The 72,089-nt window shown below is 41.7% G+C and overlaps 1 pseudogene; it reads right to left on the reverse strand.

Moving 5' to 3' along the window:
- Positions 1 to 21,169: 21,169 nt before the first annotated feature.
- Positions 21,170 to 51,707, reverse strand: LOC117066748 (annotated as a pseudogene).
- Between the last annotated feature and the right edge of the window lie 20,382 nt (positions 51,708 to 72,089).

Genomic DNA, 72,089 nt, shown 5'->3' on the forward strand with positions numbered 1-72,089 from the left:
AATTTCATTTAAACTATAGCTGACAACCATTTGGAGATTGGGTAGAAAATGATAAGGTAGTTATAGGAGTTGTCTAAAGAAGTTCAAGATATTTTAAAAGAAATCAATAGTAATACTCAGTTGGTAGCAAAGAGGCTGGGAAATGGGCACTTTGCTAACGTTGGTAGAAATGAAAACTGAAATGACCTTTCTGAATGGCAATTTGACAAATATACGCCAAAGGCCTTGAAAATGTGCATGCCCCTTGACAAAGCAATTCTAAGAATTTTACTCCAAGGACATAATCAGAAATGTTACGAAGATCCACATGTATGAATTTCATCACAGCAATCTGTATAGTAGAAAAAAACAAAAATAATCTAAATGCCTAATAAGAGAGATTCGCTTTAAAAAAAAAAGATACAATGCAATAAAGCCATTGTAATAGAAAATTACAATTATCTATTAAAACAGGAAACTTTCGGCCAGGTATGGTGGCTCATGCCTATAATCCCAGCGCTTTGGGAGTCTGAGGCAGGTGGATCACCTGAGGTTAGGAGTTCCAGATCAGCCTGGCCAACATGGCAAAACCCTGTCTCTACTAAAACTACAAATATTAGCCTGGCACCTGTAATCCCAGCTATTCAGGAGACTGAGGCAGGAGAAATGCTTGAACCTGAGAGGCAAAGGTTGGAGTGAGTCCAGATCACGCCACTGTACTCCATCCAGCCTGGGTGACAGAGTGAAACTGTGTCTCAAAAAAAAAATAAATTAATAAAATAGGAAACTTTTTCCATATTATAATTGTAAATAAAAAGAAGTCAGACTACAAAATAGCTCGCACAGTAATACTGTAATTTTATAAAATCTATGTATGTATGGTTGTGTGTTGCTAAGAACAAATATTAGAAGGCTAAAATACCCACATTTTCCCATATGCTCAGCATTGAACATATATCACTTTTATAACCAGAAATGAAAATTTTAAGGAAATTAATTCAATGCTTCAGCTATAAACATAGAGGGACAGTGGAGTAAACAGCATCTTTCTTTTTACTGATCTAATACCTCAACCCTTACTCTCAGTTTTCAAACTAATTGTTCTCAAATATCAGATCTTGTTTAATCTATACACTGCTATCAGCTAACCTCATCCAATCATATGAACTTAATTATATCACGTGTACAATGCACTGTGTGATTTTCCAGGTAAAATGGAATATTCTTCACACCCTTCACATGTGAGGAAATACATGGATTTGCATGTCTGACATTTGGGACTGATACGCTCCTAAACGTAGGTGGCCTGGATTTGCCCTGCCCACGTCCCTGCCATCACTTCCACCGGGAATCTTGCCAGGATATCAACCAAGGCACAGCTTTCCTGTGAATAGTCTCACACGGTACTTCTAAATTACTTAACATCCAAAGGCAGAGAAATCCTAGGAATTCCAGCCCTCATACTAAGAATACGATGCCTACAGGAAGAAAGATCGTAATAAGTAAACCAGAACAGCATCTTTTCTTAAGAAATCACACTATATTGGCCGGGCACAGTAGCTCATGTCTATAATCCCAGCACTTTTGGGAGGTCAAGGCAGGCAGATCACTTGAGGTCGAAACTAGCCTGGCCAACATGGTGAAATCCCATTCTACTAAAGATACAAAAATTAGCGAGGTGTGGTAGCACACGCCTATAGTCTCAGCTATTTGGGAGGCTGAGGCAGGAGAATCACTTGAACCCAAGAGGCAGAGGTTGCAGTTAGCCCAGATCACTGCAGGCTAGAGCACTGCTGCACTCCAGCCTGGGTGACAGAGCAAGACGAAGGAAGGAAGGAAGGAAGGAAGGGAGGGAGGGAGGGAGGAGGGAGGGAGGGAGGGAGGGAGGGAGGGAGGGAGGGAGGGGGGAGGGAGGGGGGAGGGAGGGAGGGAGGGAGGGAGGAAACAAACAATATGTCTGAAAAACCACAAAACAAGATTAGAGAGAGCTCTAATTGATATAAAACAGTCATTACTAACCAACAGGACTCAAAACAATTTTCAGTGGCATAAAGGGCTATCTTTGCCACAAAGCACATCTTAGAAATAAGATAGCCGTGTTTGTCTTCAGACTTCTTCCTCTACCATTACCTCTCTTTGGCAGGCTGATACCTCTGGCTATCCAAGGTGTAGCATCTAGGGTTCATCCTCTCCAAGTATATTTCATGATCAAAATTACTCCTCTCTCCTTCCAAGCTATCAAAAAATACTATTCCCTCAAGAACAGCTGGTTAAGGGCATTGAAAAGAAAGCAATCTGACTGAATTATTCACTTAACATATACATGACTCTAGCCCTATCTCCCTGTCTTTTAAATAACACTAATCCATCTCTTTTCAAAGTGTGGCATTTGAACCATCTGTATTAGAATTACCTGGGTGCTGGTTAAAACTGTAGGTTTCTGAACCCCTACTCCTATCCGAATCAGAATCTCTCCTGGTGGGCTCCAGGGATCTGCATTGCATCTATTATTTCTTATTTTTTGTAGCGATGGGGTCTCACTGTGTTGCTCAGGCTGGTCTTGAACTCCTGAGCTGAAGGATTGCTTGTGCCTTAGCCTCCCAAAGTGCTGGAATTACAGGCACGAGCCACCGTTCCCAGCCCAAATCTATATTTTAAACAAGTCTCTTTGATTCTTATGCACAGTAAAGTTTCATAACTGGTGGAATATGGAGGAGTGATATCTTTGAGCCAGGGAGGTCTTCACCATTAAATGACCCCCTTTCTGCTCCGGGAGAACTCACATAAAAAAATAGGGGTAATTCCACTAACAGTTAATAAATGCTTATTATGCAGCAGGCATTGTTATCACCTGTGTTTTAACCATGGAGAAACTGAGGCTCAGGATGAATAATTAACTTCTGCAAGGTCACACAGCTCTAAATGTTAGGTCTAGCTTTGGAACCCAGGTAGCCTTCAGAAACCCTCTTGAGGACTTATTTCAAATATCAAGGCATACCTGTCTCAATTACAACTTCTCAGACTTGAAAGGGTGTGAAGATACCCCTAAGAGGGGAAAAAAAAAAAACCCAAACTGACTTAAGTGATGAATTACTTAGAACATTACACCGTGTGTCAATTCTCATTGAACATTTTTGGGCACCAACTTAGGCTGGTTGGATGTATGATAGGTTTGCCTGAGAAAGCTCAGAACTTTGAAACTGTTCCCTTTTGTGCTTTGATTACACATTCACTCTGACTTGAAAAAGGATTATGTTGTAAGGAGCCACGCACTCCCTCACAGCGGCCGGTTGTGGCTGTTTCCATCTGTAATGATTGTTTAATGACTATTTAAGAAAGTGCTGCCTGAGGTTCTCTAATCACCCAATTTTTATTAAACGCTCAAGGAAATTGCGCAGGTTCAGAATTGCCTAATTGACAGCAAAGTCTCGAGTAGTGCAGAACCCTCTTCCTGCAGAGGAGGGAATGCAGTGCTGACGGCAATGTGATGGCCCCTCCCCCAAAGAGAGACACCTCCACAACGCAGAGGCGAATCCCACCTTGGTTCCCAAGAGGGAGCAAAAGTGGTAAAGTATAATTTTTTTTTTAAGTAAATTTTTAAAATTCCAGAAAAAAAAAAAAAAAGACCAGTTAGGCAGGAGACAGAGGGAGTGACCAGGAGGAACAGATATTATGAAGAAAGTTTAGCCAAGATCACTAAAGAAATGCGAGTCAAAGATCCTCTTCTCCCCTACCCTGATAGGCATCCTGGGGATCCAAGACTTTCACCCCAAAGACTAAAAATTGTCAGTTCTATTTAGAGTGAGCTTTGGAGCTGAGTGTTTCAACCAACGGTTATTGAATCAACAGTACTGAACTTGTTGCTATGAAGCCAGTACAGAGATGAATAAAGCCCAGTCTTTACCCTTGAGGAGCTTTGAGTTTCGGGTGGGTGGGGAAACACAGATATGATACTGTAGGAATACCTAGTAGTTATGTAGCCCTTCTAGGCACAGCACACTGTGAAGTGCTTTGCAAACATAATCGAAGGACATTGTCCCCATCTCCAAATGAGAAAACCAAGACTTAAAGTAGTTAGGCTCCTTACTCCATATCACGGAGCCAACGAGCGATGGAGCCAGGATTTGAACTGAGGTCTGGCTCCAAAGCCATGCTCCAACCACTCTGCCTACAAAGAATTTAACTTAGAGTTATTGTACATGTGAAGAGCCAGGTGTGCCCAGGGTGTAATGGAAGTACTAAGAGTGGACATTTATCCCAGCTTGGATTTTATTCTAGATTTACCACTTACTAAACATGAGACCTTGAGCAAAGAACTTAATTCCTCTTGGCTTTAGTTTTTCAGCCTCTAAAATGGGTTTGGTGGTATTAACCATATAGGATAGTCTTTAAATAAAACATGATAAAGTACATAAAGCATCCAACAAAGGATCATCTAGTAGGTCACAGAGTAGGTGCTCAGTTAATATTGTTTTCTCTTTCTGGTTGCTTCTCAACTGGGAAATGGTGGGGGCTGGTACCCCAAAGCAAAAACAGGCCCAAAGTACACCGAGGAACAGGAACTCCCACACACTGCTGGTGTGAGTGTAGACAAGTGCAGCCATGTGGGCAGCACCCTAACATCACCCAATGACACATAAGAAAATCCAACCAGATCCACAAAGGGATAGGCTGAGGTATCCATCACAGCATTGTCTATAACAAAGGGGAGATGGAAGCAATCCAGATGTCTACAAATTGGAATTGAATAAGAAGATCATGGAGGAGGTCTCGTATGGAATACAATGTTGAAGTCAGGGGCAATGTCCCATGCACATGTAAACATGAATAGAACTTTAAAATACCGGTTTGGATGAAAGAGTACGAGTCAGAAAGAAATCTCTAGCCCATTTCCCTTCATGTAAATAAAGAACACTTGCACAGTCAAAACAATATTGTGTATTTTGTAATGATGTACATTTATCCAATGTATATATCTATCTCTCTAAGTAATAGCCTATGAAGATGTCCACATCCAATCCCCAGACCCTGTGAGCCTGTCAGGTTAGATGGCAGATAAAACGAAAGTTGCAGAGTTAAAATTGCTCATCAGCTTGCCTTGAGATGGGGGAACTCTCCTGGAGAATTCGGGTGAGCCCAGTGTAATAACCACCAGGTCCTTATTAGTGAAAAAAAGAGGCAAGAGAGAGAGAAAGAACGTAGGAGTGATTGCAGAGGCCAAGTGAGCGGCTCACATGTGTAATCTCAGCACTTTGAGAGGCCAAGGCGGGAGGACTGCCTGAGGCCAGGAGTGCAAGATCAGCCTCAGCAACAAAGTGAAACCCTATTTCTACAAAATAAAAAAGTTAGGCATGGTGGTATATGCCTGTAGTCCCAGATACTCAGGAGGCTCGGAGGGAGGATCATTTTAGTCCAGGAGTTCAAGGCTGCAATGAGATATGACTATGCCACTGCACTCCATCCTGGGCAGCAGAGTGAGAACATGTCTTAAAAAAAAAAAATGTAAATTGTTTTTAAAAAAATGATACAGGCAAGAAAGTCTAGACCATCCATTCCTGGCTTTGAAGATGGAAGGTGGCCAAGAGCCAGAGAATATGGTCAGCCTCTAAAAACTGAAAGAGGCATGAAAACAGGTTCCGCTTTGGAGCCTGCAGAAGAAACACAGGCTCTAATCATTTTCTGACCAATTATTTAGCCCAATGTGACTCCTTTCAGACACCTGGCTTCCAGAACGGGAAGATGATCAAGCTGTGTTGTTTAGAGCTGTCCTGTTTGTGGTCATTGGTTAGTGCAGCAGCAGGAAGCTAATGCGCTATCAAACATGTGAGCGTAAGTAGCACGCTAACAGGCAGGAGGAACGTGGGTAAAGACTGGGGATCGGGCAGTGCAGCTCCTGGACCACAGGGGATGTGCGCCCTGCACTGGGTAGGCTGCTAAACTAAACTGTCTACCTGGGGCGAGGGGGAAAAAAAAGGACAAGAGGGAGAGGGAAGGGAGGGAGGCAGGCTGGCTGGTTTGCGGCACATGTCATACCAGGCCCCTCGTGTCTAGCTAACTAAGTGCCTGGTGCTCCAGATGTGCTGAATGAACACACAAAGATGCAAACTGATGATCTGTAAAGGGAGGAACATCTAAAATTAAGGAGGACCTGTAAAGGGAGGTACACAAAATGTTTAAATCATGGTAAGGTGAGGTTACATTTAAACAATTTCTAGAGGGGGTGGACTCTGGTCTGTGGTTCCCTCTGGTTTCAGAGTATGCTACTAAGCCGTCTTTCCTGCCATACTAACCAAGAGGTACTTCTGGGTTGCATATAGATTTACTGAAGATAATCAGACTTGCCTTTAAAAAATAGTATATTAACACCAATTTTACCCAATCTCTTCCAGAAAGCATTTCCAGAAAGCAACTCAGTTTATGAGGCTAATATCACCCTGATACCAAAAACAGATAGACACAGTACAAATAAAACTACAAACCAGTATCTCTCATAAACTTACACACAAAACCCCTCAACAAAGTATTAGTAAGTTGAATCCAGCAGTATGTAAAAAGAATTATACACTGTGACCAAGTGGGATTTACCGCAGGTATGCTAGGCTGGTTCAACACTGAAAAATCAATCAATATAATCCACTATATCAACAGAGAAAAGAAGAAAAACCATATGATATCAATTCGTGCGAGAAAAGCATTTGACACAAGCCTACACCCATTCATGATAAAAATTTATCAGCTAACTAGGAATAGAGGGAAACTTCCTCAACTTGATAAAGAGCAGCTACAAAAAAACCAAAGCTGGGCTAACACCATAATTAATGGTGAAAGACTGAGTGCTTTCCCTTCGAGACTGGGGAAAAGGCAAGGATGCCCACTCTCATCACTCTTATTCAACATGGAACCAGAAAAAAAAAAAAAAAAAAACACCACAACTGTATTTATTGGGCCTTCCTGGACTTTCCAACAGTATAAATCAACACCTGAACCTCCAGCTCCCTTCAAGACAGATGAAGACCCCAGGGTCACAGCACACGGGCTCCACCCACGTTTGGGTATCTAAGCTACCCAAACAGCAGCATTTCAGGTCCAAGAACCCTCCCACTGGCCTAATGCTCACAAACTTTAATTTTTTTAATAAAAATATTTCCCCTTAGCATTGATTATTGGATTCAAACCTTCACAGCATCCCTTTATACCTTTGAAGCCTGGGTTTCCCAAGTTGCCATCAATCCATTCCAAGCTAAGAGAAAATAATCCAAATTGCAAGCTGTTTCATGTTACCTAATATCAGAATAAAAGCTTTCCTTTTATAACTCTCCACAAATTGCAAAATGCTTTCTTGTTCATTGCCTCATCAGATCAAATCCTCGCGTCTCACCTCCGTGCCTTTCCTTGGCTCCCTATGGCAGAGCTAATTGCTCCTTCCTCTGAGTTCCCATGGCACTTTATACATGCACCTGTCGCCACAGTTGACACTTTCTATTACAGCCTTAGTTCAGGTCTCTCTATGCCCTGCTAGACCTAGAGGGACCGTGCAGTGATTAATTCAGCATCTCTTCCCCGGCACCAAGTGTGGGCTCCAGTGTGGACAAGGGGCCCAATAACCACATTTAGGCGTAGTTCAATTGCAAGTTAGGGATTTGATTGACACATAGAAAGGACTAGTAACTCGTAGCTGTCATGGGACATTGGAGAGATGAGGAAGCTGAGACTCGGGCACACTAAAGGACTCCATCAAGGACACACAGCTAGGTGGTGACAGAGCCGGGCTTTGACACAGATCTTTTACCTTTCATTTGGATAAACAGACACTTTTCACCTGCTGATGTCCTGCCCTGTAGCTCTGAAGGGACCGTACCCCAGGAAAGCAGCTGAGAGTTTAATTCGTACCTCGGCATGGTAGTTAAAGAGAAAGAAACAGCCTTGTTCCTGTGGTGCAGAGACACAGCTCAGAAACAGAAAAACTGCTGGGACCCTAAGAGCCTCTGAAAACAGAATGCAAACCACAGAGCCCAGCCTATCACAAGTTCAACAAAGTTTTTCCACGTTGAACTCTGAACTCTGAGAAGTCTGGAATCTTTAGCAATTGCTTATTGCCTGCAGGATAGATGCAGTTAGTCCTGTGCCTTCTGGGCATGCCCTTAGCTGCAATCCTTATTGAAGTTCCTGTGCTGCTGCTTTCAAAACTGCTCAAATTCCTTCACTCAAGTGTTCTTAGCACTTATGTTGATGGGGAATACTTCAAAGGGTACATCTTTACTTTATCAAATCTGATCTCATTTTGCAGATGGAATCAAAGAGGTTCATTTTGAGTCTAGTCAAGTTTGCCAACCATCCCAGAGAGGAGGCATCAATGCCTTGTCGTCCGTGTAATTAGCCTAAACAGAGAGGTCCCCAAAGACAACAGTCTTCGGCCATCGAGTCCCAGAGACCCCTGAGCAGAGACAGGGGCCTCCCTCTGAGTGAGGGGAGCATGAGGAAAGGAAAGGATGGGTCTCCGATACTCTGGGAATCATGGCTGTTCCTTCTTGATAGCAATCAAAGACAGGATGGGTGTTCTGGGAGAATTCAATGAAGATCGAAAATATAATGAGCTTCAGTGTGCTTGGCAGTCTACAGAGAGTGCACTGTGAGGTGTAAGAGCCCCGGACACAGGCAGCCAAGGCCCCGGGTATTAACCTTCACCCTCAGCTACGGGAACAATTACACCGCTCTTCTCCCAACCTGGCACTTTTTATAAAATCCAAAACTTGATGTCGGTGCTAATTTGCCCCTGATACCTGCGTTTGAAGCTGGATCCAGGCATGGGTTCAGCTGCCTAACCAGACGGTAATTTCCAACTGAGCTATTCTAATTGTTACAGTAAAATGTCTGTCTGCAAACAACACACCAGGATGGGGGAAAAAGCCATTGATTTTGGTGTTCAGAAAAGTTCTCTGTGGCTCAGAGAAGAGACATTTCTGGTTGGTTTTGCTTTGTCATGTATGTGTGTGTGTGTGTGTGTATATATATATATATATATACACACAGAGGCAGTCAACTCGCATTGAAATTGAACACGAAGGCGAAAGGCTCAGGGGTTCAGCTCTCAATGTCCTCAGCTCTGGGGTCCTTCTTTTAAAAAAAAGAGCTCTTCAAAAACTCCCACTCACAAGCTGTCCCCATGCCCTAGGCTTTGGACGTTGGTGGGAGTCACGCTCATCTATCAGCCTTCGGGAGGTCAGTAGGAAATAATCGGGGAGCTTTTGTGCCAGGTCTGTGCACATCAGCCATGAAAAGGCTCCACGGCCCAGATCTCTGCTCACGCATTCTGGTCATCAAGGGAGTGGGCGGCACTCTCCTTTCCCGTGGAGGAGAAAACCAGGCCAGTCCTGGGGAGGTGGAGAATCTCCCCAGGTGCTTGGCTCTTTTCCTGCTTGCTATGAGCTCGCCCACCCAGTCCCCTGCAAACACTTTCCTATACAGCAGCCAGAGGGTCCCTCTAGAGACAGAGCTGAGCAGGCCCCACCCACAGCTGAGGTCTTCAGTGGCTTCCATTGCTCTCAGGATACCGACTGGGAATCCTGGAGGTGGACTCGGGGGCTCCATGATCTGCCCAACTCCGTTCCCAGCCTTCTCTTGCACCTGGACTGCCTTCATAGGACATGTGACCTGTGCAACCAAGAAGACCCCCAAAAACACACACACTCTGAAGGTTCCTGCTCTTATTGTCCTGAAATTCTTAATAATTTTTTTAAGAGCCCAAATTTTCATTTTGCACAGGGCCCTGCACACCCTGCCTCCTATTCCCCTCACTATGCTCTGCATACCTTCCCAAGCTCCCTCCCACCAGAGGCCCTCGAAAGTCTAGTTCTCTCTGCGTGCAATGCTCCTACACGCCCAGACCCCTCCCCACCACTGATAAATTGCCACTTCCTCAAGGAAGTCCTTCCTGTCCTCCCCAACTAAGTCAAGTCCCCTATTGTAGGCTCTCAGAGCATCACAGCACTTGTCCATAAATCTTTCTTCAGTTGCAATTCTATATTTATTATATATTTACACCTATTTGATTATTGTCTGTCTCTCTCTGGAATATAAGTTCTAAGGGAGCAGAAACCACGTTTGTGTTTTTGTTCACCATTGTTGCCTCAGTGCCCAGCACAGTGCTGGATGTAATAAACATCCCCGAAAAATGTGTTGAGCTGATTAGATAATGAAAAAGGAGAAAGCAATAGAACACAGTGTTGTGGGGGCAGGCTCTGCAGGCAGACTGCCCACTTTCATATCTACTTCTGCTGCTGGCTGTGTGATCTCAGGTAAATTTCTTAACTTCTCTGTGCTGCTTTTCTCATCAGGAAAATGGAAATAAAATGAGTAACTCATAGAATCATTGTGAGCTTTACATGAAATGACGTGTACAGAACACTTGAGCCACACATGCCTGATGCATAGTCAGTACCCCCAGTGTTCAGAATTGTGATTTTCAGGGAACTAGTGTGCACTGCAGGTGGGTACTCAGTGTCTCATGTGTCCTTAGAACAACCCCATGTGGCAGGAATTATTGCCCCAGGCTGGCACAGCTAGCAAGTGTCCCAGCAGGACAGGAATCCATCACAGCCCATCTCCTTGGCCTGTGGTTGAGTTGAAGACATCATAGTTGACACAGGATAGTAGATGGGATTGCCAGAGAGTTGCAAAGGCCCAATTTGAGTTTTGGTTCCATTTCTAACTATAGATGTGATCATGAGCAGTTTTCTTAGCCTTCTCAGGTCTTGGTTTCCTCCTCTAAAAAAGAGACAGGAAGAGATGCATCTCGCAGGGTTGCTGTGAGCATTGAGTGAGACAAACCCTGTGAAGCTCTTCGCAAGAGGCTTCATTGTAAGCCTTGGTAAGCATTCAGCTTGGTTTAGCTCTCTGCAATATCATTAAAGCCACTTGCTGGAGTCTCTCTCATTCAGTGGAAGGAACCGAGTGAGGCCTCATGTTTTTGACCCAACTTACTCCCATAGTCACAGCCACCAACATTTCCAAAGAGGAATCCGATTGTTTGTGGAGGACAACTCTTCCTAGAATTCTTCCAACCTCTGGCGTTCCCTAGATATTGCCCCTAGATGAATTGTGTTGGTGACAACACCTCTGCCTTCCAAAACAAGGGGTGCTTTCCCCAGTATGGAGGGTTTTCAGAAGACTAGAGCCTCTTGTCTGGCTCTTCCTCTCTGCTGCCTCTTCCTGAAAACAACTAAAGGCCTGGAGATGGAAGAGTTAATCCTAGCAGGTGCTATTCCTTCTCCACACATCAGGATGGGGGTGTTGGAGGGGGAAACCATCATGCAGTCGGAATGGCCAGAATGTGCTTATCTGGAATTAAAGCACAAATCTGGTTCCTTCTCCAGCCAATAATTTAAGGCTTCAAGGAATGAAAAACCTCCCTGTGCTCCAGCCCACTGCAGACTCCTCAGCCCCCTGGAAAATCGCTTTCTGCCTGCTGATCCCATTAACTCTCTTTCACTCAGAATGAGTTCAGGCAGATGGCAACAGGAACTCAGATGTGGCAGGAGGGGTGGGCCAGGAGGGGCCTTGGCTGTCCAGACCTGTGATATCCCCAGTGTGAGCTACAGGGGCTGCAGAGGCACACCCTAGAGTCACTGATGGGGTCCCAGACCCATTTCAGTCAGAGCTTCAATCAAACTACGAGTTTGTCTGGTATATGTACTGGGGTTCTAGGAGAGGGTTTATTTGAGAATGGAAAGTCACTTTTTAAAAGTGACCACTAAAAGTGAAATATGACTGATTTTGTTCATTTCCTTCATTTTACACAGAGAAAGCTGAGACCTAGGGAAGGTTCCATGACTCCTCTGCACAGCTGGTTCTCAGCCAAGGTGAAGCCAGAACTCGAGCCTGCCCCGGCACTGGAGATGAGGCATGATGTATTTGGAAGAGTGGGCTGGGGATCCACACATGAAAACAATTTTTGGAAGGAATGGAAAAATATCCAGGAGCCAGAGAAGCTTTGAGAAAAGTCTTCCCCTTATCTGTTGTTAAACCAGATAAGACTAAATCCAGTTAGCCAGGCCCTCTCAGAGTTATCTGTCTCTTACATGGAACAGTATTGAGGCATTTTCTACAGCAGGAAAGTGGGTCCTGCCCCATCCTGGAGACCTCCACCCACAGCTCCAGAAGGCAACTCCCCTTCAAGCCTTCTCACCAGGAATCTCTCAGGCCTGCCTGGCACCATCCATGAGCAAGGAAACGCATCAGCCCAGAGGGCCATTCGCTGTCGGAAGCCATACCCAGGCAGTCTTGACTCTGGTTGGACAATGTTGGGAGCTCATCCTTAAAAATGTTTGAGGCCAGGTCTCATGGTTTAGGAGTCCCAAACTGTCCTTCTATCAGAGAGCCCTGGACATACAGGTGTGACCTCTGAGTGTTTAATGAAAAGCTCGTCCTCTGTTCTCTCTTCTCATTGTTAACCTTCATGCTGTGGTGGGTAATGAAATCTGAAAGATTTTGAGCAGGAAGTTTCATCCAAGTTTATCTAGACTAATGAATTACTTTATTCTATAGACGAGGACACTGAAGCTCAGAAAGCAAAAGTTACTTGCTCAAGTGGAAAAAAGTAAAAATATATAATAATAGACCTATGCTTCTGGGGTAGAAGAGAGGAACCACTGCCTTCCATTCCTTCCCAAATCGTATCTGCCTCATCTCAAACCAAATGCATCCTCTTTCCTGAGCTACAAGGCCGTCTCTACTCAATCCACACCTCCTCCTCTCCCCCAGATTTTATTCTAAAAATGGTTGCCCTGTTAATAAGAAGCCCTAACTTCTGGGTAAGTCATAATACCTTATTCCTCTATTATCCCAAGTGGCTGAGCCATGTAGGGAACATTTTCAGGCATCACTGGGAATCATGGGAAATAGTGACCCACTGAGCTAAAGTCAACCAGTATCCTTGACACTGAGCCGGGCGATACCTTATAGCCAGTGAAGAGCTCCATTTAGCTTAGTATTACTGAAGCTCTCCTTCCAAGGCAGTGAATGGAGTTCACATGAACTAGCCTGAAGAAAGTGGGGTCATGTTAGCCAAGACTATTGCTAAGGGTTTTCTAATTGGATCTATATCAAAGTCAGGAAACGGATACTTTACTTGAGATCTGAGGAATTAACAGAAATGGATCCCATTTTCCAAATCACAGAGCAGATGTAAAATCAACACAGAGGTAAGGAATACTTGCTCTGGCCAATCAAAATAGGAAAGAGGGTGATTATGACAAGTCAAGGTGCTGAAGAGGATGCACAGGAAAAGAATTCAACTTCTCCTGATGTATGAGGTGGATGGCTCGTTAGCCTCCCTGCTCTAATCACTTCCATCCGTCTCTCTTTCCATCTTTAAAAATGTCTATTTCTTTACCTTCATTTATTCATTCATTCATTCAAACAAGGCAAGGTCAAGATGTTGGTCAAACTCTCATCACCAGTCAACACATTCTTTCCTCTACCCCTCACCCCTCCTCAGTCAGCCTCTCCTCCAAAATAAGCCCATGATAAAAGTACAGCAGGCTCTGTGCATTTTAAAGAGTTAGCCTATTTTCAACTATAAAATAATATGTGGCATAGAAAACAGCATGTAGGATGAAAAAAGATCCTGTTTAGTTTCAGTGTGACATTTGCCTGGGGGAAGAAGTGCAGAGCTCATTGGCAAGCTGATTGTTGAAGGCCTGACCAGTCAGTTACAAAGTGTCATGATTTAATATGCCAGTCAGCTCTGCCTTTTCCAGGCCAATCACTCCTTTTGTGACTCGGAGAGGGTGGAAGTGGGGGGCAGAGGAGAAATTGAGCAGGGGGGAGGTTGGCGAGAGTAGTAGAATGAAGGGGGTCAGGAATACACAAGAATGGAAGATTCCAGAAATGTTTTCTTGTCCAATCTCCCTCCCACCTCAAGGCGTACCTTACGGGTGCCCACTGGGGTCAACTGGCCAGAGCCCAGTGACTCTTGGTCATGGTAGCTACCCAGGTGAGCCTTCCATGAATTAGGGACAAAGGCCCTGTCCATGCCCCAGACTGGATATCCTGGGCCCCAAAGTCACCTACGTCCCTAAAGCAGGGGTTATCTTCTGGCCCCAGATGCTACCAGAAACACCAGCTTCTAAAGTCATGGGCAAAAAGGTCAACAAGTCTGAACCTCTTACGACCTCTTGCAAGCTTGACACATTTCTGTGTTTAGACATCAGTGCCAGATCCCAGCTCCCTTTCATGACTGAGCTTTGTATCCAACTTACCATTAACAGGGTTCAGCCAAGGCAGGGCTTTTGACTCTCTCCCCCCACCAAGGCCCCCTCTCTGTCAGCTTTTTCTTCATCAACTATATTTGTTACAATCAAGTCCTGTCAACTGTCACAGCTTACATACAGACTGCCAGTAAATATGTCTTTCCACTCATTAGACATTCCTCCTAGTCACCTTGGGATTTCTACCTTGTCTATCTCACTCCAAAAAACTTTTGTTCAGAAGTATGAGACACCCACTGAGCAATGTCAGCTTGCGGCCATTACCTCAGGAAGTGACAGAAAACACCCAACTGTCACTCATTAAGATCCATTTTTTCCAGAGTTGATGTAAGTCAGACTTTGCCCCCAAAACGAATCATGATTTATTTAATATATTTGCTTCTACAAGTGTCAGCTCATCAGCTTAAAATGTTCCTCCTTTAACTCTATTGAGGGCTGTACAGAAAGTTTTCTTTGAAACCTAGTTTTTGCTTTAAGGCTTAATAATTAAAACAGAACGAAGAACAGTCAAGACTCTGCTCTATAGGTGCACTTTGGTGGCCCCTAGTTTTATAATTATATGTACAAAGCGGTCATGTTGGAATTATCGCCGGACACGCTGGGAAAATTGCCTCCCACTGAGCGGGCTGGCTTTTTCTGCCGGGCGCACCGCACTGGGGCAAGATGAAATAAAAACTGGGGATGGTTTGAAAGCAGGGACAAAAATAACAATTAGGGAAGCGAGGAGGAGAAAAATGCAGTTTCTTAATTGCTTGGCCCGTGTGCCAGCGGGCAGCTCCCTGCCATGCTGTACGAGCGGGAGGGCCCAGGAGGACCCAGTGCTGGCCAGAGGCCTGGGGACACAGAGAAAGGTGCATCAGCGACAGCTTTCCGGAAAAGATGCCCGAGGCCTTGCTTTGACCTGGATTTGGGAGGAGATCAAAGCCTGAGCCCAAAAGAAAGGTGATTTGATGGGCTGATGGCTTCCCATGGGGAAAGTTCCAGTCCAAGGTCACTTCCAGCCACCCTCTTCTCTGTTTCAGATTCACTCTGGCTGGTCCTTTCTCCTGGAAGAAGAGGGGCTGAGCACCACGGGAAGGTCCACTCGGAAGCAGAGAACAATGCCCAGCAACTTGACCTCCTCCTTCCTAGACCCGGCAGCAGGGGGCTACGTCTCACCCAACAGTAAGGTTGGTTTTTCTCTATCCCAGGACCCAGGGACCCTAAGGGAGGTCAGCCCCCACCACCAAAAAGGCTTAGCCCCCAGATCCACAGATAGACCTACATAAGGGGTAGGGCTCTACAGTGAGGACAAGCACAGGCGAGTAACAGAGAAAGGAGAAATTCCATGGGAATTGCCCAAGATGAGATTGAGGTCTGGGGAAAACGTGAGGCTTCTGTCATCAAACACGTTCACACTCAGCAATTACTTGTGGGATGTGGCATGGGAGAGCCAAGCCTCCTAGGGACATCCAGGCTCAAAGACACTCAAAGCCCCTCTCAGGGGATGACCTTAGAATTCTCCAAGTACAATATTTTGCCAGATGCTATTTTTGTTCATTTGTTCCTGCAATACCAAGTTAGACTGGGCCTTCATCCACAAAGTCTCCCCTACCATCCGGCCAAGGCCTTAAATCCTCTCCCAGGGCCCAACCTCTGGGTTAGGGCTTCCATCTCTGATAAATGTGTGCCCTGGAGTGTCAGCAGGAACTGAGAGCCCGAACAAAGGGTCTGGATACAGGCTCTGAAGGAAGGTACCCAGGGGAGGTGTGGGTTGCCACACTGGTCCAGAGACCCCATTGTTCACTTAAGTGGCTGCCCTGGCCCTCCTGCATCCATGTATCCCTTCTCCTACAGAAACCAGTGATGTTCTAAAAATTCAGATTTGATCATAAAATCTCACATCTGCACTCACAAACCCCTCCCACTTAAGACCTTCCAATGGCTTCCCATTGCTTATGGGATAAAAGTCACACTTCATCATCGCTCTCCTCACCCTCATCCCAGCCCTGCCTGGGAGGTGCCTCTACTATCTCTCCCGAGCAGGGCCTCTGATTTCCAAATCGCAATTCAAGCCTTGCCTTGCCTTAATATCTTGATGTCTCTGGGTCTTGTGCCAGACTGGATCCCCTGAGACAAGGGATGCAAGACCAGCTCCAGGTGACACCTGGAGGTGAAAACCAACACTATGGCTACCCCGGGGAATGGAGAGGAAAGAGGGAAAGGAAGGAATGGAGTGGTGGAGCAGCTATTACTTTGCAACAGTACCCTATAGTTTCCAATGGGCTTTCCCTAGACAGGTGAGTCTGATGAACTGAAACCAGGTCATGTGCCCAAGACCTCACTACCAGGAGGGCTGAGAAAGTGGGTACTGCCCTTTCCACTTCTCCTCTCCTCCAAGACTCATAGGATGGAGAATTCCCCAAATATAAAAAGGAGTTTTAGATACTGGGTCTCCAATAAAAGAAAACATCTTCCTACAACTCAGCTCATTGCAGAGTATAGTTTTCCCAAGGAAGCTGGCCAAAAGCCTCCACCCAGGCCCAGGTGACATTTTTCACCTCTCTAGCTCCCCAGATCCTAGGAGCAGGGCCATCTCCCACCAAGTACCCACCACATTTCCATCCTGCCCCTCCACATGCCATGACAGGGAAAACTTTGAGGCAGAAAAACACACTGAAAATCAGCCGGCAAATGGAACCCTTTCATGTTGCCCGTGATCGGCAGCTAGGAAGGTAAGATCAGATATGGAAGTGTTTGATGAGGTTAAGTCCATTTCCAACCCTTTATTCTGGCGTTTAAATCCATCATCTGTTTTAAGAAGTGAAGGGCTTTAATGTGCAGGGGGTAGAGAAAGAATCGGGCTCTTACTCCATGGAGAGCACCAGGAGGCAGAAGCTGTGGAAAGTTCTGGAACTTTTTTCCTCTGACTCCATAAGGGGAAGAAGCCCCTACCTGCTGAGCTTTAAAAATGGTTGCTAATGATTTACAGCTGTGCTGAAATACAGACCTGTGTTAATTATAAATCCGAGTGGGGTGAGTATAGGATTGATGCATCTCCTTGGAGACACTGAGCCTAAGTAGGCCCCTTCCCAAAACAGAAACAAAAGGAAACAGATGTGTGTTCTTCCTCTGTTGGTGGGTTGGCCCCAGAGCCCTGCTAAAATCCTATTTTTTCTACAAAGCTCTCACTGATGAGTGACTCCTTGCTCTGTATCTCCTAGAGCATCTGTCGTCTATACCATTTGTTTCTTCCTTAGTATAGATCATTTATTTGTTAATGTGCTCATCAGACCCTTATTAAGCCATGCTATATGCTACTCAGAAGGTTTGAGGTAGAAGGGCCCTGGAAGATCTTTTTACATGCAATGAAACTGAGACAACCCTGGGAATTTAGTCAGGAGTAAGGGTGGGGAATGACTTGCCCAAGGTCAAACTGTCTCAGTGGGTCCTCTGGGCGACCACAACTCTCAATAAACTGGTCCCTGTTAATATCTTCCCTCCAGGCTCTGTCTTCCAGAGACGGCTACTACCACGACCTGTGATCTACTCGCAAGTCTCTCTACCCCATTAGACTGATCTGTGGGCTCAGACCAGTGATTCTCAACCCTGGTTGCCTATTGGAATTACTTGGGGAGATTTGAAAATTATTTATGCCTGGGTTCTACCCCAGAGATTTTTATTTCGCCAGTATGGTGTGTGGCCTGGGCATTAGGAGTTTTAACACCATGACCAGCTCCCTCCCAGCCCAGTAATTCCAAAAAGCATTCAAGGTTGAGAAGCACTATTCCAGAGCAGTGCTTCTCAAACTTCAGTGTGCACACATATCACATGGTGATCTGGCTAAAGTGCAGATTCAGTAGGTCTGGGCTACAGCTCAGGATTCTGCATTTCTAACAAGCTCTCAGGTGATGCTGATGCTGCTGGTCTTTGAATTGTACTTTGCATAGGAAGGCTCTAGAACCGCATTTCCCAACTCCAGAACTATTGGCATTTTGGCCTGGATAATTCTTTGGTTGGAGCAGGAGCTGCAGAAGGCACTGTCCTGTGCATTGTAGGATGTTTAGCAGCAGCTCTCTCTACTTGCCAGATGTCACTAGCACCTCCCCAAACTATGGCAAACAAAACGTTCCCAGACAACACCAAATGTTTTCTGGAAAGAACACAATCACTCCCAGTTAAGAACTACTTCATTATGGGACAATTGAAGCTTAGCATCTTTCACTTTTCTATCTACTGACCCAAAGTCCTTTTACCATACGTCGTTACCTTGCTAATTATTTTTTCACACATATCTTATTTACTAGTTTGTTAATTGCTTAAAAGTAAAGATTACATCCTATCTGTTCATTGATCAGTGATTCAACAAATACTTAGTGAGTGCCAAGGAATGCATTAGACTCAAAGATGATAACAAAGGTAGCTAAAAGCTGTGCGTGCAAAATCCTCTCAATCCTCTATACATTCCTTGGAGGTGGGTTCTGGGGTTAGCCCCATATTACAGATAAGGCAACTGAGGTCAGAGAAATTAAGTAACTTGCCCCAGATCACACAGTTAGTAAGTTATAGAAACAAAAGCAACAATGAATGGGATATAGATTCTTCCCAGTGGAGTCCACAGTCATGCAGTCAACATAAATATCCATGCTCCTGACTCTCTCTATGTAATAAGCACTAGATCAGCAGCTGGGGCAGAGGGCACACACAAAGAAAATGGTCAGTTCTGCAGGAGGAGTGGGAGGGAGGAAGAGGAAGACCTCACACAGGAGGTAACAGATGAGTTGCGTTAAGAAGAATTTCATAATAATCACCCTCACCAGAGTGGGAACTTCTCAGGGGTTCAAGAGACAGTCTCTTGTTTATTCTATCATCAATTCCTTGCATGGTACTGGGCACACAGTAGATGTTCAATAAATATTCGGTGAATAAATGAACAAAGCAAAGAACAGCACCAGCAAAAATGCGGAGGTGTGTAAGCAGGTGATGTGCTTGAAGAAGCAAATGGGCCAGCAGCCCAGGCATTCGGTGGAAGGGGAGAGAGCCGGGCAGTCTCTGCCATTCCAACCCCTGCACCATGCAGTTTGGTTTCCTCTCACGGTGCATTGGGGTAAGGCAGTGGGGATTGCGGAAGCTCTAGGGAAGTGCCTCCCAGCCCCCATGCTCCTCTCCCAAAGCACAGGACTCCCTGTCTCAGGATGGGACAAGTTTCTGATGAGTACAGGGAAGATAAAGAAGCGCTGCAATTAGTATATGGGGAAGGAATCATATCTGTTTACCTCCTGATGAAAGGACACAAAACCACCTAGGAATCTCATCCAGGCCCCCAGGTGGAATGATTAATTTGTAAGAGATTTGGAGGATAGAGGAGCACGTCAAACTTCACCATGGGGATGCAACCAACAAAGTTCAGGCTGTGGGGAGCTCCATGGGACAAATGACTGTTTTTTGGAATAGATTAATTATAAGGGAAGAGAAAAAAGAGTGAGACTCTATAAATTAAAAGATACTTAGAAACATTTCAGCCATTTGCAATGTGTAGACTTTTTGAGTCCTGGTTCAAACAACTGTAAAAAAAAAAAAAAAGAAAGAAAGAAAAAACAGGTGGGGCCAGGCACAGTGGCTCATGCTTGTAATCCCAGCACTTTGGGAGGCCAAGGTGCGTGGATCACTTGAGGTCAGGAGTTCGAGACAAGCCTGGCCAACATGGTGAAACCCCATTTCCACTAAAAATACAAAAATTAGCTGGGGGTGGGTGGCACACACCTGTAATCCCAACTACTGGGAAGTCTGAGGCAGGAGAATTGCTTGAACCCAGAAGGTGGAGTTTGCAGTGAGCCGAAATCACCCCACAACACTCCAGCTTGGGAAATGGCTTGAGACTACATCTCAACAACAACAGAACAGATAAGACAGGTGGAAATTTTGACACTGGATATTTGATGATATTAAGAAATTATTGTTAAATTTTTAGGTGTGATCATGGTTTCGAGGTTATAGTTTTTAAAGGCCCTTTATCTTTTAGAGGTCCATACAGAAATACTTACAGATGGGATATCAATGTCTGAGAGAAAAAGGGTGAAAATACAGATGGCACATGATCGGCTCCAAGCTGGTAATTATTGAAGCTGGGAAATGGGTACACAGGCTTCACTATACTATTCCATTTTTATTCCTTTTTTTTCTAAGTTTTATTGAAGTACAATTTACCATACAACTCATCCATTTAAAGTATACAACTCAATGACTTTTAGTATATTCAGAGTTGTGCATCCATTATCACTGGCAATTTCATAACATTTTCATTACCCTAAAGAGAAATGCCCCTTAGCCATAACCTCTCAATTCCACCCTACCTCTACCCCACCAGCCCTAGGAAATCACTCATCTACTTTCTGTCTCTATGGATTTGCCTATCTTGAACGTTTCACAGAAATGGAATCCTGCAATTTATGGTCCTTTGTGACTAGCTTCTTCTTTTTTTTTTTTTGGAGACAGAGTCTCACTTTGTCACCCAGGCTGGCAGGTTCATGCCATTCTCCTGCCTCAGACTCCCGAGTAGCTGGGACTACAGGCATGTGCCACCACGCCCGGCTAATTTTTTTGTATTTTTAGTAGAAACGGGGTTTCACCATGTTAGGCAGGCTGGTCTCGATCTCCTGACCTCGTGATCCACCCACCTCGGCCTCCCAAAGGGCTGGGATTACAGGCATGAGCCACCGCGCCCGGCCTAGCTTCTTTCACTTAGTATAATGCTTTCAAGGTATATCTATATTGTAGCATGTATCAAAACATTTCTTTTTATTGCCATATAATTATCTATTATATAGATATACCACATTTTATTTCTCAATTTATCCACTGATAAACATTTAGGCTATTTCTGCTTTGAAGCTATAATGAATAATGCCGCTATGAACTTGTGTACAGGTTTTTGTGTGGACATATTTTCATTTCTCTTGGAAATCTACAATCATACATCTAGGAATGAAATTGCTGGATCATATGATAACTCCATGTTTAACCCTTTAAGAAATTGCCTGTAATCCCAGCACTTTGGGAGGCCGAGGCGGGCGGATCACAAGGTCAGGAGATCGAGACCAGCCTGGCTAATAGGTGAAACCCCATCTCTACTAAAAATACAAAAAATTAGCCGGGCGTGGTGGCGGGTACCTGTAAGTCCCAGCTACTGGGAGGTTGAGGCAGGAGAATGGCGTGAACCCGGGAGGCGGAGTTTGCAGTGAGCCGAGATCGCACCATGGCACTCCAGCCTGGGAAACAGAGCAAGACTCTCTCAAAACAAAACAAAACAAAACAAAAACTTGCCAAACTATTTTCCAAAGTAGCTGTACCATTTTACATTCCTACCAGAAATATCCTGTTTTTTATATACATTAGAAATGTTCCATCATAAACTTGAGTTTTTACAAAAAACTTACCCTCACTGGCTGGAAACCACCAATGCATCATCACCATGTTGACCACTATGACTTTTTCTAACGTGTCCATGTCCATTTTATCGACATGGGCACTCTGGTATAAGATCACAAATCACTGTCATTTTTAATACCTTCCTTTTTGTCAAGGTTTTAGACATAGACCTTCTCCATTTCACTTTTGGAGGCATAGCCCCTGAAAAAGCTCAAAAGATTGGAATCAGTAAATGACCTAAAGCAAGTTCCCAGAGCAGAGAGAATTCGAGGCAGAAGTCTCGGCACAGCAGTGAAGCTAAGTAAATGCTTGCATGATGACTGCCTCAAGATAATGACATAAAATGAAGGCCACAAAGGCAATAATTGCCATGGTAAGACGCAGGGAGGAGAGAGAGTCTTTGGAGCCCCAAGGTTAAATGCTGGGGCATAAAGAGATGTAAACAAGAGAAATCTTTCAGCACAACAATTTGGGAAGTAATGGCCCACGCAGTCACATTCTGCAGGTGTACAGCAAGCACTTGGCTGCATTAAGCCCTCCCAGGTTTCCATTTTCTCTTGTCAAGAGGTCTTTGACTGAAGACACAATTGTCTTCCAGAGAAAGGCTGAAAGGCCATGTGAATGACTTGAGTGATAGGCTGTAACATCTTGGATGCTCAAGAAAGAGCAATGCTAATGGATTTGTACACTAAATAACAAGAAGAGAAGGGGGAGAGGCCCCACCTCGGCCTTGCCACAGCACATCTTCTGAGACATTGCTGCAGAACCCAGGCTTTGGTTTAAAAAATAAAAGTCCCTCCCTCATGAGGACAAAGGATATCTGGGTTCCTGGGAATCCAGACCTGACTCCCCTTCCCCCTTACAGTCAGCCTGGACTGAGTTTTGTTTCGTAAATTCTCCAAAGACCGGGCAGGTATTCCCTCAAAATCCCAGGACAAGTAAGTTTCCCGGCCAGCCTCCCACAAGCATGCTCTGACCCAGGCCCAAGGTAGCCCTACCCTTTCTGGTGTACCCGATAGCAAAGCATCCTGAGTGATCTCCCAGCCTGCCAGGTGAAACGGTCCGACCCTTCCTAGAAGTCTGCAAGGCCCCTAGAATGCTCAAATGAGCACTGTCATGGGATAATACCATCAATGGCATGTCATAGAATGCAGGCACCACAGAGGACCCCAGGGTCATCCTGGCCCAATATCCTCCCCTTAGAAACAAGGACACTGAGAACCAGACAGGGTCCACGACCCTACGGGGTCACATGATCAGCTCATGTCAGGCTGCGGGATTCCACCACTTTCCCTCACAGAGGCGGCAGTTCACTGGAGAAAATAAAGAATATCATTTAAGATTCCTATCTCTATTGTATCTGACTCCAGGGATGAGACAAGGAGACCTAAGATTTTTATATTCTAATATTTAGGTAACCATAACCTAAAACCACATCTTTTGATAGCCTTTTTTTTTTTTTTTTTTTTTTTGAGACAGAGTCTCGCTCTGTCACCCAGGCTAAGAATAGTGGCATGATCTTGGCTCACTGCAAACTCCGCCTCCTAGGTTCGAGCGATTCTCCTGCCTCAGCCTCCTGAGTAGCTGGGATTACAGGCGTGCCACCACGCCCGGCTAATTTTTGTATTTCTGGTACAGATGGGGTTTCACCATGTTGGCCAGGCTGGCCACAAACTCCTCAAGTGATCTGCCCACCTCAGCCTCCCAAACGGCTGGGATTACAGGCGTGAACCACCGCACCCAGCCTTGATAGCCTCTACTGCAGGTTTAATTGTTCTTGTTTAGGAATGTGGACAATGGCCTTTTGGAGGCCATAAAGTCCATCTCTCTGTATATAAATGAGGAAACTCAGCCCCAGAGAGGAAGTGGAATTTCACAGACACAGCTAATCCTGCTTCAGTGCCCCAATGCTTGGGAAGGGCATCACCCACCATCCCTCTGGAAACCAAGGACACACTCTTGAGAGGCACCATCACCCACACCACCCATCCAATCTATCCCCAATCTGCCCCTCCTATGTCCTCTCCATTTCCTGGGCCACCTCCTAGAACAGGCTGTCACGGCCTCTGCTTCACCGCTTCACTGCACTCAATCATCTGCCATTGCCCCCAGCCCCAACCACCCTCAAAAACCACAGGTGTAGTGGCTTTATAGTGATGCTGCTCCTCATTTAAAACTCTTGAAGGCCCTAGTAATAAAGCCCAAATCCTGATGTCCAGCAGGTGCTGCCTGGTCTGGCCCCTGTGTGAGCCTCCCAGGTCGTCTTGGTCCACTCCCCACCCCCATTCTCCTTGTTCAAGCCACACTGACCACCTGTCCATCCTTCAAATACATCATGTTCCCTTCCACCCCAGGCCTTTTTCAAGATTGCTGTTCCCTCTCTGGAAAGTTCTCGTCCTGCTGCTCACTTGATTCGCTTACAGGTTTTGGTTTGTGTTCTTCCAGGAAGTCTTCTCTGACCCCCAGCACTGGGTGAAGCTCCTGTGTGTAATGCTTTCAGAGCAAAGCTTCTTTCCTGGAGAACATTCATCTGGTGTAGAATCATATGCTTATTAGTGTGAAGGGGTGAACAAAGTCTGTTTCCCTAGGCAATAAGGATGAAATTGGCTTGGTTTCACGGTTATTTCCCAGTGCCTAGCATAGTTCCAGATACCAGGTATATTAGTCTGTTCTCTTGCTGCTAATAAGACATACCAGAGACTGGGTAATTTATTTTAAAAAAAAAAGAGAGAGAGAGATTGAGAGTTAATTGACTCGCAGTTCCACATGGCTGGGGAGGCCTCACAGTCATGGCAGAAGAGGCAAAAGGCACATCTGACATGGTGGCAGGCAACAGAGAGCATGTAAAACCATCAGATCTTTATAAAACCATCAGATCTCCGCACCACTACACTCCAGCCTGGGCGACAGAGTGAGATTCCGTCTCAAAAAAACATACCCTCAGATCTCATGAGACTTATTCACTATCACAAGAACAGCACGAGAAAGACCCGCCCTCATGATTCAATTACCTTCCACCAGGTCCCTCCCACAACACGTGGGAATTGTGGGAGCTACAACTCAAGACGAAATTTTGGTGGGGCCACAGCCAAACCCTATTACCAGGTATGTTTTCAGTCATTACACGGGTGGACGACTGGGACAGTTGTTAAGATATTGAAATGTTTCTGTATCCATTGGCAATTAACCACTGCCCCAAACCTTCCCAGTGCCCCCATGGTACCCCAGCTAACCCATTCCCTCCTCTGGATCTTTTGGATTCCCCATAATCCAGTAATTAAAGGGTTCATGTGTGACACAGTGCTCAGATAGTGACAGCTAAATGTTTTAACTATCACACCAGCCTGCATACAACAGACACTTACTAATCATAGGTTGACTGAAAGAATCGTGGTGGAGCTAGTGTTTCAGTCCAGATCTCTCAACTCCCTGTTAGTTATCTTTCTGCTTTGTCCTGCTGTTCCCCGCCCCAGCCCCCAGTTGACATAAAGGGCTTTCTTGGCAAGCTCCGGAAGGTGACATGGTCCTGTTCTCCCATGAGTCCTTCTGAGCATCCCCACTCCCCACTCCAGCCTTCAATAGCACTACAGCAGGCGCAGGCCTATGCCTGCCTGCCGGGGCTCTGAAGTCCATGGCATATGGTTGGCAGCAAGAGTAGAGGCATGCAGGTACCCTTGCCTCACCCTCTGCTGAAATTCTCTAGGGAATTCCCACTTCAGTAGAAGTCATGTGACCCTAGGAACTCCACTCACCATTTCAAAAGAATATGACCACCTAAATACCAACTCTTCACACCAGGCAGTCTTTCCTCTGAAGGAGCAAGGTGAAAGAAGGAAAATTTTTCTTTCATTAAAGAAGATACTTGGCCTGGGTGCAGTGGCTCACACCTGTAATCCTAGCACTCTGGGGGCCAAGGTAGGAGGATCACTGGAGTCCAGGAGTTTGAGACCAGCCTGGGCAACATAGAGAAACCCTGTCTTTACAAAAAAAAAAAAAAAGTTTTAAAAATTAGCAGGGCATAGTGGTGTGTGTCTGTAGTTCCAGTTACTAGGGAGGTTGAGGCAGGGGAATCACTTGAGCCCAGGACGTTGAGGCTGCAGTGAGCCATGACTGTGCCACTGCACTCCTGCCTGGGTGACAGAGCAAGACCCTGTATCAAAAAAGACAAAAACAGAAAAAGATACTCAGTTGCAGCCATTTTTTTTTTTCTTGGGCCACCCGCATCATCACGGAGCTCCCTAAGTTCTGGGCATTGAGAAGGCGGTACCTTTCTTAGTTTGAGTTTCCCCAAAAGCAGAACCTAGGTATAAGTGGTTTATTTGAGAGTTGAGCCAAGAAAGCACTAGAGGGAGAAAGTAACACCATAAAGAGGATGCTAATGGACTAATGATTAGGCTACATCTGCAGGCAGCTGGGCTCAATCTCACAACAGATCTGAGAGACTGTGGAGGTCGCTTCTGAATTGCCTGTTAGAGGGGCAAGGAAGCAGGGGTAGTTATCCACCAATTCCTATCCATCAGTGACTGAGAGAGTCCTTCTGGGGCATTCATTCCCTGGCACTTCTGGCTTGCCCTGTGATCTGGCCAAGCACAGTCAGGAGCCATTAGAGTATCTGGGAGCTGTCTGCTGGGGACTGCATGCAGGGTCAAGGGGATATGTGTGGGGACCCCAACAGCACCAGCTATAGAATTCAAATGCCTTAAAGTGGAAACTCTTAGAGACCACCAAGGAAGCTTCCCTTTGAGCAGTGTGGTGAAGTGGGAAGAGACTAGTCTTTGAAATCCAAGCCTTGAACTTGAATCTCTTGTGGTATTTACTAGCTGGGCCACTGGGTGAGTTTATGTCTCTAAACATCGTTTTTTTCATCTGTAAAGATTATACTAAAGATTAAGTTAAATGCTATATATAAAGTGGTACTAAACTGGGCACATAGAAAGTGTAGTGCTGGAACATTATCAGTGATAACTGACATAATCATAATTACTATTTAAATAAAGTACATCTTGAGTTTCTCATGATCTAGAAGGCTCACGAAGCTGAGACTTTAGGAAGGGTAATGTCTGCTCTATTTAAATGTAGGAGTAGACAAGTTTAACCCTTGACTTTCTTTAATTCATTCACTCATTTCTTTGTTCATTCAACAAATATTTATTAAGACTACATCTCTATTACCTCATCAGTCAAAAAAAAAAGCATTGTAATCATTGCTGCAACAATTATTTCTCAAGTAGCTTCTAGCATTTTACTTTCCTTTTCAGGAAGACAACTGACTATAATGAAAAAAAAAATGGTATAATGGTTCTTAAATGCTAATTCTGTCCACTTGGTAGCTACATGACTTTGAGCAAGTTTCTTATCTGTTCTATATTTCTTCATCTGTAAAATGGGTATGATACTCACCCCACAGGGCTGCTGCAAAACTTAAAAGGAACAGCATCCTATAAATCTCTTACAGTGTCAGGCACATAATAGGAACTCAGCATTGGTTGGTTCCATCTTATCTCCAGGGTACACGTGGTCCAGTAACTAAATGTTTAGGGGTTTTAAGTAAACATTTCAGACTTCTGAGTAGAGATAAGAATGATACAGCGAGACATAATTGAAGCTGAGCTTATCAGCAACACGTTTATGCTACATGACAGTACAAGGCCTACTGGGGGGTGACACTCAAGTTTGAGTCTTACTCAGCTAGTCTTTCCTCACTCCCAACACAGTGCCTGCACATAGTAGGGACCTTATCAATATGTGTTGATAAATAAATAAAACAAACGGGCTGCTTTTCAGAACAGAAGAGCACAACAAAAATATACTTCAAAGAAGACACCATGTGCAAAACCAAGATCTTTGAAGACAAGTATGATAGCATTTCTTTGTTTTGTTTTGTTTTTCATTTTGGGGGATTTTTGTTTTGTTTTGTTTTTTGAGACAGGATCTCACTCTGTCTCCCAGGCTAGAGTGCAGTGGCGTGATCTTGGCTCACTGCGGCCTCAACCTCCTGGATTCAAGTCATGCTCCCACCTCAGCCTCTCCAGTAGCTGGGACTACAGGCACGCACCACCATGCCCAGCTTATTTTTTGTATTTTTTGTAGAGACAGTGTTTCATCATGTTGCCCAGGCTGTTCTCAAATTCCTGGACTCAAGCAATCTACCGGCCTTGGCTTTCCAAAGTGCTGGGATTACAGGTGTGAGCCATCATGCCCAGCTACGGTAGCATTTCTTGCTGCCCATAACAAGCCAGGTGGGAATCTGATTCAATAATGGCCTAGCTTAATGGAATAAAATGTCTCCTAAGACCAAGCTCTCCCTGCACTGTAAATACAAATCACTTGACTAGTAGGACCTATTCTGAAGAGAACCATTAAGCTCCTAATCATTTAATATATATATCATTTGGTCTAAAAGGCAGAAAACTGAAGAAGCACAAATAGCAGAAAACTGCAGTGTCTTACTACTCAAAGCACGGTCCACTGAGCAATACTGGCATCACGTGAAAGCTTGTGCAGAAAGGCAGAAGCTCAGGTCCTGCCCCAGACCTGCTGGATCAGGATCTGCAGTTTACAAGCCCCCCTAGTGATTCTCAAATGTGGGATACATCGACACTGGTTTTATAACTTGGCTGAATATCATCTGGGGAGTTGTTCTTGTTTTTTTTTTTGTTTGTTTGAGACAGGGTCTTACTCTGTTGCCCAGGCTGGAGTGCAGTGGCGTGATCTCCACTCACTGCAAACTCTGCCTCCTGGATTCAAGCGATTCTCCTGTCTCAGTCTCCCGAGTAGCTGAGACCACAGGCACCCACGACCACAACTGGCTAATTTTTGTATTTTTAGTAAAGACAGGGTTTCACCATGTTGACCAGGCTGGTCTCGAACTCTTGACCTCAAGTGATCCACCCACCTCGGCCTCCCAAAGTGCTGGGATTACAGGCATGAGTCACCTTGCCTGGCCTATCTGGGGAGTTTTTGTAAAAATATTGATGCCTGGGCTCCACCTCCAAGATGCTAGGTTCTTTGGTCAGGAATGCAGCTTGGAGAAAAGAAAAAAGAAAAAAAAGAAAAGAGAAAAGAAAAGAAAAGAGAGAGAGAGAGAGGGAGGGAGGGAAGGAAGGAAGGAAGGGAAAGAAGAAAGAAAGAAAGAAAGAAAGAAAGAAAGAAAAAGAAAGGAAAGGAAAAGGAAAAAGAAAGGAAAGGAAAAGGAAAGGAAAGGAAAGGAAAGGAAAAGAAGGAAAGGAAAAGGAAAAGGAAAAGGAAAAGGAAAAGGAAAAGGAAAAGGAAAAGGAAAGAAAGGAAGGAAAGGAGGAAGGAAGGAAAGAAAGAGAAACTGATTTGAATCCCTCCAGGGGATTCTAATTTGCAGCCTGGGTGGAGTTCTCTGCCTGAACCACCACCAGGCAGCTAACGCAGGGAAAGGACCCATTTTCTTGGGTAGAATTACCTCCCTGAGTTCTTCATGGTACCTCATATCTGGTCATGAGGAAGGCGGATTTCCTGTCATCTTGGGGCCAGGCCCCCATCTACTAAGAGGAGAAAGAGTTAACCCGGAATCCAGCCTTCCCAGTCCCTGTTTCGTGTGTGCCTGTCCTCTGCTGAGCCTCATTCGCAGCCCTGTAGCTTGGACATCTGGTTCCGTTCCTTGGAAATGGCTCCTCTTCTCATTGCTTCCCCCTCCTCAGGGACAGCTTTCCTGATTCTTGCCCAGAAGGATGACCTGGGGGCAGCAGGATCTAGCCCCGGAATGTCCCCACAGCCTCCTCCCAAGTCCAGACTTCCAGGTGGGGTTTTTGAAGTGATTACATCAGCCCGTTCATCAGAAATGTTCCAACCCTCCCAGCAATCTCTTTGGGACAAGTACAAGGTTCTGGCTAATTTTAAACATAATTAAAAGATGTTCTTCCTTTCTTTCAAGGCATGCTCAATTTCCATAGCCCCCCACTCCTTGGGATACGGTTCCTCTGAGGTCTTTTTTTTTCTTTTCAGTTTTTCATATTTTTTTTCCCCCAAATGAGAACACTTGCAACAGATTCAAATCCTTTGCTTATTTGGCCCAGTTTATCAGCAGATAGTATTTTTACAACGCAGAAAGGTTTTTAATGGGATGTGGAAAATGTCTTTTCCCCTGAAACACTAATAATTTTTTAAAATCCCTTCTTTTATTTTCTTCAAATTGCTTTTTATAACCCATTCAGCATTTTCAGGGACATAATTAAAACATCAAACAGTTTTCCTGCTGGTTATGCTAAAATTTGAATACTTGAGGCAGCCACTATTATTAGATATTAAAATGGACTTGAGTATTTATTAAAAAGATCCTCTTAAGTAACTATTCATTTGGGTTTGCTCTGTTTAATATAAAGACAACCCCCATAATGTGAAAATACCTGTTTCTAATAAAGACCTTAATTGGTAGCAGGAGGATATTTTTTAAAAATATAAAATATGTATTTTGTTCACTATTTTTCCAGTTTAATGTGACTAATTTCCCCATTCAACTTTATCCCTAAGGAAAAATATAGAAAGAAAGGCCATTACCAATACATGAAGCTCAGTAGTTTGCTTTCGTTGGATGTAATTGCTATCAGGAAGGCTAGTAGCCGGGTAATTTTGGTTTAAATGAGTACATAGCCTGAAAAGGGATAAATTAACCTTTGCAGGACTGAAATTAGATTCCAGTGAGTGAATGTTCTAGTTCAACACACACTAAGTCAAGGGAAGGGGAAAATGTTGCCTGGGAAGAAAAGCTGGTGAAATGCTAAGCACTCACTCAGTGGTTGGGGGAGAACAGGGCAGCCAACATGGAGAAAAAGAAGGAGCAGGCCAGGTGTGGTGGCTTAACGACTGTAATCCCAGCACTTTGGGAAGCCAAGGCAGGTGGATCACCCGAGGTCAGGAGTTCACGACCAGCCTGGCCAACATGGTGAAACCCCATCTCTACTAAAAATACAAAAATTAGCTGAACACGGTGGTCCATGCCTGTAGTTCCAGCTACTCAGGAGGCTGAGGCTGGAGAATCACTTGAACCTGGGAGGTGGAGATTGCAGTGAGCCGAGATGCGCCACTGCACTCCAGCATGGGCAACAGAGACTCTGTCTCTAAATAAATAAATAAATAAATAAATAAAATAATAAATAATAAAATGTAAAAAAATAAGGGGCAGAAATGGTGGAAACCATAAGCATTTGTTTCTCTTGCTTTTTCAAGGGTTTGTGGACACTTTCTAGATAAATCATTTTTCTCTTTTCACAAAACCCTGGCAAGCTTCTCATAGATAATAAAAGCAGATTAGGTCAATTCATTCGACCCACTATGATTACTGGCACATGACATGACAGAGCCACATCTCATACACAAGGAATAATGGTGGGATGAACTTGCAAATGACATGTGAGAATCAGCCCTTGTCTCCCTCGAGCTTACTAAAGAAAGCAAGACTAGTTAGCAAATCTAGAATACAAGATGGTGTGGGCCAACTATCTTTTGAACAGCACAGAATAAATTATTTGGGTTTGGGACACAACAGAACAACAGGAAGTCTTCTCGGTGGAGACAGCATTGCCCTGACCTTGATAAACAACTCAGCTAAAGAAGCTGTGTCCTGTTAAGTGCTCAGAAATTCCTACAACACTGGAGGGTAGAAACTCCTGGGATTTCATGCCTTCAATTTTGCCTACCTGAACTCACACTGTTGATTCAATCCTTACTTTTTCTTTTATTTATTTCTTCATTTATTTTTAAAGACAGAGTCTTGTTCTGTCACCCAGGCTGGAGTGCAGTGGCATGATCTTGGCTCACTGCAACCTCCGCCTCCCAGGTTCAAGCGATTCTCCTGCCTCAGCCTCCCGAGTAGCTGGGACTACAGGCACATGCCACCATACCCAGATAATTTTTTTGTGTGTGTGTATTTTTAGTATAGACAGGGTTTCACCACTTTGGCGAGGCTGGTCTTAAACTCCTGATCTCAGGTGATCCACCTGCCTTGGCCTTCCAAAGTGCTGGGATGACAGGTGTGAGCCACTGTGCCCGGCTAATCCTTACTTTCTCTGTGAGATGGAAGAATGATCAGATGATCTGCAAAAATTAACTAGATGTCTACCCTGCACCAGAAACTTAAGTGCTGTGGAGAAATGAGAAGAGAAGAGGTAACAAATTTAGTATCTGCAAATGGCAATCAACTTAAAGAACAGGATGTATACCATCCCACCAGCCTTGCCATCTAAATCTAACAACTGCAGGAAGTATACAGTAGGTTCCAAATAAGTGGCACGGTTGCTGATGCTGTGGAAAGTGAGGACAAGTGTCACCCCCCAGGTCCTGGCAGTTGGGAGAACTAGCTTAAGAACATATACTTGAACTCAAAGGTGATAAAGACACTGAAGACCCTCCTGTAGGTGAAGAATGCTAACAGGGAAACAGGAGGCAAGGAGGAGAGGAAGACGCATTCCTTGGCTGAGATGCTATTGGCACTTTCAAACCAGAGAGCAGATAGTTTCAAAAAGGAGGGAAAGACTTCCCAAGAGAACAATTCCCTCTCCCCTTCTCTGCTTCTTCTGTCCTTTCTTAGCATACCCCAATCCACAGCCCTTATCCAATTTGATGCTGCTGGCCAGCGTTATCTGGGGAGGAACAAGGGCTGGGAAAGGCTCCCTTGCCAAATTCTTCTAGATGAAAGCCTTTCCATTCTCAGTTCCATAACCCCCACCCACTTGGAGGGCTGGCCTAAACTTCCAGGACCCAAGGTTAAAGACCCTGCAACACAGGTGGGGAGCACAGCTGGGCACATCTCAGCCCGTCCCATGGCCTCTCAAACAGACCTGATGGATGGTAAACACAGAAAAAGAGGCAGAACTCTATAGAGCCAATGCCAAACACATATCTAAAGCCAAGGAATTTTGTTTCACTACCCTTCGTTGAAGTAAAAACAGCTCCAAGAGTATTCCCTGGAGTGTGAGACGGTTCTCTCACATACAGGGTTCAAAGACACTGTGAGGCGTGTAGCGTAGCTGAAAGTGTCTGTATATAATAATGCCTTTATGATGTTGTTTTGTTTCTGGCTTGCCTGTACCTGAATTATTTGAAGACATTGTTTGAGGCTATGAAAAAATATGAATAATATTAGGGCTTGAGATCAAAAATCATTTTTTATTTCCATGGTTGTTAGCCGCCAATATCCCACGCACAGCTCTCAATTTCCAAAGCAGCAGTGAAATGCTGGAGAGATCAGGTGAGGGTTTTTTTTTATTTTCCTTTTTCTCAGTTTTATTTTTGTTATTATACACAGGTATTGATTTTTGAAACTGTTGAAAACTGTTTGACGTGGCAAAAACCAATCATGGGAGGGAAACCACAATTTAAATGTGAGATAAAAAGGAACTATGCATACATGTATAACAAGATGTCAACCCAATGGAACAAACCGTTCACTGCCTTCCAGGATGGCCTCATGTGCTCCAGCAACCCAGCGTCTCTCGAGAGCAGATGCCGCCAAGGATCAGCGATCAGCTCTGGCTGGAGAGCCAAAGAGGGTTTTCCATGCAAAAACACACATTGTTGGCCTTTTTTTTTTTTTTTTTTTTTTTTTGTCTCTTTTTCTCTTTCATCACTCTGCTCATTCGACCTGGCCTAGTGAAGAACTAAGTTAGAAGTTGAATTATTATTGTTATTTTTGCCCCTTTTACTTAATTCACGGGCAGTGCTCAGCCCATGTTCCAATAAACTTTAAGGGCCAGAGTCACTGCTGACAGCGTAGTTTCAGCTACGCTACACGCCTCACAGTGTCTTTGAACCCTGTATGTGAGAGAACCGTCTCACACTCCAGGGAATACTCTTGGAGCTGTTTTTACTTCAACGAAGGGTAGTGAAACAAAATTCCTTGGCTTTAGATATGTGTTTGGCATTGGCTCTATAGAGTTCTGCCTCTTTTTCTGTGTTTACCATCCAGCTGTGTTCACCTCGGATTGGAGTTCACCTCGGATTGATCCGCTTTCAGACGCGGGCTCCAGGATCCACTATGTCTAATCCTCCAGATGTGCCGCGTCTAGCATCTAACACGGGAACTCTAATATCTGCCATTCATAATTTCCTGACCGGAAGACAGGGCATCTCGCTTCCGGCCTGGTTTAACCTCTAACTCAGTCACAAGTTTGCACACGTCACTGTGTTTTCTGGGCCTCAATTTCTTTATGCCTTCTCCATTCTCCCACTTATTGAGACTCAGAGTCATAAGGTTATTGATGCCTCTGTCTTCATTGGCCACATTCCCAACCAGTTTCTGTCTTAGAGTCATGGCCTCCAACCACCCCACCTTTCCATCCTGGCTGCCCTTGCCAGGGTTCAGGCACTCACCACCTCTTGCCTTGACACTACCAAGGGCTCCTAACGCACCTCCCATCTCCAGTTTCTCCGCCTTTTCCTTCCTGCACTCCACCCTCACACCACTTTCAGATTCACCACCATAAACACTTCTCTAATTCTGTCCTTAACCTGTTCAAAGCCCATCAGTGGTTCCCCACTGCCTCTCAGTAAAGGTGATACTGTGCTTCTCACTCAGCCAGTCCCACTCCTCTACAAGCTGCCTCAGCCTCTGTTTTTGTCCCACCGCTTCCCTAAAACCACCAACTCTCCAGCCAAACAGCACAGCTTGCTTTTTCCATGTCCCCTGTGCCTTCTGTCCCCACCCACTCACTAACCCCGAGTTCTCTTTCTGGAGTGCCCTCGACCCACCACCTCCACCTGCACCCCAATCTCTGCAGAGAAAAAGCTCTTCTATTTGCTTTATGTATAAGAAGGCTAAGCAAAACATCATTCATAATTGTGAGAAAATAGAAACAAATTGAATGTCTTACTGGAAAATAGTAAAGTTATTGGACAAGCATGCATGACTTTACATATGTCTTTGAAGAATATTTAATGATATGTGAAAACGCATTATTCTGCTAAGTGAGTAGACTTCAAAAGTATTTATTCAGTATAAGCCCAATTTCGTGAAATATATATGTGTATGTGTGCAGATGTATATGTGTGTGTGTGTGTGTACACACACACATCAATAAAAATCTGGAAGACTACATCAAAATGTTACTTGTGTTTTCTCTCTGGGTGCTGGGATTATGAGTATTTTAATTTTCTTCTTTACGCTTCTTATATTTGCTATAATGAAGGTGTATTGTTTTTATTATTTAAAAGTACCAGAAATAAAACAGTGAATAGCCAGGTGCAATGGCGCATGCCTGTAGTCCCAGCTGCTTCAGAGGCTGAGGTGGGAGGATCACTTGAGCCCAGGAGTTTGAGGCTGGCCTAAGCAACATAGCAAGATATCATTTCTTTAAAAAAATAAGCGAGCAAATAAACAATAAAAATCCTACTATTGTTCAAGTGTCACCTCAAAGTTTATTCTTTCTTCAAAGCCTATTTTGATGCTGTACTTCCTGCCCCAAACCACTGACTTCTACCAATTGCATGTAACTGTCTCTTCATTTGAGCCCCCTACCATGGCATGTGCTTTGTATTTAAGCTGTTGTGTACATCTTTGCCCCTCCCTCTTGACTCTGCAGGACCTAGGAGCAAGGACTCCGAATCATGACTGCCTCCTCACTCAGCCCAGCACACAGCTGAGTGTGCTCCATGAGTATTTTCCACCTGAGTTGGCCACACTCAGTCTCTATGGCTAAAAGGGTCATTGCCTGGAGAGTCTAAACATCTGCATTAACCATCCTAGGCATCTCAGTGCATCTTGTCCTGCAGGGAACTAGCCTGAAGAGAAGTAGCTCAAATAACCTTTATTTATTTATTTCTTCAGAAAAGAAGAGAATGCCAGTGTCAACTCACCTCTGGTCTCTTTGTGTTAGCAAGTTCAAGAGACACTTGGCAATATTGACTGCAGAATACAAAGATGAAATTCAAGGGTTCCTAGAGGATGTCTGTCCCTAGAAACAAAGGACATCCTCATCTTGAAAACATAAGTACTAGATGTACAGTCATGACTCATTCCCTTCACCTCCTAAGTCTTGGGCTAGAAGTGTTGAATGTCATAGACTGAGACCAACATGGCCAGCCATCTCACCCTGATCTCTAGTACCAGGGTTTTCCAAGAGTTGTCATCAACTTAGATCTCAATCCAAGACTCTGAAGACTCAAAGATCCCCAAGTGCAAGGATGTTCTCTTCCTGCCTCCTGATGCCTTGCCAACAGGAACATTTCTGCAGCCCCTATCATTTCCTTTTCCCTCACCATGCAAGAGAAATGCAGTTAACTGATGTGTGTAGGAAGGACTCACAGAAATCACCCAGTTAGGTGGTGGCTCAAAAACACAGTGGGGAGTGGGATACATTTTCCACTTTGGAGGAGAACCAGCGTATGGAAGGATAATTTAAGAGTTACCATGAACCTCCAAATATGCCTGCCATTTTCCAAGTCTTCTTCATCCTCAGATCCCACTCAAGTCCCTTCCCCATAAGGAAATCCTTTGAGACTATCCATCCATCTATAATCACTTCCTTCTCTGAACCCCTACAGCCAACTCAATACCCACCTTTTAAAGTTTTCTGAAAATTATTGATACTGTAAATAAAGCATCCAACACAGGACTGAACATGTAGTAGATGTTCAATTATTATCCCTAATAAGACATTGTGTAGTCTTTATTAGTGCTTATCTCTTCAATTGAATGGGAGCTCCTTGAAGATGAGAATCGTGTCTTCAGAAGTAAAGCTTAACTATTTATCATCATTGTGAAATGGATTGTTCTAGATCACAGGAATTTCCCAGGTAGCTGAGAGTTTAACTCTTTGAGGATGGCACACAGATATCCTCAGATAAGTTGGTTCTGACCATTGTACCACAACACCCCCCAACCGTGAGCCCTGACACATAGCAGAGTCTAGGAAGGGTTAAGTCAGTATGTCCAACACTGCTGAGACGTGCAAGGGTTTCTGTGTTTCTTACCACAGAGCAATCCCACATCTCCTACTTCACTAATGTCTACCTCTCCTCTTTGGGAGTCAGTCCTTTGCTTACTGTCATCAAATCTAATCCCTCGACAGCCCCTGTAACTGCTTCTTATTGTTGACACTCTTCCTACTTATCTCTTCCTTGGGCTTCATCCACCTCTTCCTTGTCTCCTCTTAAACACATCTTGGCTCTTGTGTGGAAATGTGTGGCCTCCCCTTCTCAGGTCACAGCATCTGGGGTCCTCCCTCCTTGGGTCCTCAGGTCCCCATTGAGGCCAGTTCTCATGCTGGACCATGATCATAAGCCCCCAGATAATAGAGGTTCTCACCCTCCTTCTAAATGACCGCCACTCCTGGTAAAGAATTAAAGATGTTCGATATTCCATAAAAAACTGGCTGGTTGACTCTGCAAAGTAGTTACTGAACAAGAAACTTCTTACTGCTCAGGACTATCTTTGGCTTCTGCACATAAAGGATCAGTGTGAGCCACAGAAACTTCCCCAAGCCATGCAAGGTTGTGCCGAGTTTTGTGGGGAATAGAAAGTTTTAGATGAATTGGTTTGATTTTTGTAATTTCCTAAAGACATTTGACATCAGAAGCTTCTGGGGCTCCAGACGTCTGGGTCTCTGTGGCATGACCCAGCGTGAGGCAAGATGCCGAGAGAACAGACATCGCTCATTCTGCAGCCCTCTGCAGATAATTAGCACAGCTAAGAAGCAAACAAATTCCTGCCTACCGCTCTATCTACGTGGCTCTTGTGGAAGTCTGGGAGAAAGGGCCTTTTTCTTTCTCAATCGAGACACGTGGAGGTGACTGGGGAGAAAGGCAGGGAAGATGAAAATGCCGCCTTGTGAAGCCACACCGTGACATGCTCTGTGAACTTCTGATTTGCAAATGAAATTTCTCCTACAGACAATGCAGGCAGTATCAAGCCCTGATTGAAGACACAACTCAGGAAAGTCTCCAAGTCAGATTCAGAAAAACCTCCAGCCACTGAAGGCAGAAGGCAGAGCTGGAAATAATGAACCACATTAACTAAAAAATCACAAAAGCCATCTCTATTAGACAGCTGTGCAGGTCAAAAGGAAACCAGACAGGAGACATCAAGAGGAAACTCAAGCTCCCAGGATAATTGCAGTGCAATTAATCCAGGGTGAGTCATGGCCCTGGTGAAAGTGGGATCCTGCTGCAGTTAGGAGGGAGAGGGTGCTGGGACCATCCCTGGCTCTGTCAGCAGCAATTCTCCTTCCTCACCATCTGTGGCACCCAAGGAAACCGCCTCAGGAAGTACGTCACTAAGATGACGTCGCTACAAAAGAACCCAGAAATATCAACCCAGAAAGTGCATCTCCTAGACACCTGGAAATTGTCTTAAAAGCCCATCCCAGTTCTTAGGCCCACTGGGGCTCTGCCAGCTACTTGAAGTGACAGCAAAAGGGCAGGTAAGGGCAAAATGACAGGCAATGAGTGCCTGCAGAGTGCTGGATGTGATGCTCTCCTTTCCATAACCCTATGAGCTAAGTATTTCTATCCCCATTTCATAAATGTGGAAACTGAGCCTCAGGTTAAAGAAAAGCAAGCCAGGAGGAAAACACCAGGAAGCAGAGGTCAAGGTTGAGGGTGGGGCATGAGAGGAGACAGAACACTAATTAATCTACGAAAAGTCCCCCACTTTCTCCTTGCATCTTCCTTGGCCCTTTTCCCCTCTGAATCCTGGACCTCGAGAAAGGCAGAGGTCCCTCTAAGACCTATATTTAAGTCACAGGCAAGATGAAGCAATGCTTCATCTCTCTAAGCACGCAACACATGCACCAAACCACAGAGAATGGCAATGCTCCGATTATGCAGTGCATCTATCAACAGGAAAGCATGATACACAGGCATCCTCAGGAAGACTCTGGACCAGCAGGTGGTCCCAATGAGGGAGGCAGCCACAAACCATGCTTTGAAAAATGCAATCATAGAACTTTTAAATCCTTGAACTGAAAGTGTGCTAGTTGGTGTTATTAAGCATTTATCCCTCCTCACCCAGAAGTATCTGTGGAGGTCTGAGAACTTTCTGGCATCCAGAAGGGCAAAAATAGGCCAGTCAAGTGTCCAATGACCACTTCTCTCATGTCAGTGTCCCCATGGGAAATGGTATTGGAGCTGGCTGGTACCTGCTTTCAATAACCAATTGTCACATATTTAGAAATTTGCAAACTGGTTATTAAATCTTAGCAGCTTGAAATCTGCCATGGTGGGCACTAATTACACCACAATAATTGGCAAACACTAAAAATCAAGGCTACACACACACACACACACACACACACACACACACAGAACCAGTTTACTGGTTGCAAGTGACAGAAAGGCTAATCAAACCATCTTGAGTAAGAAGGAAGGCTTACTTGTTGTCATAACTAGAAAGTCCACGAGTAGAACTGTTTTTAGAGACAGCTGGATCTAAAAGCTTAAAAGATACCATTAAATCTTTGTCTCTTTCTCCATCTTTCAGTTCTGCCTTTCTCTGTGTTGGTTGCAACCTGCAGATAGACTTTCTCTATCTGGCAAGGAAGATGTTAACTACCTGCCCTGTATCCACATTGACCCAACCTGTAAAACTCTAGGGGGAAAAAATCATTCTCCTGTTGGCTCTAAAGAAAAGTCCTGAGTGGATTCTGATTAATGTTCTGTCATATGCCCATCCCTGAACTAGTCACTGAGACAAAGGAGAAGGAAGACTCTAATTGGCCAGCAAGGATCATGTGTCCTGCCCTGAGAGAGGGAGGTAGCCACCATGATGGACATTGGGTGATTTTAGACAACCAAGAGCTGGCCGAGCGCAGTGGCTCACACCTGTAATCCCAGCACGCTGGGAGGCCAAGGTGGGCGGATCACCTGAGGTCAGGAGTTCGAGACCAGCCTGGTCAACATGGTGAAACCCCGTCTCTACTAAAAATACAATAATTAACTGGGTGTGGTGGTAGATGCCTGTAATCCTAGCTACTCAGGATGCTGAGGCAGGAGAATCCCTTGAACCCAGGAGGTAGAGGTTACAGTGAGCTGAGATCACACCACTGCATTCCAGCCTGGGTGACAGAGAGAAACTCCATCTCAAATCAATCAATTAGTCATAAAAAACCAAGAGCCAGGGATTGATATTTGAGCAACCTCTCTGACTTAGTGAGGCAATGGACAGCAACGTCTTCTGAAATGAAAGGCTTTGCTTAGCCCTTAATGCACTGGAGCGTGAGAAAGATGGAGGGAGTCTGCGGGAATGAGGCAATGAGGAAAGCTCATGCACAAGGACTTAATCATTGTCAATGCAATCATGGGAAAATGGTAAACATAGGGTATCAGAGTCAGAAAGCCCTGGGTAACATTGGCTACCACCACATGACTAGTTGTAAGGATTCAGTAAAATCCCCAGGAACAGAGCTAAGCAGATGCAAATGCCTAGTACGTAGTAGCCACTATCATTGTTATTACCTCTATCTGTGTGGCCTCAGATTCCTCAGCTATACAAAGAAAATCATGACAATGAGACCTACTTTGTAGGATTATTATGAGGTTCTGCAATGCTGTAGTACAGAACCTGGCCTATCACGGTCATGCCATATAATGGTAACTAGCTTGATAAGGTGGAAATATTATTTTTCAAGATGCCCTTGCTCTTGCCTCGGCTCTTTCTTTGAATCATCAAAATACATTCTTGACATTGTTCTTCCTTTCCTCTGAGTGTATTAAGAAATAGTCAAGGAAATAAGACAATCATTTTGTCTCCAAAAAGAACCTTCTGGAAATGTGTCACTCCAGCAGTTTTTCCAGAGTAGGTGGGTTTCATTGAAGGGAAGTCAGATGTTTGCAAATATTTTCTCTCATGCTGATTTCCTGAGAAAATCATACAAGTTCCTTAAAAGTTAAGAAAAAAATCCTCCATCTCTCTAACTTCAAAAAAGACATTGAAAGAGATATTAGTGAGGTACACAAGATCTTTAGCAGAGTAGATAATATCAATTGCATATTGCTGCTACTTTTGATATTACGTCAATGACAGGAGTGGGGGCAGAAGTAACAGTTCAGAAAAAAAAAAAAAAAAGCAAATACAGAAGAGACAGACAGGAAGAGTTTTGCCACTCAAAGAATAATAAATGTTTGCAATGGCCTACTGGGCAAGGCTGGTGAGGTAAAGACAGTGGGTTCGTTCAAGTAGCAATTAGATGCTATCCTGGGGGAAACACTGTATTCAAGAGAGAAGCATCAATGTGGTGAATGGCTTTTCATGCTCCTAATACTGCCTATGTTCTTTTCGTACTCTTGAGGGTCTGCAGTCCCAGCAGAGTCAGTGAACACAGAAATTAGGCCCAGCAGTATGCTCTGAGAAACTGGGCCAACAGAAATAATGCCATTCAGATAGGACCACAATTTGCAATGCTCGGCCATAACATCCATTTCATTCCCATTGTCTCTTAGGTCTTGAGAGACAAAGATGATGCCAGGGCAGAAAGTGAAGACAATTACATCCTCAGATCCCCGTTAACTATGCTCAACTCTGCTCAATTATGCCAATGAAGACTGCTACATTCCTAGGTTGGGGAATTCAATGTCATATACAAATTGGGTATGAGAGTGTCCTAAATAGGAAAGGCCACTGGCCAAGTGCCAGAGCTTTTCTTCCTGAAAGTCCATCCTGATCTTTGCCTATCCCAGTTTCAGGGAACTTCATTTCTGTGCCACTTTCCCAACATGAGTAAAAGACAAAGTTTTCAGATATTTTCAAAGACACATACTTTCCAGAATCCATTTGTACCGTAGTATTTCACATGTCTACTTTTAAGGTCTTTTAAGTTTTGTGTCAAAGACACAATTCAAGTTTACAATACAGCTTCTTTATTTCAACTCTGAGATAAGGTATTAGCAGAGTGCTGTCTCCCAAATCCCATACCCAAGTCACATGTTAAAAGAATGGGCAGGTGCACATAGAGTCTTGAACATAAAGGAAAAGAGAGTTAAGGATTGTCAAATGTTTGAGAGGTACCAATCTCAAACATAAGAACTAAAACTAAGGCAAGAGAAAAACATTTTAGAATTTGTATAATTAAACTTTGCAAAAAAATAGAAATATTGGGAATCAAAATTTTGGCCACAAATATAATTAATATGTAGGCTGAAAAACAGTGTGAAATAGATGCAGAGTAACTTAATCATTTAGAAAACTGAGAGGACCTATTTGTGTGGAATCTAGTGTAAAATGATTATGAGCTCAAAATAGGACAGAAAGGCCGGGCGCGGTGGCTCAAGCCTGTAATCCCAGCACTTTGGGAGGCCGAGACGGGTGGATCACGAGGTCAGGAGATGGAGACCATCCTGGCGAACACGGTGAAACCCCGTCTCTACTAAAAAATACAAAAAAAAAAAAAAAAAACTAGCCGGGCGAGGTGGCGGGCGCCTGTAGTCCCAACTACTTGGGAGGCTGAGGCAGGAGAATGGCGTAAACCCAGGAGGCGGAGCTTGCAGTGAGCTGAGATCCGGCCACTGTACTCCAGCCTGGGCGGCAGAGCGAGACTCCGTCTCAAAAAAAAAAAAAAAAATAGGACAGAAAACTGGTTGCTGTTTTTCCTGATTTCATCTAGTAGGATTGTTGTTTCAGATTTTATCTAATAAAATTTTTAGATGGAAAGAATGAAAAGATAGCAGTGAAAATAAATTGTATTTTATTTAATACAATTAATAAAGTGTATTTTATTTAATACAATTAATAAATTGTATTTTATTTAATACAATTTATAAATTGTATTTTAATATTCATTATGCACAATACAAAATAAATTGTATTTTAATAGAAAAAAATTTTGTAGACCTGATCTTGCATATTTATGGGACCTACTAAGTTTGTAGAAAAATAAGATGACTTTAAACTAAACACATGATATAAAACTTCATAAAACTGAGGATAGAATGAAAAATCCTAGAAGCTTTCAGGTATGAAAAAATATTATCTATCAAAAAATAAGAAAAAAATGGAATCAGACTTGGAAATAACACACTGATAGAAAAAACAAAGCAATATCTTACATTTCTGAGAGAAAATAATTTTTTTACTACAGTCTCGTATCTACTCAAATTACATTCACCTGGGAGGACAAAATAAGTATTTTGTCTGACATTCAGAAAGTCATAAACATTATCACATTTATATTCTCTTATTCTGTGAAATAATCACTTCAGCAGAAACAAAAGCAACATGAGCAAGGAGCCAGGCACGGTGGCTCACACATGTAATCACAGCTACTCAGGAGGTTGATGCAGGAGAATTGCTTGAGACCAGGATTTCAAGAATAGCCTGGGCAACATAGCAAGACTCTGTCTCTAAAAGATAAAAAATAAAAATAACATTAGCCAGGTATGGCGGCATGTACCTGTAGTCCCAGTTACTCAGGAGACTGAGTCAGGAGGATCACTTGAGCCCAAGAGTTTGAGGCTGCAGTAAGCAGCCATGATTGCACGACTGCTCTCCAGCCTGGGGACAAAGCAAGACCCCATCTCAGAAAAAAAAAAAAAAAGCAAGGAGTATACGAGGAATTCAAAACATGGTGTTGTTTAATATATGGTTAGATACAAATAACTTTTGTGCATAATGAAATGTATAAAAATTAATCATATTTGGAAAAATCTCAAATCATACCAACATGAAAACATGATGGGATGGGGAGGGAGGACAATGAAAGCAAGCTAAGGTTAATTAATAAAAGCAAGCTAAGATTATATATATATATAAGCAATTAACAAAAGTAAGCTAAGATTAATAAAGATATATATATATTAATAAAAGATAATATAAGATTAATATAAAAGATTAATAAAGATATATAAAAGCAATTAATAAAAGCAAGCTAAGATTGTGTGTGTGCGTGTGTGTGTGTGTACTAACTAGACATTAACAGAGAAAAGGATAAATGATGTGTGTAAAAAGTGTGGGGAGGGTCTCTAGTAATGAGTAGCTCGCGTTGGTATAAACTCCTTCAGATACCATATATAAGCTCAACAAAATATATAAAACAATTTTCTGAAGGAAGTGGAGAGGAACCAAAAGCAGGCAGAAACTGAAAGAGAATCAACACCTGGAAAAAAGGAGCAACAATGGGTGAGTTTCCCATTTTTATAGCTCTCCACCTGAAGACAGACAGTGAGAGGTAGGGCAACTGAAACTTGGGTTGAAACCCATAGTTTCACTGGCTCAAAGATCTACGGGACAGAATTTGTCCACAGAAGCTAAAGAATGAGAAGAAAAGTCTCAGAAAGAAAAGAGCCAGAGAAGAGGAGCCTCAAGTCTATAAATAAACTATGCTGACTAACTTGAATTATGCAAGCATGAGGAAGACTCCAAGAAGTCCAGCTAAGCCAACAACCACAGGGGACCTAGAGTTTGAAGTTCAAGTTAATCAAGTTAAAGGTCTGCTAAAGCAAAAAATGTCTGTGTACTTTAGAAGATTATAACAACCTTCAAAGTCTTTAAAATGTATCATTTAAAATGTCCAGGACACACACAAAATTACTAGACATGTGAAGAAACAGGAAAATGTGGTTCATATCCAAATGAAAAGGCAATCAAGAAAGGTCTTTTGCAAGACGAACCCGATATAAACATTATCAAACAAGGACTTTAAAGCAGCTTTTGTAACTATGCCCAAAGGTGTAATGGAAAATATCTTCATAGGAATAAACAAAAGCAAGAAATCTCAGCTGAGGAATAGAATGATAAAAAAAGAGACGAGTAGAAATACCATAACTGAAAAACACTAAAGTTTCTTAAAATGGGATTAATATCAGATTGAATATGATAAAAAGAATAGTCAGTTAACTTGAAAATAGAGCAAAAAATGATGGAATCAGAAGAACAAAAAGATAGTTAAATGAGCAGAGATAAAGAGAGCTGCAGGACACTATCAAATATGTAATATCACATGATTGAATTCTCAGAAGGAGCAGGTAGAAAGAATGGGGCAGGAGAAAAATGTGCAGTAATAATAACCAGGTTTTTTTCCAAATGTGGTGATAAATATAAGTTTACACCTACAAGCTCAGCAAATCTCAGGAGGAATAAATACAAATAAGAATCACACGGGCACCTTACAATCAAACTAATGGGAAACAAACATAAAGAAAAATTGAAAGCAGCCTGACTTAAATGACACATTAAACAGAAAGAAATAATACAAATTACTCCAGACAGCAGAAAACGTAGAGGCCAAAAGACAGTGGGAAAATATCTTTAAAGTACAGAAAAGAGGAAATTGTCACCCAGAATTCTATATCCAGAAAAATACCTTTCAAGAACGAAGGTAAAATAAATACATCTTCTGATAAATGGAAACTAAAACAACACATCACCAGCAGAGTTGAGCTTCGAGAAATGCTAAAGGAAATTTTGAGGGTAAAGGGAAATTTGGAACTTCAGGAAAGAATGAAGAGCATCAGAAGGAGTAAATACTGGGTAATATGAAATACTGTTTTTCTTAATTTCTTTACATGCACCTGTTTTAAGCAAAAAATAAAACGTGTATTGTGGAAGTTATAACACAAGTAAACGTAATACATATGACAACTGTCTTAGTCTGTTTCTGTTTCTATAAGAAATACCTGAAGCTGGGTAATTTATAAAGAAAAGAGGTTGACTTGGCCCATGAATCTGCAGACTGGATAAGAAACATGGCAGGGGCAGGGTGGCCAGGGCACCAACATCTACTTCTAATGAGATCCCCAAGCTGCTACCGCTCATGAGAGAAGGGAAAGATGAGGCTGGTGTGTATAGACATCACATGGTGAGAGAGAAAACAAGAGAGCAAAGAGGTTGGTGCCAGATTGTTTTAAACAACTATCTTTTTTGGGAACTAACAGAACAAGAACTCTCACACATTACCACGAGATGGCACAGAGTCATTCATGAGAGATTTGCCCCCATGACCCAAAAACCTCCCACTAGGACCACCTCCAACATTGGAGATCAAATTTCAACATGAGATTTGGAGGGGTCAAACAAACCAAACCATGGCCACAACTATAATGTAATGTGTGGAGGCTTAACAGACCTATGCATTTACCAAATTCTTAAGTTTTATGTGAAGTAGTATAATCTGAAAGTTAGGTAGATTGGGAAAAGATAGGGAAATATGTTGTAATCCTTATAGCTACCTCTTAAAACAAAACTAATTCAAATATATAATAATAAAAATAGCATGGAATTCTTAAAATATTCAATAAATCCAAAAGAGGGCCAGAAATGAGCAATAAACAAAAAATCAGATGAGGTAAACAAATAGAAAAATAGTAAAACAAAATTCAGTCATATAATAAATTATATTAAATGTAAGTGGACTAAATACTCTAATTAAAAGACAAGATCATGAAAATAATAACAAAGCAAGGCCCAACTATATGCACTCAGTAAGAGACATACTTTAAATATAAAGACCCAGGTAGCTGAAAGAAGATAGATAGAAAAAGATGTATTATGCAAATATCAGGCATAAGAAGCCTAGAGTTATTATGTTATCATGAGATAAAATAGACATCAAGAACACAAAATTTAAGGGAGATAAAGAGGATTGATTTCCCAGTGTGAAAAGTAACAATTTATCAGGAAGACAAAACAATGATAAGTATAGATTTTTCTGATAACAGAGCTTCAAAAACCTATAAAGCAAAAAAGATTTACACAGTCAAATTTACAATCATAGTTGGAGATTTAACATAGCTTTCTCTCTGCCATCTTATTTATCATTGATAGAAAAACTAGATAGGTAATGAGACATAAATTTCTGAGTAACAGTGTCAACCACATTAGCCTAATTGACATTCAAAGAACACTATGCCCAGCAACAGCAGAATACACATCATTTTTAAGGGCACGTGACCTGTTCACCGCAATAGACCATATGCTGGAGGTAAAACAAGTTTCAATAAAAGGATTGAAATCATACAGAGTGTATTATCTGATCACAATAGAATTGGAAATCAAAAACCAAAGAGATCCAGTAACATTCCAAAATATTTAGAAATTAAATATCATACTTCTAAAAACTTAATGGATCAAAGATATGGTATAATAAAACAAGTAGATATTTGGTCATTGTTCCCAGAGCATAGAGCTCCTGTAACAGTTGTAATTTACAGTCTTTTGTAAGTTAATGAGGTGACTCATGGAGGGAGAGCCTTAGACCACTTCAAGATGAAAGCCAGTCAATAGAAAAATGAACCACAGGATTAGAGTTAGAACTTTCAGCCCTATTCCCCAACCTCCAGAGTGGGAAGAGGGGCTGGAAATTGAGTTAAATTAACTATGGCCAATGATTCAATCAATGAAGTCTATGTAAGAGGCTTCCATATAAACCCCTAAATGATAGGGTTTAGAAACAAAGTTCTATGTTTCTCCCATCCCCATCCTGTACCTTGCTGTATGCATTTCTTCCATTTAGTTGTTCTTGAGTTATATTCTTTATCATAAACTGGTAAACACAACAAAGCACTTTCCTGAATTCTGTGAGTTCTAGCAAATTATCAAACCTGAGGCATGAGTCATGGGAACCACTGAATTTGTGACTATAAATTCTCATGAAGAGAAGTGTGGGCAGCTTGGGGACCCCATTTTTGGCTAGCATCTGAAGTGAGGGCAATCTTGCAGAACTGAGCCCTTGACCTGTGAGATCTGGACTAACCCTGGTTAGTCAGTATAGTTAGTGTCAGTATAGAATCTAAGTGTATTATTGGACACCCATTTGGTGTCAGCGAATTGAAGAATTGGTTGCTGCTGGGAAAATACATGCATTTGGTATCAGAAAAAAAACACAAAAGGAAATTAGAAAATATTTTGAACTGATAATAAATTTACAACATGTGCAAAAATGTGGGCTGTCACTCAAGCAGTACTGTACTGGTTTCCTTTTGCTGCTGTAACAAATTACCACAAACTAAGTATCTTAATTCCATTTTGTGTTGCTATAACAGAATATCATGGACTGAGTAATTTATAATAAACAGAAATTTATTGGCTCATGGTTCTGGAAGCTGGCAAGTCCAAGATTGAGGGACTAGATCTGCAAGGGCCTTCCTACTGCATTATCCCATGGTGGAAAGACAAAGAGATGGTGAGAGAGAAACAAGACGGGGCCAAATTTATCCTTTTGTAATGAACCCACTCTCATAATAACATTAATCCACATTAATGGCCATTCTCCCATGGCCTAAACACCTCTTATTAGGACCCACCTTCTGACACTGTTGCATTGGTAATTAAGTTTCCAACACATGCTTTGTGAGGAACACATTCAAACCGTAGCACTGGGTTGCTTTTGAAACACACACACACACTAATGTGTGCTTTTACAGTTCTGGAGATCAGAATTCTGAAATCAGTTGCACTGGACTAAAGTCAAGGTGTCAGCAGGGCTGCTTCCTTCAAGAAGCTCTGAAGAATCAATTCTCTTGCCTTTTTCCACTTTCAGTGGAAGCCTGTACTTCTTGGCTTGTGGCCCCTTCCTCCATTTTCAAAGTGTATCACTCCAGTCTCTGCTTCATCACAATGCATTCTGCTCTGACTCTTCATGCTTCCCTAAGGATCATTGTAATTACATGAAGCCCACCTTGATAATCCAGAATAATATCCTCATTTCAAAATCTTTAATTTAATTACATACTCAAAGTTTCTTTTGCCATATAAGATACGCACAAATTCCAGGGATTAGGATGTGAAAACATTTGGAGAAGTCATTATTCAGCCTATCACAAGTGCTTAGAGGAAAATGTATAGCATTACATGCTTACTTTAGAAAAAGAAAAACAAACAAAAGCCTGGGTATGGTGGCTCATGCCTGTAATCCCAGTGCTTTGGGAGGCCGAGGCAGGAGAATTACTTGAGCCACAGGTTCAAGACCAACCTGGTCAATGTAGCAAAACTCAGTCTCTACAAAAATAATAATAATACTAATAATAAAATAATAAGTTAGCCGGGCATGGTGATACATGACTGCAGTCCCAGCCACTCAGGAGACCAAGATAGGAGGATATCTTGAGCCCAAGAGTTTGAGACTACAGTGAGCTATAATTATGCCACTGTACTCAAGCCTGGGTGACAGAGGGAGATCCTGTAAGAAAAGAAAGGAGAGGAAAGGAAAGGAAAGGAGAGGAGAGGAGAGGAGAGGAGAGGAGAGGAGAGGGGAGGGGAAGGGAGGGGAGGGGAGGGGAGAAAGAAAGAGAGAAAGAAGGGAGGGAGGGAGGGAAGAAAGAAGGGAGGGAGGGAGGGAAGAAAGAAGGGAGGGAGGGAAGGAAGAAGGAAGGAAGGAAGGGAGGGAGGAAGGAAGGGAAAGGTCTAAAATCAGTGACCTGATTTCTATTTTAAGAAGCTAGAAAAGAAAGAAATCAAAGTAAATCCAAAGTAAGTAGAAGGAAGAAAATAATAAATATATGGGCAGAAATCAATAAAATAAACAACAAAGAAACAATAGAGAAAATTAACAAAAGTTAACCCTTTAAAAGCTCAACAAAATTAGTATCTTTCTAGCTGTACTGAGCAGGAACAAAAGGGAAACAATACATATTACTAATAGCAGGAATGAAAACGGGAATATCACTACAGATTCTAGAGACATTAAAAGAATAATAAACTTTATCAAATATTGTGCACAAATTTTTTTGAAAACTTAGATAAAATACAAAAATTTCTTTTAAAAATTTATCAAAATGGACACAAGAAGAAATAGAAAATCTAATATTTTTATCCTTCATTCTGTTAATGAATCACGTAGTATCATGTTAATTGATTTGCACGTATTGAATCATTCTTGCATTCCAGGGATAAATTCCACTTAGTCATGTTATAAGATCTTTTTAAGGTACTGTTGAATTTGGTTTGCTAATATTCTGTTGGAGATTTTTACATTCATATTCATCAGGGATACTGACCTGCAGTTTTCTTGTGGTCTCTTTCTCTGACTTTGGTATCAGGGTGATGCTGGTCCCATAAAATGAGTTTGGAAGTGTCCTCTACTGTTTTATTTTCTGGATGAGATTAAGAAGAATTTGTGTCAATTTTTAGATGTTTGGTAGTATTCATCTCTTAAGCCATCTGGTCCTGGGTTTGTGTTTCTTGGGAGATTTTTTATTACTGATTCAATTTCCTTATTTGTCATTAATCTATTTAGGCTATTTATTCTTCATTCAGTCTTGTGAGGTTGTAGGTTCTTAGGATATCCATTACTTCTAGGCTGTCTAATTTGGTGGTATATAATTGTTCTTATAGTCCCTTATGGTCTTTTTAACATCTATTGTGTCAATTGTAATGTCTTTTCTTTTCTTTTTCTGATTTTATTTATTTGAGTCTTCTCTCATTTTTTTCTTAGTTAAGGGTTTATTGATTTTATCTTCTTAAAAAACCAATTTTTACTTCTGTTGATTGTTTTCTGTTCTCTATTTTACTTATTTCTATATAATCTTTATTATCTCTTCCTTCAGCTAACTTTGGACTTAGTTTCTTCTTCTTTTTCTAATTCCGTAATGGTAAAGTTAGCTTGTGTAGTTGAGATCTTTCTTCTTTTATAATTTAAGCATTTATCAGTACTTCCCTCTTAGTACTGCTTCTTCTGTATCCTGTGAATGTGGTTATGCTATAATTTCATTTGTCTTGTGGTTATTTTCTAATTGATTTCTTCTTTGACCCAATAGTTCAATAATATGTTGTTTAATTCCCATGTATTTGTGAATTTTCTTGTTTTTCTTTTGTTACTGGTTTCTAGTTTCATTCCATTGTGGTCAGAAAAGATACTTAAAGTGATTTCCATTTTCTTAAGACTTGTTTTGTGACCTAGCACGTGATCTATTCTGGAAAATGTTTCATGTGTGCTTGAGAACAATGTACATTCTTTTGCTGCTGGATAGAACGTTCTGTGTATGTCTATTAAGTCCATTTGGTCTACAGTGTTATTTAAGTCTACTATGTCCTCACTGATATTCTGTCTGGATCACCTATCCATTATCAAAAGTGGAGTATTAAAGTCTCCTGCTATTCTTGTACTGCTGCATATTTTTCCCTTTAAATTTGTCAGTGTTTGCTCCATATATGTGCATGCTCTGATGTTGGGTGCATATATTTTTTTAATTTGTATATCTTCCTATTGACACTTTTTTAATGTAATGATCTTTATCGTTTTTTGTATTTTTTTAACATAAAATCTGCTTTGTCTAAAAGTCACCATCCCTGCTGTCTTTTGGTTACCATTTGCATTAAATCGTATTTTTTTCATCCCTTTACTTTCAGCCTATGTGTGTACTTAAATCTAGAGTGAGCCTCTTGTAGACAGCATATTGTTGGTCTTTTTTTTTTTTTTTGAGTTTAAATGCATTTTATTTTTAGACAACCTACATGACATGTTTTTCTTAAAAACAATGCCTCCACTCCAAATAAATCATGGTCAAAATAAATGAAGAGCTCAAGATGACATCAGTCCCATTTGTCTTAAGTCTTGGTGTTGTGTGGATGACAAGCAGAAGCCAGTTATGATGACAGGTGATAGGTCCAAAGTAATTGCCAAATTTGTTAACATTTTTCCATTTCTAAACCATCCTTAAAGAAAATCATATATGGGGTCACACCATCCTCACAGTAGTCCAATACAGCAACCATGCCATCCAGATTCATGTTTTCACCAATAAAGAACTGGTAGGTTTTGAAATTAGCAAGGATGTGCTTGATTTGTTCTGCAGCCCGTCATAAAAGGTTTTATTCTTTCTGGTCTCTGTTCTTCAAGTTTACCTTTGATTGATTTCATGTAATCTTTGATGTACTTCTTGTAGGCTTCTTTTGTAAAACTTGTTTCCTGCAGATGATGGTTCATGACAATATCAACACCAGTGATTACTGTGCTTTCCCTACCTTCGCCCTCGGGGCCTTCAGCGGAGGCATTTCCACCAATGAGCGAGTCATCAATGTTACCTCCTGTCCTACTGACCATCTTCCCCTCCATGTCCAGGCACAGCCCGTCCACGATCTCCTGGATCTTGTAGATGTCGCAGAACATCTCATCATGGCTGATGAGGTCCCAGTAGATAATCATGACGGCGACTGAAGGGAGACGATGGCTGCGCAGTGCAGCCTGAGCGGCACTCAGTGGGAGTGGGGAGCCGGCGGAAAAGTGATCTTATCTATTTATTCAGCCACTTTGTATCTTTTGACTGATGAATTTAATTCATTAACATTTAAAGTAATTATCAATAGGTAAACACTTATCATTGCCATTTTGTTAGTTGTTTTCTGTTTTGTTGTTCTTTTGTTCCACTTTTCCTCTCTTGCTATCTTCCTTTGTGATTTGAAGATTTTTGTAGTGATATACTTTGATTGGTTTCTCTTTATCTTATTTGTACCTACTGTAGGTTTTTTTCTTTGTGTTTTTTCATGAGGCTTAACTAAAACTTCTTATAGTTATAACAGTTTAAGTTTTAATAACAACCTAACTCAAATCACTTATAAAAACTATATTTTCCCTCCTCTACAAACACACTTTATGTTACTGATGTCAAAATTTACCTCTTTTTGTATTGTGTACCCACTAACACATTTTTGTGATCATAATTATTCTTAATACATTTGTCTTTTAACATTTCCACAAAGGTGAAAAGTAATTTATGCATCATTGTCACAGTATTACATTGTTTTGTCTATATATTTACCTTTACCACTAAGATTTACATTATCATATGCTTTTATGTTGCTATTTAGTAACATTTTGTTTCAATTTGAAAAGCTCCCTTAAGTACTTCTTGTAAGGCAGGTCTAGTAGTGATAACCTTCAGTTTTGTTTGTCTGGGAAAGTCTTTATCTCTTCTTCATTTGTAGAGAATAGTTTTGCTGGGTTTAGTATTCTTGGCTGGCAGTTTATTTCTTTCAGCTTTTGAATATATAATCCCACTCTTTGCTATCCTGCAATGTTTCTGCTGAAAAATATGCTGATAGTGTTATGGGTGGAATTCCCTGAAGGTAATATGTTGCTTTTCTCTTGCTGCCTTCAAAATTATTTGTCTTTTACTTTTGATACTTTTTAAATTTTTATAAGTATACAGTAGGTGTATATATTTATGGGTTACATGAGATATTTTGATACAAGCATGCAATGTATAATAATCACATCAGGATAAATTGGGTATCCACCCCTCAAGCATTTCTCCTTTATTACAAACAATCTAATTATGTTCTTTTAGTTATTTTAAGATGTACAATTAAATTATTTTTCACCTTAATCACCCTGTTGTGCTAGCAAATACTAGGTCTTATTCATTCTTTCTAACTATTTTTTCTACCTATTAACCATCCCCACTCCACCCCATAATCCCCAACACACACTATACTTCCCAGCCCCTGGTAACTATTCTTCTACTTTCTATTCCCATGAATTAAATTTTTTTCATTTTTTAGCCCCCACATTATGTGAGAACATGCAAAAATTGTCTTTCTGTGCCTGACTTATTTCACTAAATATAATGACCTCCAGTTCAATCTCATTCTTTTTAATGGCTGAATAATACCCTGTTGTATATACATACCATTTTGTTTTATCCATTCATCTGTTAATGGACAGTTATGTTGCTTCCAAATCTTGACTATTATGAATAGTGCTGCAATAAACAGAAGAATGTAGATATCTCTTTGATATACTGATTTCCTTTCTTTTAACTATATACCTAGGAATGGGATTGCTGGATGGTATGATACCTCTATTTTCAGTTATTTGACCTCCAAACTGTTATCCATAAAGGTTGTACTAATTTACATTCCCACCAACAGTGTACAAGGGTTCCCTTTTCTCCACATCCTTGCCAGCATTTGTTACAGCCTGTCTTTTGAATAAAAGCCATTGTAAGTGGGGTGAAATGATATATTCATTGTAGTTTTGATTTGCATTTCTCTGATGATCAATGATGTTGAGCACCTTTTTATATACCTGTTTGCCATTTGTATGTCTTCTTTTGAGAAATGTTTATTCAGATATTTTGCCCATTTTTAATTCAGATTATTAATTTTTTTCCTACAGAGCTGTTTGAGCTCCTTATATATTGTGGTTATGAATCCCTTATCAGATGGGTAGTTTGAAAACATTTTCTCCCATTCTGTGGGTAGTTGCTTTACTTCGTGGATTGTTTCCTTTGCTGTGCAACAGGTTTTTAGCTTGCCATGATTCTATTTGTCCATTTTTGCTTTGGTTCCCTATGCTTGTGGGGTATTAAGAAATCTTTGCTCATTCCAATGTCCTGGAGAGTCTCCCCAGTGTTTTCTTTTAGTGGTTTCATAGTTTGAAGTCTTAGATTTAACTCTTTAATCCATTTTGGCTCATTTTTTTTATATGATGAGAGATAGGGGACTAGTTTCATTCTTCTGCATATGGATATCCAGTTTTCCCAGCACCATGTATTGAAGAGATTATTCTTTCTCCAATGTATGTTGTTGGCATCTTTGTCAAAAATTAGTTCACTGTAGATATATGGACTTATTTCTGGGTTCTCTGTTTTGTTCCATTGGTCTATGTGTCTCTTTTTATTCCAGTATCATGCTGTTTTTGCTACCATAACTCTGTAGTATAATTTGAATTCAGGTAATGTGAGCCATCCAATTTTGTTCTTTGTGCTCGGGATAGCTTTGACTGTTCTGGTTCCATATAAATTTTAGCCTTACTTTTTCCATTTCTGTGAAAAATGTCATTGATATTCTGATAGGAATTGCATTAAATGTGCAGATTGCTGGGTAGTATGGATATTTTAACAATATTGATTCTTCCAATCCATGAACATCAGATATCTTTCCATTTTTTTGTGTGTCCTCTTCAATTTCTTGCATCAGTGTTTCATAGTTTCATGGTAGATATATTTCACTTCTTTGGTTACGTATAGGTATTTTATTTTATTTGTAGCTATTGTATATGGGATTACTTACTTGATTTCTTTTTCTGATTGTTCACTGCTGGCACATACATTTTATTAATTTTTGTACATTGATTTTGTATCCTCTAACTTTACTAAATTTGTTTATCAGTTCGAATAGTTTTTTGGCAGAATCTAGGTTTTTCCAAACATAAGATCATCTATGAACAAGATCTGTAAACAAAGAAAATTTGCCTTCTTCCTTTTCAATTTGTATGCCATTTATTTCTTTCTGTTGTCTGATCTCTCTAGCTAGAATTTCCAGTACTATGTTAAATAACAGTGGTGAACTTGGACATCCTTGTTGTGCTCCAGATCTTAGAGGTAAGGCTTTCAGTATTTCACCATTCATTATGATACTAGCTGTTGGTCTGTCCTATATGGCTTTTATTATGTTGAGGCATGTTCCTTCTGTCACCATTTTTTGAGCAATTTTATCACGAAAGAATGTTTAATTTTATCAAATGCTTTTTCAGTATCAACTAAAATAATCATATGGTTTTGTCCTTCATTCTGTTGATATGATGTATCCCACTGATTGATTTGCATATGTTAAACCATCCTTGCATCCCTGGAATAAATCCTACTTGGTCATGATAGATGATTTTTTAATGTGTTGTTGAATTTGGTTTGCTAGTATTTTGTTGAGGATTTGTGCATCAATATTCCTCAGCGATATTGGCATGTAGTTTTCTTTTTTTATGTGTTTTTGTCTGATTTTGGTAACAGGGTAATACTGACCTTGAGAATGAATGTGGAAGTATTTCCCTCCTCTATTTTTTGGAACAGTTTGAATAGGGTTGGTATTAATTCTTTAAATGTTTGGTAGAATTCAGCAGTGAAGCCACTGGGACCTGGGCTTTTCTTTGCTAGGAGACTTTATTATGGCTTTGATCTCATTACTTGTTATTGGACTGTTCAGGTTTTGGGTTTCTTTATAGGTCAATCTTGGTAAGGTTGTATGTATCTAGAAATTTATCCCTTTCTTCTAGGTTTTCCAATTTATTGGCATACAGTTGCTCAAAGTAGCCACTAATGATCCTTTAAATTTCTACAGTATCGGTTATAATTTCTCCTTTTTAATCTCTAATTTATTTGGGTCTTATTTTTTTCATAGTCTGGCTAAAGATTTGTCAATTTTGTTTCTCTTTTCAAAAAAAGATAAATGTATCATTTTCTTCATTTCAATTTCACTGATTTCTGCTCAGATCTTTCTTTTTCTTCTTCCACTAATTTTGGGTTTGATTTGCTCTTGCTTTTCTAGCTCTTTAAGATGCATCATCAGGTTATTTATTTGAAGTTTTTCTTCTTTTTTGATGTAGGTGCTTAAAGCTATACACTTCCCTGTTAGTACTGCTTTCACTGTATCCCATAGGTTTTGACATGTTGTGTTTCCATTATCATTTGTTTCAAGAAATTTTCCAATTTTCTTCTTAATCACTTCATTGACCCACTGGTCATTCAGGAGCATATTGTTTAATTTCCATGTGTTTGTATAAATACCAACATTCCTCCTGTTATTGATTTCTAGTTTTATTCCATGGTGGCTGGAGAAAATGCTTGATATCATTTCAACTTTTTGATTTTTTTCAGATTTGTTTTGTGACCTAATGTGGTCTATCCTTGAGCATAATCCATATGCTGAGGAAAAGAGTGTGTATTTTGCAGCCACTGAATGAAATATCTGTAAATATCTATTAGGTCCATTTGTTCTATAGGGCAGATTAACTCTGATGTTTCTTTATTGATTTTCTCTCTTGAAGATCTGTCTAGTGCTGAAAGTGTGTATTGAAGTCTCCAGTTATTATTGTATTAGGATCTTTCTCTCTCTTTAGCTCTAAAAATATTTGCCTTATATATCAGGGTGCTCCAGTGTTGGGTGCATATATATTTAAGATTGTTATATTCTCTTGCCGAATTGACCCCTTTATCATTATATGGTGACCTTCTTTGTCTCTTCTTACAGTTTTTGTCTTTAAATCTATTTTGTCTGATACAAGTATTGCTACTCCTGCTCTTTTTTGGTTTCCATTGGCATAGAATATCTTTTTTCCATCTCTTTATTTTCAGACTATGTGTCTCTTTATATGTGAGGTGTGTTTCTTGTAGGCCACAGGTTATTGGGTCTTGGAGTTTAGTCCATTTCCATTCAATGTTACTCTTGATAAGTAATGACTTATTCCTGTCATTTTGTTCTTTGTTTTCTGGTTGTTTTGTGACATTCTCTTCCTTCTTTCCTTCCTTCCTGTCTTCTTTTTAGTGAAGATGATTTTCTGTGGTGGTATGATTTAATTTTTGTGTGTGTGTATCCATTGTATGTTTTTTTATTTTGATTAGCATGAGGCTTGGATTATAACCCATTATTTTAAGCTGATAATAACATGGCTTGCATAAATAAGCTAATAAGCAAAAAGAAAATTGATGAAAACTCTATGACTTAACTTCTTCCCCCACTTTTTAACTTTCTGTGTTTCTATTTATATCTTGTTGTACTATGTCTCAAAAAGTTTTTGTAGTTATTTTTTGTTGGTTCATTATTTAGTGTTTTTACTGAAGATAAGGGTAGTTTACACAGTGTTATAATAGTCCATGTTTACAGTTTTATAGTGTAATAATAGTGTTACAGTGTTATAATAGTCTATGTTTTCCTGTGTACTTAGTACCACCAGGAAGTTTTGTACCTTCAGATGATTTCTTATTGCTCATCAACATCCTCTAGTTTCTGATTGAAGTACTCCCTTTAGCATTTCTTAGAGGGTGGGTCTGGTGTTTATGAAATCCCTCAGTTTTTGCTTGTCTAGGAAAGTATTTATTTCTTCTCATATTTAAAGGATATTTTTGCCAGATATACTATTCTAGGGTAGAATTTTTTTTCCCTTCAGCACTTTAAATATGTCATGCCACCCTCTCCTGGTCTGTAAAGTTTCCACTGAAAAGTCTGCTGCTAGACATATTGGAGCTCCATTTTATGTTGTTTCTTTTTTCTTGCTGCTTTCAAGATCCTTTCTTTATCTTTGACCTTTGGGAGTTTAATTATTAAATGCCTTCTTTGAGTTAAATCTGCTCAGTGTTCTATAATCTTCTTGTACTTGAATGTTAATATCTTTCTCTAGGTTTGGGAAGTTATCTGTTAACTTCTACCCCTATCTCTTTTACTACCTCCTCTTTTAGGCCAATAAGGCCAAAGATTTGCCACTTTGAGGCTATTTTCTAGATCTTGTAGGCTTCTTTTTTTTTTTTTTCTTTTTTCTTTTGTCTCCTCTGTGTGTTTTCAACTAGCCTGTCTTCAGGCTCACTGATTCTTTCTTCTGCTTGATCACTTCTGCTATTAAGAGACTCTCATGCATTCTTCAGCATGTAAATTGCATTTTTAACTCCAGAATTCCTACTTCTTTTAAATTATTTTAATCTTTTTGTTAAATTTATCTGATAGAATTCTGAATTCTTTCCCTGTGTTATCTTGAATTTCTTTGAGTTTCCTCAAAACAGCTATTTTGTATTATCTGTCCGAAAGGTCACATATCTCTGTTTCTCCAGGATTGGTCCCTGGTGCCTTATTTAGTCCATTTAGTTCATTTGGTGAGGTCAAGACCTGGATGGTCTTGATGTTTGTGGAAGTTTGTCGGTGTCTGAGCATTGAAGAGTTAGGTATTATTGTATTCTTTGATGTCTGGGCTTGTTTGTACCTGCCTTCCATTCCAGGAAGGCTTTCCAGATATTCAAAAGGACTTGGGTTGTGATCTAAGCCATATCTACATTAGGGAGTACCCCAGTGCACTAACACTGTGGTAGAGGTACTGCCTTGGTGGTCTTGGATAAGATCCGGTTGAATTATCTGGATTTCAAAAGAAATATCTCCATATAAATTTGCACTAAAAGCTCAATTGTCATAGTTTTGAAAATAGGGTGTTGTATGCTTGATTGAATTTTTTTTTCCTGAGAACTGGAATGCCATTTTTACTTTATCCCTTAATGTGGGAAAACTTTACAATTTCCTGCAATTTTTCCTGCCTCTGTGTATATTACACCTGTCATCACTGAGTCTTTCATGTCCACACAGAAACTCTTGTTCTCTGCCCTTACTTTCTCCCAAACGGAGTGTCTCTCTGTGTGTGTGTGTGTGTGTGTGTGTGTGTGTGTGTGTGTTGAACTGACTGGAGCTGGGGGTGGGGTAACATGAGCACCCCTGTGGCCACCACCCCACCACTGGGACTGAGCTGGGTCACATCTGAAGCCAGAACAGCACTGGGCCTCACTCAGGGCCTGCTGTAACCACTACTATGCTACGGCCTATGTTTGCTCGAGGCCCTAGGGCTCTGCAATCAGCAGGTGGCAAAGCAAGCCCAGCTTGAGTCTTTCCCTTGAGGACAGTGAGATCTCCCAGGCCCCAGGCAAGTCTAGAGATGCCATCTAGGGGCCAGGGACTGGAGTCAAAAATCTTAGAAATCTATCTGGTGTTCTATTCTACTGTAGCTAAGCTGCACTCCAACCACATCACAGAGTCCTTCCCATTCTTCCCTACCATTTCCACAGGTATAGGAGCCTCACCCCATGGCCACCACTACCACAAGGCCCATGAGGAGTACTGCCAGGCTAACATCAATGCTCACTTAAGGCCCAAGATCTCTCCAGTCAACTTGTAGTGAAGGCTGCCAGGCCTAGGATTCACCCTTCATGGCAATGGGCTCCCCTCTGGCCCAGGGCAGGTCTAGAAATGCTATCCAAGAACCAAGGCCTAGCATCAAGGACCCCAAGAGCCCACTTGGTGCTCTATCCCACTGTGGCCGAGCTGTTACCTAAGGTGCAAGCAAAGTACTCTTTACTTTTCCCTCTGCTTTTCTCAAGCAGAAGAAGTCTTCCCCAGTAGCCACCACATCTGGGAATATGCTGGTTCTCACCTGAGGCCAGTACGTCTCTGAGTCTCACCCAAGGCCTGCAGTACAACCTGGGTATCACTGCTAGTTCTTCAGGGCCCAAGAGCTCTTTAGTCAGTAGCTGATGGGTCCTGCCTATATTGTGTCCTTCCCTTCCAGAGAGCGGGTTCCCTTCTGGCCCAGGATGTGTCAAGAAATGTCATCCAGAAGCTAGGACCTGGCATGGGAGTCTTACGTCCCTTACCAATGCCCTGTCCTGCTGTGGCTGAGCTGGTAACCAAGATGCAAGACAAAGTCCTTTTTACTCTTCCCTCTCTTCTCAAGCAGAAGGAAGGGGTCTCCTTTGGAATCATGAGCTGTGCTGCCTGGGGTTCAGGATGGGGTAGGGCAAGTGCTCCCTTAGTCTCCCTGACTGGTGTCTCAGTAGGTCACAAGAACCCTGTCAACTGGCTCTGAGCCCAGCTTAGCACTAGGACTTGCCTAGGAATTGCAGGTTTTGTGGCCTAGACTGTCCCTTAAGTTAACTTAGGGCCTCGGAGCACTCCAGCTCACAGTGGTGAGGCTTGCTGGAACCCAAGCTCCAACCACTAAGAAGGGTAATTCTCCTCTGGCTAGGGCTGGTCTCTATACTCCCTCCACAGGCAGGCATCAGCTGAGTTCATCCCAGTTCTACTTTCCGCTGTGACAGGACATCACTGAGTTCAATGCAAAACCTCACAATCACTGCACTCTCTCCCAAGTGCACAGACTCCCTCTCCACACCACTTGACTACTGCCAGGGGATGTGGGAGGCATAGAATAATCAATTCAAGACTGTCTTTCCTACCTTCTTTAGTGCCTCTTTAAGTGATATAAAGTCAAAACGAGGCACTGTGAGTGCTTATCTGATTTTTGGTTTCTATGAAGATGCTCCCTTTGTGTAGATAGTTGTCAAATTTGATGTTCCTGGAGAGGGATGTTCAGAAGAACCTCTATTCAGCCATCTTGTTCCCACTCCTCAAATTTTGACAATTGTAATGTGTCTCAGTATAAACCTTATTATTTTTATTATATTATTACTTGTATTATAAAACTTATTTGAGGTCCTTTGTGATTCAAGAATCTGGATGTCCATTTTCTTCCCCAGATTTAGAATGTTTTCAACCGTTATTTCTTTTCTTTTTTTTTTTTTTGAAATGGAGTCTTGCTCTATCACCCAGGCTGGAGTGCAGTGGTGGGATCTTGGCTCACTGCAAGTTCCGCCTCCCAGGTTCACGCCATTCTCCTGCCTCAGCCTCCCGAGTAGCTGGGACTACAGGCACCCGCCATCACGCCCAGCTAATTTTTTTGATTTTTAGTAGAGATGGGGTTTCACCGTATTAGCCAGGATGGTCTTGATCTCCTGACCTCATGATCTGCCCACCTCAGTCTCCCAAAGTGTTGGGATTACAGGCATGAGCCACTGCACCCGGCCTCAGCCATTATTTCTTTAAGTAATATTATAATATTTCTGTCCCTTTCTCTTTCTCTTCTCTTTCTGGAACACAGATAATGTGTATATTGGTTCACTTAATGGTGTCCCAAAGCAAAATTACACGAGTTTTCTTTGCTTTTTCATTCCTCTTTTTGTTCCTCTGAATAATTTCAAATTTCCCATCACAAAGTTCACTGACTCTTTCTTCTCTCTGATCAATTCTACTGTTGAAAATCGCTATTGAAATTTTCAGTTTATTCACTGCATTCTTTGGCTCCAGAATTTCTGTCTAGTTCTTTTTTATGGTTTCTGTTTTTCTTGTTGACTTCTCGTTTTGTCCATGTATAGTTTTCCTAATTTCATTTAGTTCACTATCTGTACTCTCTTGTAGCACACTGAATTTCTTCAAGACAATTATTTTGATTCTTTTTTAAGCAATTTATAGATCTCCATTTCTTTAGGATTAGTCACTGAAGTTTTATTTTGTTCTTTTGGTGATGTCATGCAAGAAAACCTTGCATTGCTTTCTGCACATTTGAAGAAGCAGTCACCTCTCCCAGTCTTTACAGACCGGCTTCAGCAGGGAATGTCCGTCACTAGTCAGCCTGGTCAGAGATTCTAGGCAGGCCAGCTCAAGGAGTCAGTGGGCGGGCTTGCTGGTAGGGTCTCAAGTTGGCAAGTCTCCTGTTTTGGTCTGTGAGAAACCCTGCTACTGGGGACCACAGGTCAGCTCTTGAGATCCATATGCTGGTTGTTGAGAGAGTCCCTGCCCTTTTTTTGTTGTTACTAGATACCCCAAAGAAATCTAGCCACACTGGTTTCCTCAGTGATCTTTCTGGCTGAGGCACAACTAAAGCAAGCCTCTCAGGTAGCATGAAACAAGGCTGTGGAAATCAGACCTCACTTTACTCTTCTTTTCCCCCACTGGAGAACTTGTGGACTGAAGGGATCTCTTGCTGTGCTATGCTTGCTTGGGAAAGGGGTGATACAGGTAAAAGTGAAATTGTTCTTGCCCTTTTCAGTGCATCTGTTCTCATTTCTGTGCTCCACCATCATGCTAGAACTTCCAAAGTGGATTCTTGAGCTCTCATAGAGAAACTTGTTCATGAATGCTTGGTAAATCTGAGTTTCCATGGGGAAAATGAGGCTGGGACTACCTATCACACCATCTTGTTGACATCATTATCTGGTGGCCATAGAAAATCTGAATAGTCCCACATCTATAAAATAAATTTAATGCATTAAGAAAACAAGAGCAAAAGTTTTTCCCACAAGAACAAAACAAAAATGCCTCTAGGCCCAGATTGTTTTAGAATGAAGCCTATCAGACATTTAGAGAAGAAACAATATTGACCTCACACAGAGTTGTTCAGTCAGTAGAGGAGAAGGGAACACCTCCCAATTAATTTTATGAGGGCAACGTTACCTTGATACTTGAAAAGAACATTAAGAATAAAAATGCAGTTTCAAACCAATATCCCTCATGAAAAAAGATATCAAAAATCTTTAACAAAATGTTAGCAAATTGGTTTCTTTCCCCCCAGGAATGCAGGTTTGTTAAGTGTTCATATATCAATGCGTGTTTCTGGGCTATCTTGTCCTTAGTCAGTTTGCCTATCTCTACATCAATACTGTCTTAATAGCAGCCATATTATTTTTTGACTTCAATACAGTTCTTTTCTAAGTCTTCTCACTGCTTCAGTCTTCTCCCTCCCTCCTCAGCCAATTTATTGTCTCCAGGGAGACCAGAGTGAACCATGGCCTTATAAAAAGTATAAATATCTGGCAAAGCAAATTATGCCCCCTTCTTCAGGAACACTGTAGCTACTCTTGGCCTTTTATTTTCTCATATAAATTTTAGAACAAGATTGTCAAGTTCCTCAGGGGGAAAAAAAAAAAGCTCTGCTTGGATTTTTATCGAATTTGTGTTTAGCATATAGATCAACTTGGAAAGAAATGTCATTTGTACAAAATTGAGCCTTTCTAGCCACAAATATGACATATATCTCCATTTATTTAGACTTTAATATCTCTGGATACAATTTATTTTTTTCTTCTTAAATTTCTTGTTAACCTTTGTTAGATTTTTTCCAGTACTATGTAGATAGATATAATAAACAGATGTAGATGATAGAGATTAGATAGATTGATAGACCTTTTATTGATATTGTAGATATCCGTATCTGTCAGTGCCCAATTAGGTAAACAGAAATAATTCTAGAGTTCAAGCTAAATGAGATTCAATAACAGGACTTCAATGGTTACAATAATGTTAAAGGGGCTAGAGAACTCAGAGAAAGAAGGTGTCACCCAGACCTTAGGACATTGGTCATCCCTAGAATTCACAAACCTATACCCACACCCCACCTTACCTCTTCCCTGAACTGCTAGAGCTACCATTGCTGCCATATGGTGGGAATCACCTTCATTCCACTGCTGCCAATGCTGTTAGAGCTTTTGGCACTGATGCTGCTAGACATCACTACCTCTGAACAGGAGCCACATCCACTGAATGTCAACTGCTGGAGTACATAGTGGCCTGTGTACCCACTCTTGATGGAGTCAAGGTAGAATAATTCTCCTTAACTTCCACCATTCAATGTCTCACAAGTGTTTCCTGTTAGCAGAACTTAACCAGAGTCCAGCTAGCAGGAAAGTTTGAGAAATGTAGTTTTCAGGCTTCTAGTCCCATAAGAAACAGAAGAGTTTATGGAAGGGCAGGAATGCAGCTAAGTACCAATTAGCAATATTTAGCAAAGTAGCTTCTATTACATTTTCTTAGTAATTCATTTTTAAATATGAGCTGAAAATTATTATCATCTATTTTTTGAGACAGGATCTCACCCTGTTGCCCAGGCTAGAGAGCAATTATGCAATCACAGCTCATCACATTCTCTGCCTCCCAGGCTCAAGCAATCCTCCCACTTCAACTTCCTGAGTAGCTGAGACCACAGGTGCATGCCACCATACCTGGCTAATTTTTCTTTCTTTTCTTTTCTTTTTTTTTTTTTTTTGGAGAGACAGGGTTTCACCATGTTGCCCAGGTTGGTCTCAAACTCCTGAACTCAAGTGATCCACCTACCTCAGCTTCCCAAAGTGCTGGGATCACCATGTCTGTCAGAAAATTAAATGTTTATCAATATTTGAGGAAAGCATTAAAGGAAGAGAAAAGGACCAAATAAATAACAGAAAAAAAAATTCTAAGGCAAATGTGGTAATGCAGGATACAGAAGAAAAGTTATTTTTTTTTATAGTGTTTCAAGAAGCCCCTGCACCCACATGTACAAAAAAAATGAGGAAAGGAAAATATCAGGTAAGAAAGATCTCCTAGAAAGTAAAAATATAATTGTTGATATTAAAATATCAATAAGAATATTGGGAGCTTAAAAATGAGAAATTCAGACAGAAAATAAAACAAAAAGAAAATTATTTATTATAAATAAAGAGATAAGATAATAGACTTAAATGAAAAAATTATCTTTTTAACCTTAGACTAAAAGGAATTACAGAAAGAGAGAATGGAGAAAATGGAAGGAAAAAGTTATCAAACAATAAAGGAGATTTTCAAAAATTGAGGTACACAAGAGTATAAGAGTGCAATAAATGAAAAAAAAACACCATAACAAATGAACATAAAATTTCAGAAGATTAAGAATAAAGAACAGATCCTTAAAGTAATCTTAGAAGAGCAAAAGTTTGCCTACAGTGGAGGCAGAATCAGATCGAGATCATATTTCTCAGCAGCACACGGGATACCAGAGGAAAATGGGAAAGTGCCTTTGATTTTATTTTCTTCATATAATTTTGTACCCAGCAAATCTGGGTAAAGGGTAGGATAAAGACATTTTCAGACATACGAGGACTTACCATTTTTACCTCATTTGCATTCCTTCTTTGAAAGTTACTTGAGGTCATGTTCTAACAAAACAAGAGAATAATAAGGAAGAAGAGAATATAAAATCCAGAAAAGAGTATAACTAACCATATATGGCAATCAGTGTAAGTGCCAGAATAACACTTATACTTCAACCTTACAGAGATAAATAGCTCATAGAGGACTCTAGGAGAGATACAGCTGAGAAAAGAAGGGGGAGGGAAGAATTTGGAAGATATTAAGAAGGTGAATTTAAAAACAACTACAGAAAAAAAGAAATGCCATTAGAAATGCTTCAATCTGAGCAAAAACTTCACAGCAGAAATATAAATGGTTAAAGGAAAACATTTTTAAAACGGTAGTCAACTTCACTAGTAATACTATTAAACTATTAATGTATAGATTTTAGATCATCAGTTTGATAAAAATTAAAGATTAGTTACATTTGTGCCAATATAAATGCAATTAAATGGGCACTCCTATGTTATTAGTGTCTCTTTGAAAGGCAGTTTGGCAATAATTATCAAAAATTTTAAATTCAGATATTTTTTGGCCTAAATAGCCACTTTTCTGGAAATTTATGATAAGGAAATACTTGCATGTATTCCAGGAGTATTCACTGTTTTATGATCTATAGTAGTAAAAATAAAAGTTGGGGCTGGGCATGGTGGTTTACACCTGTAATCCCAGCACTTTGGGAGGCTGAGGTGAGAGGATCCTTGAACCTAGGAGTTCAAGGATACAGTGAAGTATGATCATGCTGCTGTATTCCAGTCTGGATGACAGAATGAGACCCTGTCTCTAAAAAAAAAAGAAAAAAAGTTGGTAACAACTTAAATGTCAATAAATAGGAAGTTGATGAATAGATGAATGGTACATCCAAACTGAGAAATGCCACGTAGCCATTTAAAAATATATGTACTGACATGAAAAATTCCAAGAAATAATGTTAAATGAAAAATAGGTTGCTGCTTTTAAAAAAGCAAAAATACATGGTTACATATGCTAATGAGGAGAAATAGGCTCTAGGGAGGGGAATAGAATTGGGAATAAGAAAAAAGTTGGTGAGAACTTTAATATATTGCTCTAGATATTTTAAATTGAATATTTTCTAAGAGAATATATTTATGTTTAATTTTAAAATGAATAAACTCCAGAAAATAAAGTCAACACACTCTTAGGCTACCCACTAGAGAAGAGGGGTCTGCAGCAGAAGAGGTGATGGTCTTGGTCTATGCTATGCATGCCAGCACAGCTTAACACTGAATTCTGAGCACCTACTCCAAGAAGGACACGCACAATTGAATCATCTCCCAAAGATAACAGGATGATGAAAGATCTGGAAAATGACAATAGCTGGGGATCCACTTTTAAATAATGAGAATGTTTAGCCAGGAAAAAAGAATAGCACTTAAAAGGACATGATTTTTTTAAGGGACATGATAGCTCTCTTGAAATAAGAAATTGATTCTGTGTGGAATTGAACTAATGGGTGGAAGTTATAGAAAGAAAACTAGGTTCAGTAGATAAAATTGTTTTTTAAATATACATAGATTTGAAAGCAAGGACATTCTATTATCTAACAAATTGGCACAGATTTAAAGATTAAAATGATAGTATCTAGACATGAGAGTGCAAATGGCTGCTTTCATTTATGGCTGTTTAATTGAGGCAGTCTTTCTGAAGAACAATTTAGCAGAATGTAACAAAAGTGTAAGTGCCTATTCCCTTTACATTGGTAATGCCAATTCTAGGAATTGATCTTAAAGAAATAATTAAAAGTGCATTCACAGATTTAAATGAAAGGTTGTTCATCACAGTATTATTGATAATGTAAAAAAAAACTGGAAACAACCTTGGTGTCCAAAAATATACAAGCTTTGCTGGTTAGGTTATGATATAATCATTTGATGGAAGTTATGCAGTCATTAAACATTGTGTTCAGAAAAAATAAAATGTAATGGCCTAGATGTTTTTCAGGCTATTTTGCTAAGTGAAAAAAGTAATGTACAAAACAATACCTATGACATATTTCCAATTTTGCCTTTAAAGTAGCTACATATCCATAAAATGTTTGTACAATAATATAACTTTATTCATTCAGTGAATATATACTGAGTGCCTACTATGTGCCAGGCATTATGCTAGACACTGGGAACATTGAGTACTAGGTAGTACCACTGCTAGATCCCTGCCCTTAAGATGCTTGAAGGTCAATGCTGGTTTCCCTGGGCTCAAGTCAATAGCCCACCTCCCTGAAGGTTTGAGTTTGCCAGCGTGAGTTCTTCAACTATTCTCCTTGCACAGAGATCTTTGTCCTAAGAAACAGCATTTTGGCCGTGCGCGGTGGCTCAAGCCTGTAATCCCAGCACTTTGGGAGGCCGAGACGGGCGGATCACGAGGTCAGGAGATCGAGACCATTCTAGCTAACACGGTGAAACTCCATCGCTACTAAAAAATACCAAAAAAAAAAAAAAAAAAAAAAACTAGCCAGGCGAGGTGGCGGGCGCCTGTAGTCCCAGCTACTCGGGAGGCTGAGGCAGGAGAATGGCATAAACCCGGGAGGCGGAGCTTGCAGTGAGCTGAGATCTGGGCACTGCACTCCAGCCTGGGAGAATATGGCATTCCTCCTTGGAAGCACAGAGCAACCCTCAGAAGACAACTGAACCTGCCAGCGCCTTGATCTTGCACTTCAGAACTGTGAGAAAACATATTTCTGTTCTTTATAAGTTACTCAGTCTGTAGTATTTTGTTACAGCAGCATAAATAAGACTAAGACAGGCTCTAATAGAGGAAACACCTTCTTGGCTGTGGCTCTTCCATCCCCAAGAGTGTCAAGAATGACCTGAGCCCTTCACCATCACTCCTCTAGGTGCTTGAGATCAGCAGCCTGGCTCCTCTGGGTCTTCCCTCCACACAACCCTCCCAACCCTTTTCCTTCATGTTGCATGTTTCCAAACCCAAATCTCAAAGTTGTTTCTTTGAGAGCTTCATCTACTCAAAGTAAGATTTATGGCTCTTTCCCAAAGTCTCTCTTCAACCTAGTGTCCCTTTTAATCATCTCCACCCTAAATAAATGCTTCCAATAAATACATTCATAGTTGGTTTTATTAACCAGTATGGGAAGTCCAATGGTGTCACCATGGTGAAGGGCTGATACAGATATATTACAGGTATTGTCCCACAGAAATATAGCATGGCCCTAACTACACTGGAAAAATTGAAAAGGAATCATTTTCACCTTTGGTCTGAGGCATGGGCACATATGCATGTGTTTCAAGAATGGTCAAGAGGGGAAGGGCTGTTTAACCAGTGTTAGAGATTCATTATTTTGAGTTAGCATCACCTTCTCCCATGGGCTTTCTTTTAGCTTGTTTTACTCCTTACAATAATAGGAAATATTGATAAGGTAGGAATTGTCACCTTCATTTCATAATGGAGGAACGTGAGGCACAGAATGAAGTAAGTTGCCTGTCACCTAGCAGCAGAACATGGATTTGAATGCAGAAATGTTTGACTTCAAAGTCAAAGCTCTTAACCAGGTTAAGCCAATTGCTATCCAACAGAAAAATGGCCGAGCTTAGACCCTAACCCTCCCAATTGCAGCTATTGCTTCCAGTTCACAGAACCATTCCCATTATGGAGCTGAAGTGGGTGTTTCCATTACTCACCTGTCCTTCCTTCTTCATTATCCTCCCCTGGCACTCTGCATTCTGTCAATAGTGGATCCTCAGGCTTGGGAATACTTATCCCACATTCAATAAAGCACAATACATCTGGTACACTTGTTTTTGTAGATACTGTTAAGAACACAGGCTTTAGAATAAGACAAACCTAAGTTCAAAGCCCAAATTTGCCACTTAAAAGCATGGAGTGTATTCCTAAATTTCTCTGAGCCCCTTTTCCTTATCCGGAACTCATGAATAATGTCCTGACCCTGGGACTGGTTTAGGTGGGTTACACAAGATAACACTTGCAAACAATATTGCCTGGCACCATGGTGCCTAACAATATTAGCCATTAAAATTGTTACCAATATTAAAGTCTCACACAGGGATTCTTACGGCTGAGGATAGTGACAGCTACCCAGTCGTCTTCCTGATTCAGCTTTCAGTGGGTGGGTTCAGGATACCGAGGCAAGGACCATGGAAAACCAGGCTGCCCCACCCAACACCTTTTGACCCCTCACTGTAACTCCCTCTGGTTGGTAGCAGTTTTCATTTCTCCAACCTCACTGATATCTCTCAGGGACTCTGAAACCGGCAGCATTGTCTCCATAGGACACAGGAGGCCAGAGAAGCAGAGAAATTTGCCCAATGATATACACTGATTTGGAAAGAACTAAAAGTGGAACTGCCCCTCCATGGCTCCCTTCATCTCACATCCTTTCATAGTATGTCATGAATATAACACCCTTCACCAGGGACTCCGGGGAAACGGGGCAGCCACCTCATCTAGGACTGATGAGACCCTCTCAGTGTAAACAGAACCCTCCCCAACCCAGGCATCAACTCATGGAGCCAGCCACTGTCCCAGGCCAAGTCCGTTCCAGCCCAGCTCTGCCAAGAAACATGCAGCTCAACTATACTCGACTCTCCAAGTAAATACTTTAAGTCAGAACAGATGCTCTCAGCCTGGCCTGGAGCCATCAGTGGCACCAACGGCTTACAGAAGGCTCTTTGGACCAGAGGGAATGTGACAGTGGGCCCCCTGGAAGGTGCCAGTTCAGATATTTTAGGACCTCCAGAACACGCTCCCTAGATGGAGGCAAAAAATCTGCCCCGGAAGACACACCTCAAGAGAGAAGGGGATGTGGTGCAGTGTGGAAAACTCCAGCTAAGAAACAAAGAACTAGTTCTTGTCCCAGCTCTGCAGCTCCAAGCAAGTCCCTCTGGCTCTGGGACTTGGTTTCCTCACCTGTAAATGGAGGTTATAGTGAAGCCTCAAAGACTCTATTGAACTGTAAAAGGCTGTCTGGAGTGGGGAGGGGTCATATTACAGTAGACTGAGACCACCCTGAATATCCCATTGCCATCATTGGGCATAGGGGACAACCAAAAGGGAACTGATCATGTAACCAAGGCCTGAGGACTACAACAAGAGAAGGCCATTGACAAGCTCAAGACCTCTGTCCCCTGTTTCCAAACAGAAGGTTCTTGAACACAAGGTTCACATTCTCTCCATCTGCTTTGCCTTCTCCTTTTGCCCTTTCTTTCCTTGATCCCTCTCTTCTTTTTTTCCTTCTTTCTGCTGTATGGCTCCAGCCATTGACAATTATTCTCCATTCCTGAAATAGCCCATGCTTCCTCTCACTAATCTCTGGGCCTTTGCACCTGTTGTGCCACTTCCTGGACAACTCTTGTCCCACCTCATCTTTTGGGTCTCAATTTAGATATCTCTTCCTCTAGGCTGGAAGAGGGGCCCCTCTGCTGGGTTCTTCCAGTGCCCTGGGTCCACGATTAGATAATGGTCTCTCATCACGATCGTGAGTGCTCTGACAGCAGAGACTGCTTCTTAACCATCAGCATCCTTAGAGTAGGGGCTTGGAAAATGTGTACTGATTGAAACCATAAGTAGATATTTATCAGGGACACAAAGCTAAAGGATGGTGGACCCAGGTCCTCTGTCTATGAGCCGAGTGTTGATTCATTCAATTATTTGCCCATGAAACAAGTACTTGTTGAGTACCTTCAACAGGCCAGGCACTCTGCCTAGTGCTGGGCATACAGTGGGGAAAAAGACAAGTTCTTGGTTTTCAGGGAGTTTGCATTCTAGCTGGAAAAGACAGGAAATAACAGATGATAACAATAGAGATTAATGAGTGCTATACAGAAAATTAAAATAGGCTAATGTAATAGAGCTTGACCACGTGGACACTTTAGACTGAATAGATGGGGAAGGCCTCTCTAGGGATAGGACTGAAAGGAAATGTTAAAAAAAAAAAAAAGGGCTGGGTGTGGTGGCTCATGCTTGTAATCCCAGCACTTTGGGAGGCCGAGGTGGGTGGATCACAAGGTCAGGAGTTTGAGACCAGCCTGGCCAATATGGTAAAACCCCGTCTCTACTAAAAATACAAAAATTGACTGCGTGTGGTGGCAGGCACCTATAGTCCTAGCTACTTGGGAGGCTGAAGTAGGAGAATGGCATGAACCCAGGAGGCAGAGCGCGCAGTGAGCTGAGATGGCGCTACTGCACTCCAGCCTGGGTGACAGAGTAAGACTCCGTCTCAAAAAAAAAAAAAATTGTGAGTTGAATGGGAAGAGCATGCCAGGATGCTCTTAGAGGTGCCAGCATGTACCTCTTTGAAGGTACAAGGGCCTTTTAATGGGGAGGTTAGAGAAGGAGAAAGATCAATGTGCTTGAATGCAATGTTCCAGACAAAGCTGGTGAAGTAGGAAAGGACCAGTTTGTGTAGAGCCTTGTGGACCACAATAAGGAGGTCTTCTTTTAGTGGGATAGAAGTCCATGGGAGGGTTTTAAGCTGGAAGTTATGTGATATAAATCACGTTTTCAAAAGATTGGCCTAACCACCATTTTGAAATGGAATGGAGGGGTTGGAACAAGCACAGAAGTGGAGACAGGAGATAGGATGCTATTGTGCCAGCCTAAGCAGGACATGATGTTGGCTTAAACTACAATGGTCACAGTGATGATGAAGAGAAAGAAGTACATTGATCCATGCTGGAGGAAAAATTGTTGGGACATGCTCATGTTCAGAAGGTAGAATTGATAGAAAGTGCTAATGGATTAGATATGAGGACATGAGGGTGAGAGGAGGAGGAATCAAGGAACTGAGTGGATGGGAGTGCCCTTTACAACGAGGTAAGGAGGAGAGTAGAGAAGGCTTGAGACAGATTATCCAATATATTAGGCCCTGTTAATTTATATTTGCCTGTTAGATCTCTAAAGGCAAATGTCATTTCACAGTGGGATACGCAGGCTGAAATTCTGGGGGAGAACAGGATTGGGCACACATATCTAGGGATCATCTACCTTAGGTGGCATTTAATGTTAGGGGTCTGGCTCAGATGACCTGGAGAGAGAAAATGTGTAGGCAGAATGCTATGGGTTTAATGTCTGTTTCCCTCCCAAAATTCATACACTGAAACTCTAACCCTCAATGTGATATTTGGAGGTGAGGCCCTTGGGACCTAATTATGGTCATAAGGGTGGAGCCCTCATGAGAGAGATTGGTGCCCTTATGAAGGCCATGAGAAGGCTTTTGTTTTCTCTCTCTCTGCTCTCTGCCATGTTAGAATACAAGATTACCATTTGCAAACCAGGAAGAGGGCCCTCACCAGACACCAAATCTGCTAGCACCTTGATCTTGGACCTGTCAGCCTCCAGAACTG

This window comes from Trachypithecus francoisi, unplaced genomic scaffold (genome assembly GCF_009764315.1).
Source record: "Trachypithecus francoisi isolate TF-2019V2 unplaced genomic scaffold, Tfra_2.0 Contig01579, whole genome shotgun sequence".
Classification (NCBI taxonomy): domain Eukaryota; kingdom Metazoa; phylum Chordata; class Mammalia; order Primates; family Cercopithecidae; genus Trachypithecus; species Trachypithecus francoisi.